Genomic DNA, 72089 nt, shown 5'->3' with positions numbered 1-72089 from the left:
ACTGTGTATGGCTGATGACTGAGTCAGTTCTTAGTAACAGTTTTTAATTCAGAAATATATTATATATTCCATGTAACTTGTACATAACTTACTCTAAAATGTAAGATAATAATAATGCAGAACATAGGATGGAAGGGATCTTGGCTTTGTACGTTTTGCATCCATTTGTGGCTGTTCTTTTTAGACTATCAGCTCTCAAGATGGCAGGACTGCAAGCAAAAAGGAGGGAAGTTGAAAGTATGCTGCTTTCTGCTGTCTGGATTCTTAACAATCCAGTCTTTTTAGTGTGTTTTTATTGCCCTTCGAATTCAGAATATTCTTTAAGTTTTTCGGCATAGCTGGAGAAAGAATTAAAATGATGATGAAAAGATGGCACCAACTGAACAAACTAAATCTATGTATCCTCTCCTGCTTGGGTATGCACCAGAATCCCATCCAGGATGGAAAATGCAAATATACACCAAAGGAGGAATTAAGAGAACTTGCAACTTAGGGGTGTGCAGGAGAAGAGCTCAACTGGAAGATGGAAACCTGAAGGTATGTCTGACATGCCCTGAAACATGGTGTGCCATCAACAGGGCAGCTGAGAGAGCAAAGCCTGAAGTGAAAGGGGCAGAAGGAGCCAAACACAATTGTCTTCTTTGTTGTATGGCTCAGGTGGGACCCTGAAGCGGATCAATCAGAATGGCCTGGTTGGACAGGACTTGTTAACAAAGCAAAAACTTAGGAAAAAGCTCTGAGTCCCTTCACAAAAGTATTGCTTCACAAAAGCACTCCTTCACAGCTGCTCCATCTTGCACAGCTACACCACGTGGGCAGCTAAGGAGCTGGGAGTAAATTGTAGGGTTAGGTTGCATGCCAATTTACATGCTAGGTGCATCCAATTAGACTTAGCTTTGGCTCTACAGCCTAACAAACAATTTCCTGCAGTGCACAACAGCCCTGATTCCACAACAGATGGGTAATTCTGGTGTCATGAAATCTGCACAAAACTCTGAAATAAAACCGGGTATAAAGCTGAAATGGCCACTAAGGATTAAAATTGCAGCCTGTGAAGGGTCTCATCATGTAACAGCGAAGTGCCAATAATAATTTCTTCCTCTGAAGCCCTGCTATGACCTCACCTACAACAGCTGAGTGCAGTTCAAAGCATCCCAAAACAGAAAGACACGGTCAGGCGTGTAGAAGAGAGCAACAGAAAGTGTTATGAAGATAGACAGATGGATTTAAAAAAGGTGATGTGGGAAGAAAGAAATGATAAGATGATGCCTGTGTGAAAATGAGGTTAAAAGAGGGAAAAGACAGATCACCCCTAAAAGTGGAATGTTATATTGCTTTTAGATTGGGAATTTCATGCTGAATGTCAAGAAAAAAATCCTTGGCATTATTTCTCAGGAAGCCCTACAGCAGCATTTCCACTCAGTTCCAGACCATCCTAAAAATTGCACTAACAAATATTGCAGTGTTTTGCATTTGTATCATAGTAAGGACCAAAAAAATGTTTCCCCAACAGAAGACATATTGCTCTGGGCCTTTTCCTACCCTAATTTCCATATAGAAAATAAAAAAGATAAATACTGACACTACATCCTCTCTGGACACAGCCAAATTTTGGTCTCAGAAATACTAGGTCAGTGAAGTCCATGAATGCAGCCAAAAGCTGATTTGACCCATAGTGTGATATACAAGTAAAGCAATAGTAGTTGGACATTTATGCCCTTTAATGAGGTCGTATTTAATATTCCATGAGCATTTCTGGGCACCTCAGTGCAGCGGGGTCATTGTAGAGAGGAAGTGCAGCAGGGGGGGCAATCAGTATTGCATAATGAAGAGACTTCAGAGTTTAATTTTTTTTCTGAACATTTGCAAATGTAGGGCTGTGCTAAAAGGAACAAAGAGAATTGGAGGGGCACTGAGGTATGCAAAGACTGCCACCTGTTTAAATTCTAGTCAGAGATAAAAGCACAGGTTTGCCACTAACAGAAGGTGAATAAAAGTTTAAAACAATTAATTCACTATGATTTTTAAAGTGTGCTTATTAAATATGGCTGCAGTGAGCTTGAATTAGGTTACTGATGATTGGAAATGGGATATTAAAAGCTACTCACATCAGTGCTTTCCAAACAATTTTGTTCCACGCATAGTGCAATGGCATTTTGTTATGGGCTCTATGTGCCTCTTTCAATTCAAATTTAAGGAATTCTGAGGACTACAAGGGCTGAAATCCAGTTTAAATTGCTGTCCTTTGGAACACACTCTTAATTCTCAGGAAAAAAATGAAACGTTTTTGGTTTTGTTGCAGCTGCCTCCCACTCTCGCCCGCCCCCTTGGGCTCTGAAATCCATAAACACAGTAGGTTTATCACAGGCACATTCTCATGTTCTCTTCCTTTGGCTGAGGACAGAAAAAATAGGCTGAATCAGCATCCTGAAATCTGTAGCCTGTCTGCAGTTGTACTAAATCCTAGAGCAGATTTTAAACTTCTTGCTAATTACAGGCCAGTTATGTAGAAAGAGCTAAATTATTTATCATTTTACAATATAAAGAGATTAGGTTTTAATATTAAATCACTCTTTCCATTTCCTTTCAATGGTTTACTTTACTGAGGACCACTTTGTTCTCCCTATAGATTGTTTTCTTTTGTTCCAGCAGATATTCTGATTCTTTTCAAGATGGTATTGATTTTAGTGCAGAAGTTTCACTTCCATTCCTTTAAATGCATTGTGTTCTTTAAAAGCTCAGTATCAAGAGCTGCTGGATATTTGCAGGCCGGTGTCTGCAGAGGATGGAAAACTTCTTGCTACCCTTTAGAGAGACAGTCTCACACCAGCATTTGTGCCCTTGCAAATCAGATGCTCAAATATCAGAGATTTTAGAGTGTTATTAGGAAAATCAAGGGCAAGTATTTTTAGCCTTTAGTTTACCATGTCAGTAATATGATGTGTGCTATAGTAGCTAGCTATTCATACATTATCTGTAAGTACAAATAACCCAAGCCTTTTGCTTCAAAGGGATCAAAGTGATCACACTAACCACACTTTATAACAGAACAGTGATAGAAGTAAAAGTAGCAGAAAGCAGATAAACACTTATAAAACCCTACTGTCAGTCATTCAAGGCAAACTATTCACTTAGAAACTGAAAAGGGATAAAATATTTATCATTTCAGGAAAGGAAAAAAAGAGAGGTGACAGAGAGAGAAACATGAAGATCAGCACTATTTTTCACATGATCATGCCTTCTGATACTGAGGCCACAAGCTCAGATGAGATTCAGAACAGTTCATTGAAAATTGGATTATTTGGAGATTCAACCATTGAGGTGATTTGTTTTGTTTAAGCTGAATATTTAGCCCAATTAAAAAAATAATCTAAAATCTCTTATTCACACTCCAAGCCGAAAATTATGTTAGAGCTCTGGCAAACTTTAACTTTTTTCCCATTTTTATCTCTTTATCTAGATCTCCAGGATTTTAAAAAATAAAAAATGAAGTGTCAATTTTGTGTTAAACACTGTGACTAAAAAAAATTATGTTCCATGAGAGGAAACATTTTTAGGAAATATGCTTTATAATGACTATAAGATTATGCATATATTTCACAAGATGGTAGCCCTATCACTATCCTATGGCTAATATTATTTAAACTAATGAAAATTTATTTCTTATGGTAAGACATGCAATAGATATATTTTTTTAAAATCACTTGTTGTTTTAATTGCTATGTTTACTCATTTGAATGCAATAATACATAAAATTCCTTTACAAATATATATATATATTCCTCACTTAGATTAATGAGAAATAATGTTTTTCATAAACATGGGGGGGTTTGTCAGTATCTTCTCTTATAGGTACCTTGCATGACATTGTATATTTTATATATTGCATCAGTTAGGTAGTTTCCAGGAAAAAAAAAGTACAGATAAAAAGGCCATACATATAGCTAATTGCTCTTCTGAGGCAAATTAAATACATAAAAATAGGGCTGCATGGGCTGAGACCAGGCAGCTGTCCCTAGTGAGCTGCGTTAAATTTTGATGGATTGCAATGAAAAAAGAAAAATGTCAAGGGAAAAAAGGATATAAATAAAAATTTTCATCTTCCATCAGAGAAAATAATGAAACAGTTATGCAGTTTTCAGTTATGCAAATTCCTGTCTAGCAGTTGCTTTAATGCTCTGATTTTTGTGTTAATAAACATGAGCTTTTTTTCATATAAAATAGATCTTCTCATTTGAAGAAGGTACTTGGATTAAATAGTTGAAAGCAGGGAAGATAGTGGAGAATATTCAATCATCCTTTGATTCATAGAGCAGTTATTCTTATTAGTCTGGAAAGGCTTCATATTATTAATTCTATTTTGTTGTGCTATATAAAATCTACATTTGATTGCTAATACTTGATGAGTGTTTTATGTAATTAAAAATCCTGGTTGTTGAACTGAACAATGAAATACGCATAATTTCCCTTTGTTTTTTTTTTCCTAACTCAAAGCCGGTCATACTTCACAATTTCGGAGAGGTAAAATGGTCTATTTAAATGCCAATGTCAAAAAACCACTGAACTTCTAGTCTTATATCCCATTTGAACCCATAAGCCAAGTTTCAGCAGGTACAACTGTCCTCCTGATGTAGCTCGATTCAGTGCTGAAGCACATTGACAGCTTGAATCAGCTTGAATCCGCTAATTCCACAACTGTAAAAACTGATACTTTTGTCTTCTTCTTCAATAAGGTACTTAATCTGGAGAGTGAAGTCCAGGTTGGCCTTCCCCCCAGAGAGGTTCTGCTATCTGTCTCTGCCATCATGACACTGTGTTTGTACCTTCGTGGTCCCCCGCGCTAAATTCATCCGTAGCAGACCCTCAAAAGCTGGTGGCCAGGGATACCTTGGCATACTGATAAACACTGGGTTTGGCAGTAAGGTACCCTGTCAGCTCTTGTGACAGCCCTGCAGCAGAAGACCTGAGGGTTTGTCCCTTCCTGCCCTGCCACACAGCAGCTTCCCCAGTGTGGTGACATCCAGAGGAAGGATGGAGGTGAGGCAGGCTGTGACTGATGCTACAGGAGCCTCCCAGCTTAGATTCTCTTCCCCAAAACCCACCTCATTTAGAAGTCTCCTGCAAAGAATACTGGATGTGGTGAGAATGATTTCTTTGACCCCAATCCCTACACAGCTTCCTAGAAACCATCTTTGTTTGGGGCTCTGGATTGAAGTTATTATTTTTGATGCTGTTGTCTTCATACTGGGTCCATATATGAGGCACTCCTGGTATTCATCTTTAGTTGAAAGTGTTCAAAACAAGTGAGAATGTTTTAGATTTGCAATAAAGATCCTGAAACATGCAATTGCTGTTCTTGGGAACAAAAGTATTTCTGTTCATTATTAGTATTATTAGTAATCACAATCTTGATGGAAAACAAGCAAAATATATTAGAGACAAAAAGTGGACAGAACAGATAAGATCTAAATTGTATGTGTCCAGTATCAAATCTCCAACAGTGACCTGAGAACAATGTGAACACTTCAAGCTCCACATCCCAAGTGTTTTCTAGCAGCAGTGGTGAATGCCAACTTGACAGTAATTTAGGCTAATTTTCACAGTGTGAAAATCAAAATGTGTGTGACATGATGAGAAAGTATGGTGCAAAAGCATGGGAGATTGACTAAGGCTTAAATGCTTGATGAGGGGTGCTGGAGATCTAACTAGAACAGCAGAAGAAAAATTAAAGTTTTCACTAGATATTCACTAGAATCAATATTGCCTTTTGGGAAGGGTCCCATAATCCTTTTAATCAGGCCATTTTACTTATGGAAACAATTCCACAGGTCATGGCAGTGAAGATCCTGTGAACTAATGAGTATTAGCAATACACCAGACTAGGACCTGGGAATGGACTGCAGAGCTAATGGCAGCTCCCAGACAAAAACTAGGACTAGTCAAGAGTCAGCTTAGTACTTCTCATCAGTGTGAAGTAAACTCAGTTTTCCCTCTCTAGCAACCAGGGCAGCTTTTACTATTTGGGTGTGGTTTTTTCCCCCAGCTATAGAAATCTGAAAGATGGCTATCTATAGGGAGTAGTTTCCTCTTCATTGCCTGTGAGGAGAAGCAAGCACTTTGGGAGTGAGTAACTTTCTTTAAATGAGGGAGACAGACCAGCCTGTTGAAAGCAGGGATTGCATTGGCTGGACCCAGCAATCCCACCTTGGCATTCATGGGAGGAGCTCCAGGCGGGGCAGACTGGAATGCTGCATCAGGTTTTATTAACTGTATTTTTCAACTAACTAAAAAAGCATGTGTTTTCAGGAGGTACAGTATGGGACTACTTTAACTGGCATAAAGTTGTCTCTCATGGAATAGAAATTGTTTAGAAAGGAACAGAGAAACAAAGTTTAAAAGTATCATCTTTTTCATTTAGAAAAGCATCACAATTGCAGACATACAGAATGCAATAATATATTTTATGTTTGGTACTCACTGTCACAAAGCAGTTTAAACAGCCAAAGGAAATGAGAGAACCAGAAAGATTTACAGTATATGTTGATATTCTTGCTGCAGGCAAAGATACATAGCAAATTGGGTTTAGACAGTTCTGAAGGGAATTCTTTTGTAGAAGTCTAGGCACACCATATTTTATTTTATTTTACAGAACTGTGCATGCAGCATGCAAAAGAAAAAAAAACCAAAAGGCAAGATTTCAAGCATAATTGCATATAATTTTAATTAAAAATGATTAAGATATTTCCTTTCAATAATTTTATTTTCACAAAGGTTTTTGGTATAGAAAAGAACTGGTAAATGAGTGTTACTGTTAAGATGCACCATAAATGAGATTATGTCTTATTTTGGAATGGGTTTAGAGACATCATCTGAGCTCCCATTTTAAAATCTACATTGGAGGAAACTACTGTTCCCTTACTGCTGTCATTCCACACTCCCGTGGGGTACTCCACTTTCGATATAGGAATATCAACAGGCAGCCCCAAGCCTCCTAACCCAAGGGAAGATAAAGTAAATGTTTGTATTGATCAAATATTAATACTGGAACAAAATAAAAGTCGAACCAATTTCTCATGCATAAATATTCCACAAATGCCAGTATAAATATTGCTATTATGATCTTATAAGGTTGAGATTATTTGAAAATTTTCAAGGGTCTAGCATTCTTAAATATTCCTGTAGATCAAGTTGGTAAAAAACTGAAATGGCACATAAAAAAAAAAACCAACACAAGTTACAAAAAGCCCTGTGACAAAACAAACTTTGCATTGGAATTATCCCAAACCCCATATATTTTGTTTCTGAGAATCTTTTTTTTCTTTTTTTCTTTTATTTTGTTTCTGAGATCTTTTTTTTCTTCCTTACTATTTTAAGACTCTTGCAAACTATCAAATAGGAAAGATTGATATGGATGTATATAACATTTAAGTTAACCACACACACTTCAAACATCTTCTTGGACAAAGAGCCAGGGTTCCTTTGATCCCCTAGAGGCAGCTGGATAATTCCTCCTTGTAGGCAGAGGTCTGCCTTGGGGCAGAGGCGTGCTCTCAACCTGAATAGCACATTTCCCTGTGTCTGGATCTGAGTGTGTTCAGAGCCCTTCACGGCTACAGAAGGGCTACAGACTGCCCACCTTTGTCTGGTCTCTTTTCCCACAGACTTTCCTTGGGTTTTTTTAGTATTTCATTTGATCACCACATTAGCAAGAATTCCCTTTGACTTCTCTTCCACCAAAGCACTCGGATGAGTTTGCCAACATGACTGTAGGAAGAGGAATGGAGAGGCCCAAGGAATCCTGCAGAATGTCTCCCCTAAAAAAATCCCACAAGCACTTGCATGTTCAGGAGACAGTCATGCATTTATGAGCATGACCATTTTCACCATCTTGCAGCGCAAAGTCAGCTACAATTATCGTAACAATCAATAACTTATCACAACAAAGATGCTTCCGTTCAAGCTCATCATGTTTCTAGAGAAAGTGATCATGAGCAATAATGCCAGCATCCTGCTTTCTCAATGTGTTTGAGAGGACTGAAGTCCTTCTTGTGTTTTCTTCTTGTGCTTAGGTAAGCACCTATCCTGCATCTCTGCTTCCTCTCACATCCACTTCATGATTTATTCTTCAGACAGTTCTTTGTCTAGCACCACTTTTGCAGCTTCGTGGAGCCACAATCTTCTGAAACATATCCATGGATCAATGTCTCCAGCTTGCTTATTTGGTGCTCTCTCAGAAATATTTCCTGTGGAGATAAAAAGAGGAGAAAGGATAGACTTCTTCTAAATTTGACTCAGGTCTAACTTAGAGAAGTTTAAAATTATCATTTAGAAACAAAATTGTCTGCAAACCCAAGTAAATATTTTTCAAAAACTAAGTCATTGAAAACGCATTCTCCTTCAAAAATGTTGCAATAACACCAAGGTCTCAGTTGGATCACTAAAGCATGAAAATGAGGTAAGTACAGCACTGTGCTTCCTCCTGTTTGCCAACATTTCCTCTGGGCACTTGAACTATATGGGTGCCACCTCAGCTAAAGGCTCCTCAAGTTGCCTTAGTTTCTAGCTCTGCTAATGATGGATTTCACAGCTGGACAGTTTCTTAGTGGATTGCTGGTATTTCAATTAGCAAATTCTAACTGTGAATAACAACATCTACCCACGGGATTTAAGCTTCTTATACCAAGTGTTTGTCTTTTCTACAGCTTCCTGCATTTTACAGCTTCCGAGTCTCTGGACCATCACTTCATCCTGCTTTGTACACACATGTCAAAGTTAGTTTTAGCTGAATCAGAAAAAAGAGCTGTGAAAAGGAAGAGGGTGTATTATCATCTCAGCTGGATCAATTTTACAGTCCCCTAAGCACTGTCACTTCCAACAGTGCAGGTTCAGTACTGATGAACCCAGTGTGAGGTAAAGCTAGACCTTTTAATTGGCAGGGGAGTTCAATCCAGTGCTGCTGTAATACTGGAAGCTGTTTGATGAATAGCAATAGGTTTGTCGCTTAAAATGAAACAACACCTTTCAATGCCACTCTTTTTGTTGAGTTAGGCCCTCATTATATTTTAAATACTACTCTCCTCCAAAGCATGAGAGAAGGTGAGGTGTTGAAAACTGACAGTGTTTTTACTGACACCAGCAACCATCTAAAGACATGCTGCAGCTGCTGACATGGCAGTAACAGGTTGAAAGCATATCCTTTCATCACAGGAGGATCTTCAAGCTGAGCATTCAGCTCTTCTTTTGACACTAGGAACTTTTTCACAGAGACACCTGCTTTGTCTTCAATCAGCCTTCCACAGTAGACTGAAAAGTGTTTTTAGGTTAGAAATATACAGCGCAGTAGATCCTCACAAATGGCAAAGCCGCTGATGAGCTAGTAGTGATGGTCATGAAATATGCATGTGGACAATGAGTTCTGAGTGGGAATGTGAGCTATTAAGGCCCATATTTCATTTATGCTATTGTGAATCCATAATGGTTTCTTCAGAATTATCTGGATTTGTGATACGGGGTGGCAGAATAAAGCATCCTTAATTCCTGCGAATGCAAATGACATCAGAGTGGAGTCTATAATTTCAGCATTAATATTGACGCCTTTGATTTTTTACCCTCATGACTAAGCTTTGCTGCTACCTAAATAGAAAAGCTAAAAAGAAATTAAGTATTTTTCTTACCGTACATAAAATACATTTTATTTCAGTCTTGATACACTTACATTCTCACAGCACAATGAAAGGAAAAAAACTTTAAAAATCAAAGACATGGTCAGGATAGACTCTGAGGAGATGAATTAAAATTTAAACAATACCAGGAAGCACAGTAGTGCTCAGAACAGCAGGTTGATTGTGGAGCCCAAAAGTCTTGAAATAGTTCTGACACTGATTTCACAAGTATTTTATGTGTGGTATTGAATCAGATCTAGACTAATATTTTGGATGTGCTGCGCTGTGTCCTTCAGTGGGCTCCTTCTGCGTCCCTCACTTGCATGACACCACTGCTGAAAAGAATTTTCCTCCCTACAAAACACCTCAGTCCATTGTAAGAGTTCTGGAACTGATTGAAGAAAAACACTTTCTTTAAATGGATCTGCCCTTTCCTTTCTGGCTCATGGGAACAGCGAACCCAGAGAATGATTAGCATTAGGAGGAAAATTATAATAACGATTCAGATCTCCTCACATCGATCTATCAGCAGCAATATCTAAATAATTCACAGGTTTGTATTGCCACATATTTTCTTTCAGCTTGTTTCTAATGTAGTTAACATTAATTTTGATGCTTTGTTACACTACAGTGACAATTAACTGAGCTTTTTTGAGTTTAGGAAATCAGGAGTAATTTAGTGTGCTGTTGAAGATCCCATCAATTTACATGCACCTCCATACAGCCTGACCTCACTTGTCCGTTTTTAGAATAAGGTTACCTTCTAGGTCTTTTGATGTAACACCCAATTGGGTAACAGGAAATTATTCAAAGTGAGAAAACAGTAATTATTGTGTTAGTTCTTCACTGTCATTGTTTGTGGTCTATCACCAAATGATACCTGTGTGACCTTTTCACTGTGAGTAAATTACTATCTCCTCAGCCTAGAAAGAGCTGGCTGTAGGAAGGAGCTAATTCACCACCACTGGAACATCACTGTTGTGTACAGCTTTCAAAATTATTCTATTGCCTCCATAAGGCAGTAGTAGCAGTTTTGGTTCCAATTATGAAATCTTTGTCTGCAAAGTAATTTAGGTTTTTTTTTTAAGATGACATTTTCTTTATTAGCATATTTTAGTTTAATTAATATTTATAAAAATTTGCCCATTTTTTCTCCCTGCATTCATTTTAATTCCAGTTGTTCTAACTCCGACGTCATTCTTTCCTTGAGTGACACACTGCTCAATGTTTGTTGTCTCAAGTAAATGCTTTGGTTGTGTTTGGTAGTACCTTAGCAAAATAAGCACTTTATATTCATTACCTAAATCAGTGACTGGAACATTTTGGTGTTTATCTCTTCTTTGGTTATAGGTGCAGTCTTACAGATAAATGTATCTGGTGGACTGAACAGAAGTCAATATTTAATAAATGACTGCCTTATAGGAACTTCAGCTAAACTGTGAAATTAATAATAAATGTTTTCAAATAAATGATTTCCACCATAAGGCCTTTTGAATAATTTATAATTTGGGTCCCCTCAGTAAGTCTTTTCATATTTAATGCATTAAGTTGGAGTATTTATTGCATTTCTGAAAAGAACAAAGAATGACGTTCAAGAGGAAAATCACCGAGGGTTTGGATGAAAGGAAAAGCACATAATTAAAGTCATATACAACTAAAGAGAGGTAGACTGTGCACTTAGGTAGAACCTTAAATAAAATCCTGTGCATCCTATCCTCAACTAAAAGCTTAAGTTTTGCATTCATATCTGATATATCACTTCTCCAGCAGAGCAAACATTTGAAGAAGTTCTGAAAAAGCTTGTGGTGGGCTCTTTTCCACAGCACAGACAGCAAACAGCTAACCCTTCCCACCTGCTGCCCATCTCCTCCCCTCCATCACTTATCACTCATGTGGTGGTCCATTGAGGAGACTGTTGAATTTTAGAATAACAGGATCACAGAATGATTTGGATTGGAAGGCACCTCAAAGGTGATCTTGTTCCAACCCCCTGCCATGGGCAGGGACACCTTCCACTAGGCTGAGTTGCTCAGAGCCCCATTCAACCTGGTCTTGAATAATTCCAGAGATGGAGCATCCACACCTTCTCTGGGCAGCCTCTTCCAGTGACTCACCACCCTCACATAAATAATTATTTTTTCATGTCTAATATAAATCTACTCTCTTTCAGTTTGAGTACATCTCTTATAAAAAGTCTCCCTCCATCTTTCTTGTAGGCTCCCTTCAGGAACTGAAAGGCAGCAAGTAGGTCACCTAAGCCTTCCCTTTTCCAGGCTGAACAATGCAATTCTTTCAGCCTGTCCTGGCAGGAGAGGTGCTCCACCCCTCTAATCACCTTGGTGGCCTCCTGTGGACTTGCTCCAACAGGTCCATGTCCTTACTGTGCATCTTGAACTAGGTTTTATTACACTTCATGAGATTCCCATGAACCCATGTCTTGAGCTTGTCCAGGCCCCTGTGAAGGTCCCCCTTTCCCCCCTTCCCTGTCTGTCTGTGCCTCTCCCTGCTCCTGCAGGACAGTAGGAAAATGTGCAGCACAGATGGGTCCCTCAGTGCCTGACTGGAGACAAGCTTGAGCGCCCATGTGGCTGAAGCTGAATTGCAAGGGGTTATTCCAGTATGAGGTGCTTGTAAAAATCAGTGTTCAGATTTGCAAACACTTCATGGGGAGAGAGTGGCCATGAGAAGAGATGGAGGCTTGCTCCCTGTAACATTCTTGTAGTATATTTTACTAAAAATTATTAACTATTTCATTTTCAAAACTAGAAAATGTAAAAGAATGCACTTAAACAAGATAAAGACACCATAAAATTTTTTCTTCACTTATGTGAAAATTATAAATCACTTTTTTTGTTTTTTACTGCAAATACATGTTCTAAAAAGGTTTGTAATGCAGGTCTTCTGAATGAGTTTGCAGTATTAAATTTACAATTTTTATTGTAAAGGTAAATGTTGCTTATGTTTGCAAGATGTTTTGCATCTGTAACACACAGACTAACAGTTGCTACTAGCAGCACCCTGCCTATTTACTTTGCTGCGATAGCCATTTGTTTGAAATAAATGTTTATGCTGTGGTTACCATTAACAAGATTAGGATCTGTTCAAATGACCTCATTTAGCCTGCACAAGGCAAATGAATAGCATGAGGTGTATCCAGTCTGATATCCTGCAGATTTGGTAGGTCCCACTGTGATACCAGGCCCTGATATAATTTTGTCTTACATTAATACAAAGCAGCAGGATGTAGCCGTGGATGAACAAGCTCCCTGCTTCCCCGCCAATGAATCATGCAGAAACTGTGAAAAGCAGTGGTTCAGTTCTCCACTCTCAGTCCTTAACTTGAAATATTTCTTTAGCACCGTACAGAAGAGCCCAGGACCATAAGAATTACCTTTGTAAAGCAGAGGAGAGCCTTCCCAGCAGGACAGAAAAGGGTGGGAGGATGCTGGTGGTGATGGAGATTTTAGACATGCTCAGTATTTGATATCAGCCTTACAAAGCTCTCTAGTCACTCTAGCTCTCTAGTGTCATTGTCACTCGCACAGAACACATGTGCTGATTTAGACATTGCATATTCTGCCAAGCACTGAGACAGCTGGAAGCTGAGTGTCCTGAAGTGCAGCACCCTGGGGTTTTCTGGGCTAAGTCAGCCCTTTCTGGTATCTGCTTATGTACACACGAGGTATCAAATCTTCACTAGGCACTGTAGCTGAAATTTTTAAGAGGCTTAAAATGAATAAACTTTTTTTCTCAGCAGCCTGACTAAAACACAGTGATACTTCTATAAAGGTCTTAAGGTATAGAATTCCTTACATTGATTTGATAATTTCATTATGATTGGTTAATAAATCACTGTATCCAAGTGCGTTATTAGTTTGCAATAGATGCTTTTCATTGGTCATATGACTCTTGCAACAGTGTTTTAATTAAAAACACTGGATGTATCTATAAAAACAGATTGCAGACACTGCTCGAATTCACAGATTCATTTAAACTTTTGCTTTTAATTTTAATAAAGTTTCCAAACTCTTAAGACCTTCTGACCAGCTGCAGTAATGATACTGTAGGTTTATCTGCCATTGTTTAGCTAAGCAATTATGCAGAACACATTTCTTTGAGGACAATCTATTTTTGGATTTTTAACTGGCATACATTCATAGACAGGAGAATGAATATTCTCTGTTTTAATTTCTACTTTAAATAAAATAAATTATTTAAACTGAGATTTTGAGGAGAAAATAAATATAAGATCCCATGTTTTATTTTCTGTAACAGTATCTGATGTAAAGTTTATGTCTCCTCAAAAACTCTTTTCAAGAGGAGGAATATTTACAGGAAAAAAGGGTATTTGTCTCCCAGAATTATCCCAGAACCCCTTAACTTTAAAATTCTCTCAAACAAGTTAAAATGCAAAAACTAATGTTCCCTTCCTAGTGTCTTCAGACATTAGACCCCATGAAATGCTGTTGGTTCAGGTTTTCTTCTTGTTAAGGAGCAGCAATAACGGAATATTGGAAACAATTTTTAGTCCTATTGCTGGCCCAGAGTCTGTCTAAATTAGTGCAAATGTCTCTGCAGTTTACCATCAGTGTTCTGATGCAAAGAGTTGGTTAGGTAACTTCCTAATTACTCTATTTATCTTGCAAGGTGGCACCTGCTTTCTGGAGGCTGTGTTAAATCAAGGTCCAAAGTTTTCACAGTTTTAGAGGAAGTAGCCTCCCCCCAACCTTTGTTCCTCCACACCCCCAATATATAAGCTCTCAAGCTGTAAACAGACACACGCAAACATATTTTTTTCCTGACAGAAAATGGCACTATTCTTCTCCTGTTTCAGATTTTGGAGACTGGAGAGGCAAGACTCAGACAGTTATTTTCTTTAAGGAGCACCATGTAGATTTAAACACTATTATTTGTGAACATGGACAAATTTCAGAATCCCTGTGTTCTCCCACGGGCTCTGCTGAGAATATACTCTAACAGCTGGAGATAACATTGGTAAAGAGCAGCGAAGCCTATTACATGGAAAGTGAGAAGTCAATACCATCTTTGTAGTCATATTCTGATACGAAGGAAAGAAAATATATTGTGTGAAAACTTCTATTTGATTTTGCCCAGGGCTATGAGAAATGAACAATCAAGGATTTAGCCATGCTGGATTAAGATTTTATTGCTCCTAAGCGCCAGCCCAACCTGACTGGCTGTCTGCCAGGGAACTCAGTTCCTTGGGAAAGAAGGAAATTGCAGTTTTCTAGGAGGGAAAAACAGTTTGTATCTCAGGTGCAGTCTGATAACCTGGTTGAAATCCACCCCATCAGCAGCTTGAGCATCATGGGGCTGTACAAAAGAAGTACTCTGGTGTTTCTCCAAGAACAGTAATAATTCCCAGGCATAAGCAAGGCTTCCCACATGCCACCTCTTCTCTTTCGGAGTGGAGAGGAAAAGGAAAAATATTTCCAGCAGATTTTCTACGTCACCATCACCACAGGTGTGAGTGACTTTGCAGGTTTACTCTGGGTTAATAGTGCAAACTATATTTAGATGAGGGTTGGCATTTTGACCATCAGATCTTGCTTAACACCAGTCTGATGGTGGTTTTTTTTTCCTGCTCAGTGTAGCAGAGCTTGGCGGCAACTTGATCACAAAAGAACATTTTTCCTTGTGCTGCCATCAAGCAGCAACATTACACAGTACAGAAAGTCTCCCATGAGAATCTGTAGGGCCTTAGAGAATTTGCTTAAAGATGAAAATTATGAAGGCAGTGGTTGGGAAAGAAAAATTTAAAAGAAAAATAATATTTTCTTCTAAGAGCTTGAAAGAAGGGAAGGGGAAGAATATAAAGTCAGGAATTAGGATAAAATTTGATGTTGTCTACTAATAAAGTACAAAAAATTTTCAGAAAAGCTGAGGAGGAATTATTTTAAAAAAACCCAGTCAGTAAGGAATTTACACTGAAGCAAACAAACAAAAAGTAACTAGAGAAAGCTGGCAAGGCAAGTTGAATTGTCATCCTGGGAGATACCATTCTCTGTGAGATGGCTAAGAATAACTTACTCAATCCAGGCAGATACAAAGGGATGGAAATGACAGCAAGTCCCTGCCAATTCAGCCTGGAACGTCACTCTCACACATTCTGTCATTTTGGTTTTGTGTAGTGCAAGTCACATTTTGTCTCCTTGATGACAATCCGATCATTTCCTATCACAAAGACAATCCTATTTGATTCATACAAACAACACCTATCTTAGCTGTCATGTAGGATTATTTTTTTACAAGAAACTGTATTTTGGCTGCTCACAGTTTGCTGGTAAATCTCCCTCAGTCCTAGGTTTGATCATGGTACTGAGATCTGCAGCACACAAGTTGGTACATCTGAAAATTTTGTCAATGCCTGCTTGACACGAAATGCTGATCTCACCCTCAGTACTCCATTTGGAGTTCAGAGTCCAGCTCCAGGCTCCCCGGCATAGGGCAGACAGGAAACCAAAGAAATGCATCAGGCAAAGGGCCAAAAAAATGATTAAAGGACAGAAGCATCCCTCATACATAGGGGCTGAGGGAATTGGAACTCCTCAGCCTGGAAGGTGAGGAGAAGGATCAGTCACGGGATCTTATCCATGTGTAGCAATATCTGTTCCAAAGAACAGAGGAGATGAAGCCAGGTTCTTCTCAGGGGTGTTTAGTGTCAGAACAAGAGACAATGAGCATGAACTGAAATACATGAAATTCCATGTAAATATAGCTTATGATTTTTTCTAGTATTATTATTTTTAATTTTTATTTTATTGTGAGGATTTCCCAGAAAGTCTATGGAGTGCCCAGCCTTGGAGCTATCCAAAATTCAGTTGTATATGATCCTGAGCCATCTGCTCTCACTGATCATTCTCTGAGAGGGGCAGTAGCATTAGATCATAACCAGAGGTGACTTTCAAACTCAGCTATCCTGTGATTGGTATAATCTGTAAATGGAAGAAAACAACTTCTTGTCCTAAAATGTTGACAAATAATTAAAATGGTATATCATGTCACTATGCACAGCTCCAGGATATGATGTGCACTGGGACATTTTATCATAACACTGTCAGAACCCTGGCTTGTTCCAGGTTATAGGGTATTGTACTAATAACCTACATCATAGAAATCTGTGGATTCTTCTGTTTTATAACTTCCTAATGTACAACAAATGTTATGGAAAGCCAGGAAAACCAATAATCGTTGCTGACTTTCCCAGCACTGATGACATTTCAAAATATATATAAGCTTCAAAGCATAGCCACATTCAGGTTTTTTGACATGACAAATAGTAACTGAAGACTGGGTAAAAAAAGGTCTATTGGTCCCTAAACCTGAGAAGTACAGAGCTTTCCTCTCTTCACTTGAGGGTAAAATCCTGCCTGGGATGAATGGATATTTTGCCATTCTATTCAGTAGGGTCAGATCCTGGCCAGTACTCAGCTCTGAAATATATTTTTAAAATAATGGGCAAATGCTCCATGAAAGTCAATACAAAATACTGCTGGATGCTTTCATGGATTTCCCCAGCTGACAGAAAGCTAAGAATAATTAAACCTAATTTAGTTAAAACTTGCACTGTTAAACCCCTAAAAGTGCTCTTAGGATTACCTATAATTCAGATTGAAGCACAGCCTCGACCAAAAGTGTATGCAATAGGCATGGGGATTCTAACCATCCCTTCCTTCTGCTCTCAGTTAGTACCAACTGATGACACTAATTACTCATGAAATTTCTGATACTGGCACAAGCTGAATCCACATCTCCCAGCACCTCTTGGTGTTTCCTCGTGGTTGATCTGTTGCAAGAAAAGCACAGGAGCACTCAGGTTGGGAACTGCAGCTCAGGAAGCCCTTCAATAGCCTGCTAGCCCTTCAGGATGTTCTGCTGCCTTGTGGGCATCACCTGAAATCAGTTGTTTAGCACAGGGTGTGACAGCTTCCACTCAGCTGAGCCCTGCTGGTTTTTAAAGGGTCTGGGTGACTTGTAAGAACATTGCAGGCAGGCATCTGGCAGCTCAGGGCAGGCTTGAAGAGATGCAGGGCAAAAACTTCATGGCAAGGTGGACAAGATGAAGGATAAAGCAAATGAGATTAAAACCCTTTTAAAATTTGGATTACTGGAATGTCTGATTTATACTCATACAGTTTGGATTAAAATAAGTCTATTTTCAGGTCACCTTCTGCAGCTTTATTTGAGATCCCTTATCTGAAGCAAAGCAGAGGACAAAGTAATGTTTACACAACTGGAGGCATAAGCGAATGCAATGACATTCTTTGGCATGTGAAGAGTGACACTTTAAACCCAGCTTCTTACAAGATGTACTCTTTGATTGCATTCACTCTGTCACAGGCTTCCAAAATATGTAGGCTTTCTGGGAACACACTGTAATATAAAGACTTTATACATATATATATATATATATGTAATATCGCTGTGTATGTGTATATATATATGTGTGTGTGTATATTTATAGATGTATATATTTCAAAAATTTCAAAATATTTGCATCACGGATGACAGAAATTTTAATCCTGTTAAAAGTATTACAAAATCAGTGAATCGTACCTTCCTTTGATGTAGCTAATGACTGTTCATTAAAATGAAAACCCAAAAAGTTTCTGATATCATCTTATGATATTCTTTTATTCCAGCAGTAGATATTTTCCAGTTGTTTTACGTGGGAGAAATCCATGTAGAAATCTAGAGTAGTGATGATCTCTGTCACAGGGGATAGAATAAATGTGAGGTAAAAAAATCAGCTGTCCTAAGTTTAGCATCACACACCATTAATCAAATGAAACAGGAGAAAAAAAAGCCCAGCTGATTTGAAAAGGTCACAAACCAAGGAAAGACTATAAGAAATTGAAAGAAAAATCCTACCAGAGCACAATCTTATTCAGCACCATTTTAACTGACTGGCACTGCTACAGGTATCTCTGCTAAAAAACTCTGCAGAGCTACAGAGTAGGGAATTTCCCAAAAGTTAGAAAGCCTGAATTACTGAGACCATCTGAATAATGGGAACACCCTGCAGTTGCTTATATGCAGGGAAAACCCCAAACAACAAAAGCCAGAGATCATATTCATTGGCACACAAGTCTTCTGTGAAGAGATACCCTTACAGTACAGGATAAGCAGTAATGGGGAGAAACTGCAGAAAAATAGATTCAGGTTAGATAACAGGAAAAAGATTTAGAGTATTTTGCATCTCTGTTTCCAGGGCTATAGAGATTTAAAGGGTTTTCATAATCTGGCTTTTGCATTTACAATGAAATTCTGAATTTTGTCAAGTCATTAGTATTTACAGCTCCCAAGACCCGAAGAAGCCTAAGACATGTCATATTTATAGGAACAGCAGATACCATAATCAGGGTAATAGAGGAGATCTTACCATCACCTGGTGAGAATAAAAAATAAGTTAACCAACACACACTTGCCCAAACTATTGTACATCTGAACTACATGTGTTTTGGTATGGAGATATGATATCCAGATATTATACCTAGAGATATAGGGTAGTAATGCTTTACATTAATGGCAATTACTAATTTATATACAAATGCATGTGTGTGCACATCTGCAGAGGTGAAGGTGGAAATGAGCAACAGATATTTAAATATATTTAAAGGCAAATTTGTACTGGCTGGTTTTAAACATAACTCAATGTTGCTGAGTTTCAATTAGAGTTCCAATACAAAGTACATTCATACCAACAGTTTTTTTATGTAGAAATCTCTTCAGAAGTTGGAATTAATTTTTTTTTGTTAATTTGTTTGAAGGAGGGATGAAAATTTTCAGATCCAATTATTTCATTGCAGACTTGCATTTACCCTATTAAAAACAGCACATAATCAAGACAGCAGAATATTGGTAAACAATGACTTGGTTCCAATTGTAAAAAAAGGAAGCTATTTTTAGTAAAACTTCTTAGTTGCTTCCAATGTTTTTATCGAATTTGTGCAGTTTAAAGACCAATTTAAAAAACTTTAAAATGCTTTTATAAGTTAAGTTAATAAACATAAACAATATTCCAGGATTAGCCACCTGCCAGACCTATGCAGTGGGATTGCTGATATAAATTCCTTTAGAATTTGGAAATAGTAGGGTAGTGAGTCCAAAATATGAAGACAAATTTCCTGCAAAGCAACCCAGATAATGGACTCTAGAGGAAAACAGTTGCGATCGATCCGAAAATCTCTGGAGGAGGTCAAAAACTTCCCAGCAAAATGAATAGATTTTGGCTACAGTCCTCAGCTGCCATTAGTGAGAGGGAAGAGGAGCTGCTGTCCAAGGGCTGAGGAGAGCTCAGCTCCGGAGGATGCTCTGTGGCACAGCAGAGCAGTGCCAAGAGGCAGCACGCCTGAGGGCATCTCATGCTACCACTCACCGCCAGCTCCCAGTGCATCGGGCAGGCTGGAGCTGCAAGGGGCAAGTGCTGTAACAGCTGCACACAGCTGCAGGCAGTGCAGACAGAGAGTGGAGTTGTGGTCATAGATATGCCCACAAAAATTAGAGTTACAGCCTTTGTGCTGCTTAAGGGGATTGTCATCAGAAGCTTCTCCTTTAGGCACAGGGAATACCTCTCGCTGCTCCTGCAGCTGCGTGGGGAGAAGAGGATCTGTGTGGAGGGGGGAAGGTTTTGTGCTGGCTGCCACAGTGCTCACACTGAACCAAAGGTGGCTGTTACCTAATGCTGCTGGGTAGTGATGCTGGAGAAATGGCTTTTATCCCCCTGTTTCCATGGAGATAGTCAGACCAGACCATTAATAAGATGTCTGATGGAGCAGACAATATAATAGCATATGTGGCAGGCTGAATGTGGGACAATAATCCTGTATCTCAGCCATCTACTTACCAGAACACTTCTAGCTAACTGTGATAAAGGTGGAAAAGGAAAATCTAAGCTGTGGTCCTGTACTTCAAGAATGATCTTTATTCAAAATTGGGTATTTCTCACCCTTTTTGAGCTAATACCTGACACTAATGCCATCTGTAATATTATTATAGCCTCCTATCTACTATTTCAATTTTATATTAGTCTATTAATTATTAAGATCTAGTAAAAATCACTATGATGGGAACATACTGCACTTAGGTCTGAAAAGAAAACATTAAATCTTTCTTACAGTGTAAGTTCTTTTAGCAATCGCATCACTTCAATGCTTTACCTTCTAGCTGGAGCACTTCTAGCTTCCAGCATTTTTAATATGGTTTCCTGGAAAATAAGAGGAGATAAGCACATTTGTCTGCATAATCAAGTCAGCTCATCTGTAGTGGAATAAACAGAGAGAAAGACTTATGTGCTTATTTCATTAGTATATACTATTGCAAATTACGTGGTATAATATGTATGAAAATATTTTGCATATTAGGGGTTTTTTCCTAAGTCCAGATTTACTTTATTCCTTTGAAGCAGAGGAGCATGGAAGAAATCTTCTGCTTTGAGTGTTATAGATAATCTGATATTCAGCAGCCTTCTGAGCCCAAAATCCTGTGTGGGTGGACATAGAGGTATGAAGCTGGGATTTCAGGCAATATAGAGGGGCAGAGGCTTTGAAAGCAGTAGCTAGAGGTGAAGCAGGAGAGGAATTAAAGCAGAAAAAAAACCCTCAGCAATTTTTACTGTGCAGGTGACAGGCACTTCAAGACCTCAGTTTGAGGACTCTCCCTGCTACAAGTAACCTTAAGCACATGATCATACAATCAGATTCACTAACAGACTAAGGAATGCCTTGGCAATAGCAGCCATATTTCTCCAAGCAATTTTACCCAGGCTGCTTATCATTCATATTTTAAATAATTCAACGGAGCATTTTTAATTATTCAGTTTGGGTAATTACTGTGCAAAATGCTAAGGCATACTGCTTTGGTTCGTTATTTACACCAAATGTCATTGGACATACCCTAGGTACTAACTGAACCCAGTTCCTCCAGATACATGAGAAGCATCTGTGAGAACAGTCACTCAAGCAACAATGGCTACTCAAGCCATTGTTCTCTTGGGAAAAAAATAGGACCAGGGCCACATTACTGAAATCCAATCCTGTGGTAATAATAGGCTACCTCAACCACCTGCCTGCTATTAAGTACATATCCTAAACCAATTACACAGCTCATTACACAATCAGTGTTTGGGCCATCTAGCTAAATGCACCCAGATAAACACGTCGATAAAAATGAGTGCATCTAAACTAGAGATGTGCCATGGAATTTAAGAAAAGGCTAATTAAGGAAATAGTCTGTTCACTAATGAGATATAAAACTCTGATTCCCTTTATTTTTCACCCTTCACTTAGAAATAAAATCATCCATAAGTCTTAAAGAAAGGCTATTAAAAAAAGGCACTATGGAAAGCAGTTTCTACAGTGAACATTTTTTAGACTTGTGTTTCTGGAATGCAACGACTAGATCACTGTCTCTGTTGAAGGGATGCACTCCTGAGGAGAGATTCTACATATGTTAAGTGAAGAAAAAAAACTTGGAGAAGTGGTCGTCCCTAGGCCTTTCTTCTTGTCCTGTGAATCTTATTAAAACAGAAAATGTTCAACTACATTGAATTACGTGATTCTGTATGTTTATTTACTGTGGATATTTTTACTAGCTATGAGAATAAGAAAAAACTTGGTTTCATACCAATCTTATTCCCTTGGATTAATTTAAACAGGAATTTGAAATATTGAAGGCAGGCAAATCACAGGTAATTCTCCAAAGAAATACTCCAGAGGTTATAGTTCATTATTATAACTTGCTGTTATGTGCATTATAATATCATCTAGAGGCTTCACTTATGGACCTGGACCTCACTGATATTAACTCTGCACCACAATAGCTGGAGACAGGTAAGAATTTGGAATGTTTGTGTTGATTTCAACAAGTGCTGAGTTCTGCATTCCTGACATCAGTCCTGTAGTTGTTTCAGTTCTGTTTAATAATGTGGCAGTTAAAAATACGTAACAGAAAATGTTAGCTTTTCTCCACTCTTAGTCTGGGGAATTCACACTGGCGCTTGTATGTTATAGAAAATGTGTTTGCAAAGCCAAGAACCACCTTGCTGCATTTCACAGGGAATTTTTGTCAAGTTCTATAAATCAAATAATGCAAGCAACAATTTGGTGCTCTGCATTCAGCAATTGTTTAGGTTATCTGCTATCTTATGTCCGAATTTTTACTTCAGCTTTTTTCTTTACCTCATTTATATTCCAAAATTTACTCCCAATGTTTTCTCCAAAAAGTAATTTGTTACAGGGGCACATCAGAATTGCACAGGGAGAGCTAAAAATTGCTCTGTGCCAGTTTGCAAAAATAGCACTATCTCACTCCTAATACTCTTAGAAGATAGTCCCTTGCCGCTTCATCCAGGAGCTCTATTCAACCCTTCTGGCATATCCTCTATCAATAACTGGGCTGCTTTCTTTCTCCCAGATTCCTGGATAATTTATAAATCATTCCTTAGGAGTGCACCATCCCCCCTTCTACAGGTAGTTACTACTCTTGAAGAGTTGTTAGTGCTTAAAACCTCCTCCCCTCCCACCCCACTATTCTGTTGTATCATGTAATACAGATCCTTCTGTGTGATGGATCTCACACTGGTCTTCCACAAGTCCTTGTGGCATTTACACTCACATTTTGGGCAATATTTACTGTTGACACCTTCACTGATGAAAATGCTCAATGTCAGCCTGGTCTTAATCACCCCAAGACCCCTATTTCAAGGCAAATAGCTCTGAACTGGACTCTTCATTATCCATTTAGCATGAATTTCATTAGTGGTCTAGACTGCTAATGCTCTTATGGTCATACCAAACTTATTAAAGTTTATTATGCTGTTGCTATTGACGATTTTCTAACCTCAAAGAATGGAAATAGGACTTACTCTTAAAAAAATTTGTTGGCGGACTTAAGTCTGCTGCACTCTTATGTTTTGATTTTGTTGGCAGCTACTGCTTCTCCCAAGCTCCAAGCTTCTCTCTTTAATTTCAGTTGAGTCAGCCAACAGTTCCTCAGGCCCTCACTCTTTTCAAATTCAAGGGAATTATTCTCCTTCTGTTTGAATTTCCATGATATATTAAATGAGCAAAGATTATCTCAGTCAGATTGGATTCAATTTATCAAAACCGGCTGTTATTTAAGATATCTATCTCTGGGTGGATATGAATCACATTTCTCTTGGATACTATAAAATTGAAATGTGTCTAGTCTTCCCCTGGAAACAAATCACATGAGACTGTTATTTTTCAAATAAAGAGCAGAAACATTTATTGGACATGTAGGCTTTTTACATTGTTTATGAATAATTTTACCATTCTTCATTCCTAATGAAACTTCCAAAAAATTATCCTTACTTCTGACATGGATTTTTGCCTGTATTTAGCTACACTTTTATCTGTACTGCATTTAATAAATTCCAAGTCATATTAATTCCCCTCTATTTTCACTTTTGAGTTTTAATAAACATTTTATTGGTTTTAATGTTATCACCTGTAAGTGTTATAATTGTAGTATCTCCAAACTTTTCTTCTTTCCTGGGGAAATGATAATTTCTTCCTACCAAATCCTGACCCTCTCTATTTCTGTTTCCATAGTTTGCTTCTATTTAAAACATTGGTGTATAATTTTGCTTACAAGACTTCTCAGTAAAGATAAAATTGATCTGGGGTCAGTTAGCTAATACTTCAATGCACTTTTTAATCTGATTTTCTGATACAATCAATAACTCTCAAAGGAGTAACGTTGGTACAGAATTCCTTTGACCACCACTCTTCTGTTCTGTTCTTCTAATAAAGTAATCAAAAAAATGTTGTTTTGAGAAACTTTACAGGTCTGCATGACTTCAGACTTTGTTTTCTTTTTCTCTGCCTCACATTAGTTTCAAAATAGGAATAAAATAATGATTTGCAAGGAGTGCTTTAGACTTCCTGGAATAGGTACACAGTGCTAACATCTCAGGAGACTCAAAGGACTGCTGAACAGAAATGTCATTTTTAATTTTTGAGGATTATTAGTGGTTGAACATGCATTTTTATTATTCTGGCTTGTGATAAATACTGAAAGAAACATAACAAAAAATATCTGCACCATGAAAATTTATACCAAACTTGACTTACCTGTGTTAGCACCCTTATAACTGTGGAGATTTTTGTGATGAATAACCTGACTCCTGAAAACCATTTTTTTTTCCAGGAAAATTTGTATTTCTTCTAAACAAATCAGTATTTTTTTTTCCAGATGTGTCCCCACAGAAGACACTAGTGCCAAGTTAAGAGCTCTCAGCACGAGTCCAGGAGAGAGATAATCTATCATTTGATAACCACAGATAACCAGTGGTAATCTGGCATCAAGTTATCAAGACTCTGGCATGCCAGGCAAAAACTAAGGAGCACACCTGAGTGCCAAAGATCTCCAAAGATTTTTTACAATATATTCTCATCTAAGAATTTCTACAGGTATCCCTGATGTTCTCTACAGCTTCAAGGAGGGAAAATGTGCGCATGTGTGCTGCTGACTGTGCTGAAAGGCATTCAGAGGAAGAGTATCATTCTGCATAGGACATGTAATTTAACCCATCAGTGAGAAGCCCTCTGGTGACTGGTATGCAGACAATAAACTGAATGAGAAAGCAGCTCCTTCTTAACTGGGACTGAGCTTTGCTCTTTGCACTGTGGCAACTTGTGTGTGTGTGATCATTAATGGAGGGGATGGTGTACATCCCTTGCATATGGAAAACCCAGAAAATGTCTTCAAGGCATTTAAAAAACCCATATTAAATGGGGAACATGTCCCCAGAAAAGTGTTCTTCTAGATCAAAGAGATTATTAACCACATTAATGCAGTTCATTGAAAAAAAAACTAACTGGCTTCTTTGGTAGGATAGTATAATATTTTTACCCCTTGTAATGTAACATGTGTTGTTCTAAAGCAGCTCACATAAAATGTTCTAGTACAGAGCTTTACAGGCAACATGAATGCTGCCTGTCAACAGCAATCCTTTACCTGTCTGTAACTGTAGAGAAAATTGAATCCGACTTTACCCAGACTGTTTTAAAATAATATATTTTCCCTAGTAATTATAACAACATCCAGTTGCCTGCCTGTGTCTCTTCTTCTTCTTTACAAGCTACAACACCCTCTCCCTATTAAAGAGTCAATTTAATGGCCTTCTGGTCCTGATCGTAAAACTCCAATCATCCAGTCATGGAACAAAACAAAACCTGTAATTTAAATGCCTGATCATGAAGTTATAATGCTACAGTCTAACCAACTACCAGTCCTACCAGATAATGTACTTCATGAGTTGTGGACTGAAAAACAATCACCCAAAAGCCCTCCCTAACTATACTGAATAAGCACCTTATTTTTTTTTTTCAGGGAAGGTGAAAAAACTACCCTTACTGAGAGTCTACTCTTCTCAGAGATTTTTCACTGTTTGTGTTGTTTGCTCTGCTTTTCTGACTGTCTCCTCACAGAGACAGGTGATTTTCACACTCAATAAATCCCTATTGTAGTTACCAACAGATAAAAGCCAGAGGGGACCATGTTGACCAAGGTTCTACTTTCTTCATATTCTTTCTACTGGCAGGACAGGAGCATAGGACTATAAAGGATGATTTGTTAGGTTCATAGGAGGAAGAAATCTACCTTCAGAGTCTAGTAAATTTACTTCTTTTCCAGTTATTACTAAAACTGCAATTTTGCTTTAAAATGCAGTTAATATACAAAGAATCAATATTAATACATTTTGGAGTCTTGAAATATTAGAGAGAGATACCATACTGTGGGACCAAAGAAACTCTTATTTTGCAATGGAAGCGATAGAAAGAATGACATTTACGTAAGTACTTATTAGATCTGGCATTAATTATTCCTATAAATAAACTGTGGGATAGAGATTAAAATTTTGGCCTTTAGTCCAAGATGCGCTGTTTGCAATTCATTTTATAAGGACAAATGAACTTTCATTTCTTACACGTAATTTATAATGCATGATATCATTACTATTTTAACTGCTCAAAAGATGCTATTGATTGACAATTTTAATCTTTGAATATTATAAAAAATTAATTTTGACAGTTAAGAATTCTGAGAAGTATAATTCAATCTCGTTTTTTACAACGCTTTTCCCACTTTTAGTGAATAAATAATTGAGCCTTAGATTTAATCTGAACATCACGACAAATCTGGGTTTGCTGTCCATTGCAATATTACCATGTCAGAATTAAAAGGAAGCTGTGCTATATGAAAACTGGTATAAAATATGCTTCAGTTTCTCTGAGCTCATTCATTCCTGAAGCTTGTCATGTGCATTGAGGGTTATATTACAAACACATCTCTATTGGGTAATACTTCATTCCATTTTGCATTCTAATAATCTGTTGGCATAGTAATATGGACGATCAGAATGAAAGATAAAACAAATTTTCAGGAATTTCTTCACCCATGGGCAGTTTCAGTCCTAACATTGCCTTTTCATGCCCTTGTTCATCTTAGCCATTTCCAGAGGTGTGCTCCACAGCCCAATTTTGTTTACCATTCCTATTTAGTTCACAGGGAACAAAGTGCCTGACTCAGCCCTGTGAGCTGCACTGACTTCTGGCACCTAGATGTGCAAAACCAGGGACACACCTCCTTTTGGATAAAGTCCTTAAACTCAGGGGAGGTCTCAGGAAATTCTAAGGTTCAAAGCACTTTTGAACTGATGCACAGTATCTATAGTCCTATTAGAAACTTCTGGTTTTCATATATTTTATAAATCCTATTTGGTACTTCTATGTAAAGATTTCTTTGGGGCTTTTTCACTCCACAAGGTTCCCTAGCCAGGTGTTCAAATTATATATTAATTCCAGAGCAATTAATAAAACTTCTTCTCTTTTTCTTTTGTCTGCCTTCCAGTGCAGGAAAGTCCTAGCAAAATCTTCCTCTGTGTACAAAAGGCCCAGTCTTTGCTCACATTGCAGAAGGCACTGAGAAGTTTTATCTTCAGTTGCACATAAGGCAATGTAATCTCACCATGCTTCTCCCATAAGAGAGAATATTCTGGTCAACAGAAGGTTTTTCAGCAAATACTTCCATTCCCCCTGCTTGGCTGGAGTCTTAAGGACAGGAATAACCAACCCTGTTCAAGTCAAACAAAGTGAGGGGGAGAAAGGGGTGCAGCCTTTGTGCTGCTGCCTGGCACCTTGACGAGTTTACTATTCAATGCTGCTTTCTGTGAACTTGGCAAGAAGCTTCAGTCTCTCTGTGTGCTGCCTTTCTGTCCACTGCCATTAGGAGCCTGTGAAAGAAGGGACTACCTTTCAGTCATTTCCTGGGGGACAATGGGCTGGAGGGCACGGAGAGTGCAGGCTCTGCAGGAACCATCTATCTCCTGTGGAGAGGCAGAGCTTTGCTGCGGGGAAGGGGAAGGTTTTGCTGAGTCAGCACCTTGAGGACCGGCTGAAGTCCCATTTGCTTACATGCTGAAGTGCTCTGATGAATTATAGCCCAGGGCAGCCAGCTGCCAGCCCTTCGCTTCCTGATTAAAAACAAAACAGCATTTCTAGAGGCTGCTCATGTGCTGTGAGCAGAGTCATTCAAGGTCCCCCTATTTTCCTGAGTATTCCTCTATGCCTGCCTAAAATATCGCCATCCACTGCTTTAAGGAGTGCCGTGGTTTGAACAAACTGTATGGAAAGAACTATATTTTCTAATTATGTGCCAATTTCTTTTCTCCTTCTTATCTCATTCCAGAAAACAGTATGGCTCTTAGCAAACATCCCAAGGCAGTACAACTGCCTATTAAATAGGACTCCCTGTTGATTTCAATGTACTTTCAATGTGCTTCAAAAGGTTGATGGCACAACGCAGTCAAAGGTGCTTTTTGCCAGTGCATTTTCTGGTACACAGAGAGATAATAAAGGGAAATCTGAATGCTTCTTGAAATAGCTATCAGCGCTGGCATTGCTAGACAAAATAAAATAACCGTTTCTTAGTATTAAGAAATTAGATTAAAGTTTTTGTCCTGGAAATGCTGTGTGTGACACAGAGTATAATTCCAGCCAAGTCTGAGAAAATGAAGTCTCCTAAGCTTAAATAAATTAGAAAATCAATGCAAAACAGTCCAGGCAGAACGCTTAATATGCTCTCAGAGGCTGTGTGATGTTTTCCGCTGAAATTCCCAAAGCAATCTCTGACATCAGATTAAAATATCTGAATAGTCTCAGGTGCAAACACACGGCAATAGAGCAATAAGAGGAAGAGACGGATGGCACACAGTTTTTGAGGAGGACACACTGCTATCCTCAAGACTGCCTTTTCTCAAGGCAGAAGTGATATTTCAAGAAAGAACCATGGCCATCTTGAGGAGATAAGAGCAAATCTTTTCATACCAATCGCGCTGGCCAAGCATAACATTTGCTATCAGCTCTGGATTCAGGGAAAATTTGTATAAACTGATCACCCATGTCTCAACACCCTGAGAAGGAGCAAAAGGATTTGAAAAATTGATTGGTTTCATCATTCTGACACTTTACTTTTTCCTATATAGGTTTTTAAAATAAGTTAAGCACTGCTATTGAACTTTTCAGACATATGTGAGGTGACCTAAATATGGAACAGAGTCTTACTAACATATCTGAAAAGTTACTATTCAAGTTGCAAAAGTTACTGTTGATTTTATGTGCCCATTATTTGAAGTATCCTATTTCATTTGAAAAGGGATGCTTTTTATCAAAATGTCCCTACTCTTACCCTTTAAAGGTCAAGGACATCCAGTTTGGCAGTTTCATTTATTGGCAAAAGGAATTGTTAATAATAGCTACTGCTGAGAGAAGAAGCATCCTGTCTGGATGAGGATTTGATTATCATTTGGTCATATGGATTTCTTGTATGCACATGGCAACAATGCAATCTGGGATTTAAGAAACTCTGCATACTCTTTAAATTACTAGACTATTATGCTGTGTTAGGTACAATTAAACTCACAAGCTTCTAAGAAAATCTCAACGAAATATCTGTGTGATAGAGGTGTTAGGTAAAAAAAGGGCTTCCTAAAGTCTTCACAATTATCTACTTGTCTGAATACATTGCTAAAGTTCTGGTTTGAATTTTTACCATACCTCAGTAAACTGAGAAACTTGTGCCATTTTTTATAGTTTCATTTATCTTAAAAATATTTGTAGTAACCCCAAAATTCAACAAATTTCTAAGTTTTTGCAACTTTTTATTTAATTTCTTCTGGTTTTGATATCGATGTGTTTTCAAAGATGAGTTTAAACATGTGACATATGTCTTTATTAATAAAGTTTTAATATTTTTATTGGCTTCACACAAAATGGCACTTGTGAAAATGCTCAATAAACATTTTAAGCTAGTATCTGTGGGCTTGAATCAAGTTTCCTTTCCTCAATCATGCAGACATCAGTTAGGAACCGTCAGGGTATTTTATCTCCTATTCAAAATTTCATACTTGTGTTTCATAGGGTACAAAATCTTTGGTTTTAATTCAGTCAAAGTTTAGATGTATGATAATCTTTCATTTAAATGTAGCGTTTCTATCGTAAAAAAAACCTGTTTCTCATTTTTGAAGAGTGCCATGGGAAACCAGCAAAACCTACTGCCTTTCTTTCTCTACACTTACTTGACTTCTTGTTTCTTACAAAAAAAAGTAGTGAAGAGGAATCCTATTCTCTTACTCCTGAAATTAAATCTGATTTGTTGTGGCACATTACTGCACAGCCTGAAACTGAATATGAAAAATCTATTGTACAAGCCTCTCTACCAGTTTATCAAGTCTCTGTGAAAATCAAGCTGTGTAATCAAATTCATCAGAGCAATGGTGTGGGAAATCTGAGCAATTAGAGTGCTACATGAAATATCATAAGTACCTGCTCTTAGTATGTGACCAGACATCCCGCATTATGTGCAACTCTGGGACACAGCTTCTGGCATGAGAAAACTTTGCCTGTAACAAAGGGTTTATTCAGACCTAAGTCTGCTAGATTTCTGCTGTGAAGATGGTAGAACAAGTTTGCCTTACCTGAAGCACAAAAAAATCCAGAACATTTCAAAATGCAGAAAATTTCAATCCAGAAAATTTCAAAGTGCTACAAAAAGGAGCACTTTACTGTTTTTCAACTTAAATTTACACTGAAAAACAATCAGTGTTGTCCTCTGAAACTCTCAAGAGATTGTTCTTTGCTGACTGACCATATTTTCCCAGATTTTCCTAAAAAGAAGGGGATAAAAGTTGACACAAGGGCAAAATAATTACTAATAGACAGAATTTCATATCCTTGCATACATTTTCTGTCAAAGTTCTGTGACTTGAAGTTTCTGTAATCTCTGTAACTTGAATTGATTCTTTGGTCAGAATGACCTTTTCAAAACAGTTTTATGCCTCTTTAAATCTGAAGCTACAGCTTAAGAGGCAGCTGACAATACAGTTTGACCCCTGCCCCTCTGTGCAGAAGATAGTGTGTGAGAAAATCAAACCCATAAATTACACAAAGAAAACGTTCTGCACACCCTATATCAATAATGTTGCTCCAAGCAGACCCAGACTGAGGGCTCCCAATATTTCTACTGCTCAGCAGAAGGTTTCAATATTTAATGTGACAGGCAAAGCAAGAGGAAAGCCTTCTGATGGAAGAAAGCAAATAGATTGGTAAACGCCACAAAGATTGGCTTAAGTGCATATTCCACTCTCCCCCTTACCAAATTTTTCAGGTATTAGTTACCTACCTGCTCTGCCAACAATGATTTTCCCTCTAACAAATACACTTTTCTAGTTACTTTGCAAAAAGATTGATCAGTGTCGTTGTTGTAGTAAGTGATGAACTGCAACCACATTTAGTGCTGCTGTGCTGGTTTATGTGAAAAAAAGATATTTCCAATACCTGAGCAGAGAGTTTGTGTCTCAGAAACAAAGTATTGCAGGTGATAAGGCAAAAACATGTGTTCAACTATGTGCTGTATTTATCTGAAATTATAAAGCCTTCTGCTGATCAGAAATGCTTTTTGCCCACATTTTTCTGAGACAATTAGAGGACTGTGAGACCAGCTTGCCTCTGAGAAGTTTGGGTTGTTTGCCTTGATTAAAAAAGGCATCTGACAAATTCAGCATGTTACATCCCTATTTGATGAGTAACTGTAGAATTCATTCTTTCATTTCTGGATCCTTTGAGGAAACCTCCACTTAAATATTTCCATGCCTCTCTGAGACTCTGTTTCATCTGTAATTGCTTATGGCACCAACTGGTAACTGCTGTCTTAATACAATTTACTCTGGTTACTTCTTTTGCTCTTTTAATTTGCACTTTCTTTTGGAAAAAAAAAAGTGAGCTTATGAACAAAGTTAATATTTAAATAGTGAGTCAATATTCAAGTTATGTTCTGTTGTATAAATGTCCTTGTAATAGCCAGATAATGGTACAAAATGGCTTTTGATGCTTTTCATAGTCAGTGCAGCACTGCTCATTTCAACAAGTTGCTACTTAAGACTGCAGTGCCTCTGGGGAATCCTCCATGACAGACAATGAAAATAATTATTTGATAAGTGTATAATTTTCTCTCAACAAAGATGGAATTTTTAAAAATGCTTTACATTCTCCCAGTTGCCCCAGAGGAAGCCAGCTAAACATTTTCTAGGGTATTTAGTGAAAACAGGCTTGACAACATTATCCCCAAATTTTGTTCACAAGTAAGTTTGCCCTGATGATCAGCCCTTGCCTAAACTATGTCTACTTGTCCTCCTTTGATCCTTTCCTTGATGGGACTGCTGAATCTCCTCTCAGCAACACAATGTGTTCTAGGGTCTGTATAATCTGCCATAACACACTTCTCATGATCAAAAGGGCTCTTGGGTGCCCAGAGATGTATTCCCATGGCCATTCCTGGCAGCTGAAGATGCATATCAAGGATGCCTTTCATTCCCTTGAGGGACTGTGGGTGTCTGGGGAAAATGAGAGCAGCATTTTGGATTGTTTCAGGTCAGCATTACAGGTCCCTGAAGCTATAGGTGATATGGGACTCCACCTTTGAGGTGAAAGAGTCACTCCTCACCCTCTGCTTCAGTTTTGAAAGCAGTCTCAGTGCACTGGAGTAAAAAGGGTTTGGGAAAGATGAAGGTGAATATAAAAATAAAATGGTACATGCAAAAGAGAAAAAGGAGAGGCAGAGAAATTCAAAAGTCTGAGAACAAAGAAAAAAATCCCAAGCATTGTGTAGAATTTAGAAACAGTGCAATGAGAATTGCAAGGAAATTTCTACTAAAAACAATCCTGAGAAGAGGTGGGATTTGGCCTTCAAGACTCCTCTTTCCCCCATGCTAATACAAACAATATTAAGAAAAGAAGCAACTGAAAAAAAATAAAGAATTGCTGCAACTTAAAGAAATAGGACCTGCATAAAATGTAAGAATTGACCTGCAGACCGTCAAATTAATTTAAGGGAAAAAAATAAAGTGAGTCTAGTTTAGATGCTCTACTAGAATTTTCACTTAGCTTGTGAAACAAAGGAGAATGCTGTCTTATTGCAGTCAGACAATAACATGATTATCTGGTAGAGGTTGTAACTATTAAGTATATTGATAGAGGTTTGTTCTCAAGAGAAATAACATTTGTGTCAGGAAGAATGACAATTTAATTTTCTGCACATCAATATTCCTTGCTTGATGTAGTCTCCTTCCCCAGCACAATACATTCTATCAAAATAATTTATGTTTGGTACCCTGTCTATTGAATTAAGAGTATTTTCAGCTGAAGCAAAGCAATTTTAATGAACCCTAGCTTGGCATTCTTGGGAATACTTCACAGTTCAGCACGCTGTCTATGAAATCACCAATACAGAATAATTTTCTTATAAAAATATTAAAGGAAGAGGTCCTGTGTTTAAGTGGCAGTATACTTTTGCTTCTTTCTTTGTCTAAATACTCTTCACTCATACACAGTAGAACATCTTGAAGAGTAGAAGCACTAATGGTAAACAGAACCTTCATCCACATGCCTCAGAGTACTTTTCAGTACAGATTCAGGCATGGAATCTTTCCCCCTTCAGCACCTGGAAAGCAAAGAGCTTGCACAAGGTCTTCTCACAGGTTGTCTATCACCGTGGACAGAGCTGGTAACAAGGGCTAGGGGCTGCTCTCTTTCCATTGTTAGTAAGCTGGAAAGGGGAGGCACAGAAACACGAATTTGTACTTCCTGATGTTTTATTTCTGTGGCCTCTCTGAATGTTAAGAAATGTGTTTCATTTTATGAAGGATAATGCAAAACTTACCCACTCCAAGTAGCTAATTAATATAAACATATTTTAGATGGTCTGATAATGCCAATAAAATCTGAAGACTTTGGCTTACTTTGGCTTACAAAGGCTTACTTTGTTTTGAATCATATAGAGCAAAAGTCAAGTACTCACTTCTAAATTGTCTCTGAAAATATCTTTATCTATTTTGACAAGCCTTTTCTCCAAGCTCAAACGTTTCCATCAGAATTCGCACCCACAGTTGCTTTGGAAAGATAATACAAAGAGAGCATCAGACTGCTTCATGCAAATGGATAAACTTATTATAAAGCAACCATTTAACAGTAAAATCAAAGTAATTTTTCTCAGGTGTTCTGATTTTATGATTTTTTAAACTGCTTGGTTAGATTTCTAAAAGAATCTTGAAAGCATAGAGATGAATTTCCTTGCTTTTATTCTTTATTTTACATGTGGTGTTTTTATATACCAGCATAATCAAATAAAAATTATTTTCAGTTATGTTTCAAATATACAGTCTGATGAATTGAAAACTAGAGGTAGTTCTTGTGTATAAACTCCTTGTCAAAATTTTATGAGTTACTATTTCCATTTTCCTAATATTCATTGTATATTAATAATATATTAATAATATTCATATCTATGTGTATGTTTAGTCATTGTAAGATACTAAAAGTCACATCTTCTGAGAGAAGCAAACTGTTTTCTAAGCTAAAAGAATGGCTAAAAATAACTGGTTGTTACACCTGATCTTTTGCTCAGTAGTTTTCACATGCTCCCTACAGAGAGCAACCAAAATGAGATGGGTGAATGAGGAATGTAAGAGGTCCGGTTTTCCTACTGAGTGAATTATTCCAAAGTCTGTGAGGCAATAGGAAAGCTATTTTTCATCTACAGGAGATGGAAGTACATAAATCATACCTGGAAGATAACAGCACCAAGTGATTTCATGGAGATAAACTATAAATCAGAAGTCCTTCATTCTGATTTCAGTTATCATCAGATGCAGTTGATCTATTGAAAATCAGAAATTCAAAGTACTTAGAAATGTATAAAATGTACCACAAACACTGATGGAGCTTGTAAGATTTTCAGATGTATTTTCAGATAAGTGTCATCAGGACTTCCAAAAGTAATCAGATCACCTTGTAAACCCCCTATCATTCACTTCATTTAGTGTTCCTTTTCTTGTCTCTTAAGGGACAGTTGTACTGGACTATCTGATTTCTGGAAAAGTAGATTCAGATAAGGCACATTTATCAAGACAATGAATTTTTAGAGAGTAAGTTAGACAAGTAGTTCCAGCTCATCTTGAACTGAATATATGTTTCCTGTCATGAAGCAAGCATTTGCTTTGCCTTCAAGAGCAAATTCAGGTTTTGTTAAAATGAAGATCATCTTCCTTGTAACTGGCCTGATTTTTAAGTAATATTAATACCAAAAAATAGTGAAAATAATAATAAAATTCAAAACAGGGAAATAAGAATTTTAACAGGGGCAGATGCTGGATTCTGCACCTGGGATGGAGTAATCCTGTTTATACATATAGGCTGGGGGATGAGAGGCTGAAAAGCAGCTCCAAAGAAAGAGATCTGCCAGTTTAGGTTGATGGCAAGTTGAGCATGAGTCAGCAGTGGTCTGGGTGACAAAGGGGCCAACCATGTCCTGGGGTGTATCAGCACAGAGTTGCCAGCTGGTCCAGGCAGGGGATTGTCCTCTCTGCTCTGCACTGGTGCAGCCTCACCTTGAAAATTGTGTGCAGTTTTGGACACCTCAGTACAAGAAGACATCAAATCCCAGTCTGTCTGCAGAAGGGTGACCAAGACAGTGAAAGGCCCCGAACACAAAATTTGTGAGGAGTGACTGAGGTCCCCTGACTTACTCTCCTTGAGAGGAGAAAGCTTAGGTGTGGCCTTATCACACCTTATCACCTCCTCAAGGAGGGCAGCAGAAGGGTGCTGATCTCTCTCTGGTGACCCACAGTAGGATGAAGCAGGGCTGGGAGGAGTTCAGGCTAGACATTAGGAAAAGGTTCTTGACTGAGATGGTCAGTCAGTAGAACGGGTTCCCAGAGGAGTAACACCAAACCTATTAAAGTTCAAGGGGTATCTGAATGATGGTCTTACCCACCTGGCTTAATTTTTGGTCCTTTGAGGAGCTGGAAGCTGGATTTGATAGTCCTTATGGGGACCTTCTAATTTGAGATAATCTGTGGTTCTATGTGGTTCTGTTATCTAACCAGGGTGTTATTTTCCCCCTAGAACCTGAAGCTTGAATTGCTACTAACCAAAGATTCTTTCTCATATTTTACATGGGCTCTGGTTCAATGACCACCAGCTAGAGAAATGACTTACATGGACACCCAGAGGTCATACTCCAGAGAAATCCATACTCAGGATAAACCCTGAGCAGCAAAAGCATGGTTATTTATGAGTTTTTTATATTTGCTGTAAATAATTTTCTGTGATCTGAAAAGGAGCATTTTTAAGGCTGTCAGTGATAATTCCTTTGAGAAAAGAGAGGACCATGGTAGCAAGGCAGCTGCTCTTTGGGCTGCCTGGCAACACAAACAAAACTTGTAGGCTCTGTGTTTTCCTCACCCAGGCATGAGGAAAGACATAGGGTGTGCTCAGTGTTTTACATCATAGATGGCGAGGACTTTACATGAATTCACATGATGGGTCTTAACATGAGTTCACAGATGGTAGTCTCCCTCCCTCTCTCTGTTTCCATGAGTCTTCTCAGCTGCAGAAGAGGTCTGGAAAATGTGGCAAATGTCCCCTCTTGCTTGCACACCACCTGCTGTAAGATCAGGTACAAATGCTCCTCTTCATGCCTGCTGTGTTTGCTAGTTAAAAATGGAGAGAGCAGCGTGAGAAGAAAGAGAACTTCATCTGCTCTGTACTCTCTCTGTACCAGGACTGGGGCTCCTTGCCCAACCCATTCATGCTAAGCTTAATTCAGTGCTGTTTCTTCATTTGAATTATAGTTCTCCCGAGATGATGGTGGCTTTTGTTCTGATTTTTGATGGAATATGCTGGAAATAAACCCATGAAAGAGATTCTGAATAGGCATAAATCTCAGCCTTATAGACTGGGATGTTGAAACATAAATATCTAGGTCTTTTCATAAAAGTAATTGTCTTCCTCTACAAAGGCCAAAATAAACTTGCAGACTTGCATATAATTGATTTTATTTTTAAATCCTACTGTGTCTTTACAGTGAAACTAAAAAGAGTACTGAAATTATGAAAAGAGGAGCTGTGGATTGTTATCTGTTTTTTCAGCTTTTACTATGACATGATTAACTATGCAATTATTAGAGTCATTAATGAAGTTAGAAGAGATCACTCATAAGTGTTTAAAGTACTCTGAACCATTACTGTAAAATTCTTTGAAGGTTAATGCACTGGACACATTGTAGGGTACAAGGATATTCAATGAGCATCAATTCTCACCCTGACTATCATTTATGTGTTTAAGGTGCAGATTAAGTTGAATTTTCAAATCTTAATTAGCCAAAAGACGTGCCACTGAGGCGTAGCCCTGAGGAGGGCATTGGCATGTAAACAGAGTCATTTGACAGTGAGATGGGAGCAGTAAGACATCCCACTTTTCTACTATGAATACTTTAATAACATTTCAATATGCATGGACAAGGTGCTGGGATCCTTTCAATGCAAAGGTGCAGTTGGGACCAAAGGGCTCTATTCTTCAGGTCCTTCATAAAGAAGAAGACAAGGATCAAACACCTTTCTTTCCCTCTGAAAACTTTGCAATTATATTAAAAATGCAATTTTTGTTGCCAAATTCCAATTACTTGAAAAAATTTGCACTCTTAAGATGTCAGGATTCTTCTCAGCCAGTGGTACTGAATAGTTCAGACACTGAGCTCTAAATTAACTTTAGGTTTTTGACAGTGCTCCCACTTGTGCAGTCGCTCCTTTGCGCACCATTTGAGTTGAAAATGGAAAGGCCACTGCTTGCTCACCGTGGGAGAAAAGCAGTTAAGTGTTTTCTGAGTAAACTATTGACTATCTTTAAATGCTATTCAATAGCTGTAAATTTATACTGCCTTCAGGAGCTGTGACTGAAAATTAGAAATGAATGTGTGGGCTGTGTGCTATAAGAGGGAGGGAAAGGACAGCTGGAAAAGTTCCTCCTTGTTCCTGTTTTGGGGGAGAGTACCACATTCTCCACCACACAATTTGCAGCAGATTTTACACCTTTTGATGATCTGAATTTCTATGGAAAGCAGCACAGTCTGAATGTCTACCATGAGATTCAATCCAGTGATGCCTGTACTGCAGCTAACCTTCCATGGATGCTCAAAGGATTAACTGTGTCCACCTTCATCCTTCCTGCCCTGTGAAACAGTTTTTTTTTTCCGTTTTCACCTTAAAAGTCTAGTTTTTTCTGTTTTCACCTTAAAAGTCTAGTCAATTTTCAGCCTTTTGATTAGTATTCAAAGTATAGTGGAGGAGCCATGATGAGCTACATAATTAAGTGTTGATGTTTGCAGGGAGCTAAACCCAAACTTTTTATGAGTTACTGATAGTCTTTCAGAGCAGCAGCACAGTGGGAGGTTTTATGAACCAAAAAGTGGCCAGGCTTTTCTTTAGCTACAACAGATGATCTCATAAAATGAACTATTTACCCTGAAAAATCTTGCCTCAGCTATGTTCAGAGTTTGAATTTTTCACTGAACTTCTTAAAGATACAAAGAATAGTAAAGATCATGTAAGCTTTTAACAGCCTTTACGAGAAAGAAAAAAGTCTCACAACAAAATTATAGTCTATGAGATGGTCAATATACTTGATGTTCTCATGAACTGCAGAAAATTGAAGGTAAAGCAAATACAGGACAAGGGACTACAGCTAGAAAAACAAACAATTTCAAGGTGAGAGACAGTTCATTCCTGGACTTTGTGTTATCAACCCCACCTCTTGCACCTACACAGCACAAGGGAGGGGGAGTTGCTTATTAAGGAACCATTTTTCCATGTTTTATTGTGAACATCAGCAGTTAGTTTTGTTAACTTTGGGTGAGCCACACACAAACACATTCCAAACCAAATCAAATGGAAGTTATACCTCAATTCAGTGCATACTAGGTCACATTTTATTTCTAGTGGTGTCGCCATTCAATTTGCAGGAATTGCTGAAAAATTCTAGTCATGATTATTTTTCTGGTCTCCTGTTTGAAAATATCTTTTTAGTGAAGGAACATAGACCATTACATGCCATGATGCATTTCCTCATGCAAAACATTTTTCAGCAAAGGTGGTTAAAGAAACAGTATGTGGTGAGCATTTGGATGAATTAATTTCAGAAAATAGTCCTGAGCTGCTTTGCACAAAACATGGTAATGCAGATATTGGGATCCCTCCTTTCTGGAAGCAGACAATCTGTTTCTAAACACCTTAACAGAACAATAAATCAAAATTCACTTTCAGCTCTTGTAGCTAGGCAGAGGTATATCAATCTCCCATAAGCAGAATGTGCATCTGTTTTAATTGGGAATTACATTCCCATGCAGAATATTGCAGAATATAGATGGCAATTTAGAAATTCTATAAGCACTAGCAGGCAGTTTTTGGCCTTCCCTCTATACACATGTTAGATAACATGAACATCGGTAGCTGTAGCAATAGGAAAACTCTGCAGAAGATTTTTCAGTCCAAGGATAAAATAAAAAAATTAAAAGAGCATGGAAGTGTGAAAATGTTCATGTATAAAATAAAAAAAATAGTAAAAGCTTTTATGATTCATTTTCAATAAAGAAAGTATATTGTTTCATGTTTAGCTTCTGGTAATTTTTAAAAATTCCTCCCTTAGTTATAAATAGCACATTGTGGTTTTCCACAAAGAACCTTAGATTGTCCTCTGCTTGAGAAATACCATATAAAGGATTAACATTTTTAATTACACACTGTTGCCATTTTTCTCTTGTAGCCTAGCTTGAATATATTTTATATTTTTACTGCAATTGTCTGCAATATTCAGTGTGTTCTTAGTACTTGGTAGAAAGAAAAGCAAATTTATAGTTCTATTACCAGAAAATGTAAATTTTTCTTGCTTTCTACATATAGCATATGAAGAGAACTGCAAAAAATTCACTGAAAACATAATTTCTGTAAATATTTGGCCAACAGAACCAATGCCACTCTTATCATATTTAAGATGTGTGTCTTTCAAGTTTGGGTTCCTCTATAGCAGGGAAGTATGGCAGCGTATTTCTAACTGAGGGCTGGATTTCAAATTTATAGCAGTTAGAAGGAATTAACTCATTGATTTACTAGCTAACAACTGCTACTGGTAACATTGTGGCTAAATTCTTAGGTAATTTGTAGGAAGCACTTACCTGGTGCAACTAGAACACATTTTAATAAAACACCCTTGGTTATATTTTTCTGGGAGGAACTGGGACAGATGTTCTAACTTTTCTAGCTATCTGCATAGAATCCTATTGAAATTAAAAAAAAAAAACAAAACCAAAAATAAAACGAAATGAAATTTTAAAAAGGAGCAATCCATGCACTAAGATAACTTTCATTTAATATGGAGATTCCAGTTTTGAGACAGATTGTTATTATCTATGAGTTCTGTCCCCTTAGCAATTAATGACAGTGAAAATCTGTTAGACAAAACAAAATAGAAAATGAAGAATTAATCAAGATTATTTCTGCTATTTCTAACTAAACTGATTATATAAAATTTTAGAAACCATAGAAACCAATTTCTTTCAAAAATATTTTTTTTGAACTCTACTTTCCAAATATTTATCTTTTAATAGAAATTCTACATTGTAAAATGTAACGCTATACTACAATTAGCATTTTTGAATTGAACAATTGAGATTTTCCTTTAATTACACCCAAATAAGAGATGTTGTATTCTCAGGATCTCTTTTGCTTTCAGAAAACCTTTAACAAGCTTTTACTTTTAAAAGAAGTATTACAGATAAAGCAATTAATTTTTTGCCTTTTCTAAATATAAAACCCAGTATTTTGACACATCAAAATCTTCACTTTTGAAGATGTTCTACACTTTCATTTTAAGTTTCTTTTTCTATATAATATCTTTGGATATGCAATGGCATAACTTCCATGGTCTCTTCTCAATAATATTTATATGACTCTGTAAAACTTAGTCTCCATTATTTTTATCTCAATTGATCCTTGAAATGAGCACAGGAAAAGTCCAATAATATTGATTAGAATAAGGCTTTTTCTCATCAGTTTGGAGTGAAATCCCCTGTAAAATTCAGGCAAGAGACCTCAAAATATATTTAATGGAAAGAAAGATGGCACATGGAACTACTGGAAGAGAGAAAAAGCATAACTATTATAGTTCCAGGACTAGAGCATGAAGGTCCAAACTGAGAAAAACTAAAATGGAAGATAAGATAACATTCTTGTCTAGGGAAGAATGCAAGGCACATTGCAAAGATAGCCAGCAGGACACGCCAAAACACCCTGGAAAAATGCTATTAATGACTTGAGGTAAGACATCTGAGATAGGGTTACATTGAGAAATCATGCAAGACCTGCCTTTTCTTTTAGCCCTCTCACATGGCTAGAGCAGTGTGAAAATACAATGCAGTTGCATTGCATGTGTGTAGTAATGTTGTCTACTGAGTCAGTCCTAAGTAACACAAGTATGCTCTATTTTAGTGGCTTTGCCAATTTTGGGGGGCTTGGGGTGGATGTGGGGGTGGTGGGAAGTGTTTCTTGGTTTTTACTGCTTTTTTGTTTTGTTCTTTTTGTAAATGCTAAGATTAATCTTTGCATAAATAGAGAATTAACACTGCCTCCACCCGAACATTAAAGGACTTTGAACAGAAAAACTATGCTAAACTCTGAAATAAACAACGTTACCAGCTCAGTGAGGTGTGTCTGTGTCATCTTCTTCCTGCATGAATGGTCTATCACCATTGTTTAGAAGGTGTGTGATTTTGGTGCAGGCTAGGGAAATGATCTCTCTGTTTACAGAAGACACCATCCCACAGTATCTGAGAGATGAGGAACAGCAATTTCCCTGCATGAACCGAGATGAGACAAGGAGAAACACAGAAGAGCTATTAAGAATCTGGCATCTATCCAGGACAGGGATTTAAGCTAGAAACGTAGGCCAACATGTAGCTTGTGTTACAATTCCCTAGCCACATAGTTACTTGATAGAGAATAATTCTTCATCAGGAAAAAATGCCTGGTTAAGAAGCTTTTAACTTTTCCCAGAACCACTGAGTCAGGTAAATATGTAAATATGGGCTGACTAAAATGCAAATGGTTTAATTAATAAACTCTATTTATGCATGGTCTACTAAAAAATTGGTTTTGTTTGCCTTTCTCTTGGTAGAAATGTACGTATTTTCTGATAGATTTTTTAACTTTGTTGACTTTTGCCAAAATCTGACTGTAAAAACTACTGTGAAAACCAATCTATTATAATGAAGTGTGCCTACTAGTTTTAGGTGTGTATTTGTTAAAAATGTTATTTTAATGGAGTAAAAAATGAGCATGTCTTTGGGAAGGTTAGAATTCTATGTTTGAATTTTAACCCTCCTTACTTGGGAAGCTGATATATTTTTTTTCTTATAAGGTATTTCAGAAATGATCCATGCTTTGTACCAGCTCTAGTATTTAAAGACCAGAAGCATTCTGAATTGCCTTCCACCAAGGAAATGTCTGATCCTGTGTAAAATATTGGTGGATTTAATGGAGCCTGAAATATTTTGATTAGCTCAAGCATGTTTGTGTGGGTTAACCACCAAAGCCATTCTGTCACTCCCCTCCTCAGCCAGAGAGGGGAGAGAAAATATATTGAAAAGCACTTGGATTGAGATAAGTGAAGGGAGACATCATCCATCAATTATTGTCACAGGCAAAACAGATTTTGGGAAATTAATTTCATTTATTACCAATCAAACCAGCACTGGATAAAGAGAAATATGAAATCAATCTTAAAACACCTTCCCTGTTCTTTTCCCTGACTCAATTCAACTCCCAGTTTTCTCTTCCTCCGCTCCTGCAGCTTGTGGGGGACAGAGGCTGTGGTCAGGTCATCACACATTGCCTCTGCCACCCCTTCCCCCTCGGGGACAGAGCCCCTCACACGCTTCCCCTGCTCCAGCCTGGGTCCCTCCTACAGGAGACAGCCTTCCGTGAACTTCCCCAGTGCCAGTCCTTCCCAAGGGCTCCAGCTCTTCACAAACTGTTCCAGCATGGGTTCCTTATCAAGGGTTGAAGTCCTTCAAAAGTAAAACTCCTTTTTCCTTCTATTTACTTTTATTAGATTTTAACAGGCATTAAGGGAAAAAAAAAAAAGAATAAAAGGAAACACCAGAAATAACATAAATTGAAAATTTCTTTAAAAAAATGGAAAAAATGAATATTCCACCTTTTCAATAGCCACCTAACTCCCAAATAATAAAATGAAACAAAAGCTTTAAAAGTGTGGACCAGGCTGCTTCTTATATTCTATTAAGCATACCTATGACAAACTAAGTAGAGCACAGTAGCAAACCTTTCTTTCTGGTGTTGTTGACTACTAGATTTTTGCAGTAGGATTTATCCCTTAATACATCATTTTCTCAGCTGATGCTCTGGGTGCCTGTGGTCCATGTAGTTTACCCAAGCAAATAATAATAAAAGTCAATAGCAACTACAGTAAAATCAATCTTCTAATTGCTTATTCCTTTCCTCGAGGATGAAAATATTGCCATGATTTTCAACCATATTGTAGATAATTGTCACATAATGATGCAATAAATTAAACGAAGTGATGTGTTTCCAGTAGATAGATTGCATTTGGTGCCATCAACAATGAGATGTAAAAAGCCTCTTTTTTTTTTCTTTTTTTTAAATTTTCCTGACTGCTGCAAATAAATTACCCACAGTAAATGTGGACGTCAAGGCTGTCTTAGGGTAAAGTGCTGATTTTTTTCTGATTTTGATTCAAATTACATTCAGCAGGAGAAATTTTGAAGTGCCTTCCAAGAAGGGAAAAAGGCATAGAAAAATGTTTTCCTGTTTTTCAATGTTTAACCAAAAAACCCCAACAAAACAAAAGAAAGAAAAACAAACACAAAATCCTGAGGGGAAGGGAAGGGAAGGGAAGGGAAGGGAAGGGAAGGGAAGGGAAGGGAAGGGAAGGGAAGGGAAGGGAAGGGAAGGGAAGGGAAGGGAAGGGAAGGGAAGGGAAGGGAAGGGAAGGGAAGGGAAGGGAAGGGAAGGGAAGGGAAGGGAAGGGAAGGGAAGGGAAGGGAAGGGAAGGGAAGGGAAGGGAAGGGAAGGGAAGGGAAGGGAAGGGAAGGGAAGGGAAGGGAAGGGAAGGGAAGGGAAGGGAAGGGAAGGGAAGGGAAGGGAAGGGAAGGGAAGGGAAGGGAAGGGAAGGGAAGATGCTCAGGACCAAACAGCAATCCCATTTCATGGGGATTCTTCTAAAAAATCCCAGTAAAATAATTTCATGGGATTCTAGTTCAGCAAGTACTGTACAACAAGGAACCCTCCGTAATCAGTGAAGAGAGAAAGCGACATTCCACACAGGAATTCTTTCCATCCTAAAGCTGATGACCAAACCATATCTTATATTATCCCTTGGAGGAGACTCTTTTTCTCAATTGGTAATAAGTAGATCCTTGATAAGGCTTTTAGTCAAGCCAAGTAACTTTTTCATGTGCAAAGTTAGACAAATCCCAACTAAGTCTTCTAATAATATTTTTGGTGTATCAAACTGTCTTTTAGCAATAAATAACTTAATGCTCAGACATCTCAAAAGGAAATTTCCGGAAATTAATTCTACATCTTTATGCATCTTTGGCCCAACCATAAACCAATCTCCAATATTAATCTTGAGGCATTTCATCATTCTCTGTCATAGTATTTACATTGATTTCCTGGTGTGATTAAAAACTACATCTTCTTTTACAAAGTTCTTGGTGTCAATACACTTCTTTTTTCTCTAATTTCATACTGGTATTTTCAACCTTTTATTAAATTTTTTTGTAGTATTACAGAATTTTAAGTCTAGTATAGCTTAAAGCACTAATATATAAGTTGTCACCAATGGTTCATTTTCCCTGAAAAGACAGCTATTTTATATTGCCTGGGTGCATGGCTTGTGGCTCATGAGTTTGTTGAATAGAGATGTTGAAATATGAATTATCTTTTCCTGTTTGAAATTTTTAGACACTAAGATTTTTAAAAACAGTTATAATATTGTTACTGTTTTTACCACTAAATTATTTTTTATTCTAAAACATAAATAACATGGAGCTGATGAAAACTATGAGGATGGAAAGAACTCAAATTACCATCTTATGTTATTTTCCCTCTGTTCATCTTCTTGTTTCTGCAACACTGGGAATAAGACTGCCTTGCCTTTCAAGAGAATTGGGAATAGTGGTTGATATTTTCATTGTGATCAAAATGTAAGAGTGATTGGCCACAAATACACACAAAGCAACTGTGTTTATGTGTGTACAACTACTTACCTTGAGCATCCTGTGATTACACCCACTACAGATTTCTTCCAAATTTTTATCACTTCAATGTTCTGGTGGGTCAGTGAAGGAAATAATTCTGTTGGAAACAGCAACCACTTGCCAAACTGGTAACTCAGCAAATAATGACCAGAAAAATGTCATATCAACTTTAGCCTAATCCTAGAAAAATATGAAGCTAAAAAGTAAACAGGAAACAAAGGAAACTGAAACAAAGTTACTAATAATTAATTTATTGCCTGATGTTTCTTGAAAGCCTTTTGTTTTAGATTTCAATCTGTTTATATGCATAATTATTTATTTGTGGATAAGGCATGACTTTTTTAGGAAATAAATTGATTTTAAATGATATCAAAGGATGTTACACTATGAAAGATGGGACTGAAATCTCCATTATTTTACAATGATGCATGGCAGCCATATTTGAGTTTTCCCTGTGCAATATGATCATGCTTCAAAAATATTTGCTGCACTTTTTATTCTACCTTATTTGATGGAAACACCTATATACATTTTAATAGTGTGACTGCTTTTGCATTTTGTTCTTATTTGAATTCTTCTGCCCAGATAGCTATATTTGCAATAATTTTCAGAATGAGTCTGATTTCAAAAAGAAATTAAATGCAAGGTTACTTGCACTCACTAAGAAGTAAAAGTATAAATTTTAAAAGCTAAAAGTGACCATATGGATTATCCATCAAAGACCAGATCTTGTTTACTCAGTAAACAATACATAAGGAATCAGAACAAACATCTCTTTGAAGATTTCATTAATATAACTAGTGATAAGCCAATCTATTTACTTTAAAAGTGAAATTTTAAGAATCAATGCATCTTCCAATTTATTCTGTGCTTTCAGTAAGTCTTTATATAGTTGGGTTTGATCAGGCTTGAAATTAGGAAGAGGCAACCAGAAAGAAAAAAGCTGTCATTTTTATTATCCTGTTTTTATGGTTTCTCCTCATGAGATGACAGGGAGAAGTTAACAAAATTTATATTTAACCTGTAATTATTGGCTAAGTCAGAGACTTAATGACTCTAGGGAGACTCTCCAAGTGACTGTAATACTATACTGAAATCCCATATGTATTTCCAGTGAACTTGAAGAATGAGCCAGCTGAACTTACCATTAAATATAGTGTTATGTAAGAAGTTGTGAATTATACTTAATTTTAAACAAGATATTTCTCATACTCAAATATAAATAAAATATAAAATAGTCTTCTCAAGATGGATCCTTATTGCATGATGCTCTAAGAGTTAATAAAAAAATACAATTATATATGTCAAGGCTGCCATCTGTACTATAACCCAGATTTGGTTTCAAATTTGTGAAAGTGAAGTCAAGATTGACTTGGGATCAGACTGTGAATCCCTCCTAATCACTTCCACAAAAAAGTCAAGTTTTTTTTTTAATACAGCCTTGCATAATAATGCCTGTAAAGGTAGGAACATAGGATATTCTTGTAAGTGAGAAGCATGAACTGTAAAAGAGTCAGAGATAAATGCTTCTGTGAATGAGAGACAGGGGCACACATCAGAGGTTTTGGTGTCCTACAAATGTCAAATTTGATCTAGATTTTTTTTTAAGAAAGAATCTTGCATTTTTTCTTATCCAAAGGGATCCTCAACAGGACTCAGACAAGAGGGGGAAAAGTTCTGCATCATGGCAAGGGTTCAGCTACTGATTTGAATATAGGGAGCTTTACTTTCTTATATAACCTTAGCACAGAAAACAACATGCATTATCAGGAATGCAGGCAATGGTATAGATATAAAATTTGTGCCAGATGCAAAGCATAATCTCAATTTTTAAAATCTTGTTAAGAAAAGAAACAAGAAAGAAAATGCCAAGAGAGAAAGAGAGAAATGCAAGTCAAAGACAGCTGGCCAGGCAGAATATTTTTTCAGCCCCTGTTATTTACAGCAGTCTTAAGAGGACATAGTTTCTCTAAAGACTGTTTTTCAGAGGCCTTTGTTTGCCTACTGAGATCCACTAGCTATACCTTATTTTTACATTACTTTATATAAACAGAGTTTAGCTTGAATATTACAATGCCTGTGAGAACCAGTTTTTCCTCAGCCAATTAGGAAGAGAAATGGCTGGGAAAGATTCAAGTCTTTTATCTCAGTAACAGGACATAAACAGCTGGTAAAATTATCATGGTTCACAGCTCTTGTTGCTGACGCCAAAGCAGAAAGGTACATCCCAGCAGGAGAGCAGTGGACAAGCCTCTGAGGAAAAATACAGCTGTGGAATTTTTCCCCAGGATCTAGAAAGAAAGCAAAATTACTTGTCTGGGTCAAATGGAAGATATGGGGGCTATTCCTGACAGAGAGCTTCCCTTTTAGAACCTCCTTTTGTAACAGCATTACTTGCCTATAATTGCTGCTGCTGCTGACATGGATACAGAAGGGGGGAAGGCTGCCTGATGGGGGCTGTTGGGTAATACTGACATCCATCCAGTGCAATGCTATCCAGACTTTTTGTTGGATTTAAACTTTTTCATTTCTATGAAAAATAGAAAAATAGATGCATTTTTTTCATTAATGAAAAACAGTCCTTTTATAACTTAATATTATTTTCCAGAACTCATATACTGTTTTAAAACTGTGAATATATCTCCTTTAAAATATCTACCTTCTCTCTTCTTCTGCACCTGACAAATTTCCAATTCTCTTAAGTGAAGATGCAATGACCTTGCCATTTATCTAGTGGAAATACCTCAGCATGTAAAAGATCACTCTTTTTGAGACAGTAGGAAATGTTTCAGCCTATCATTAGATGCTGCTAATTAAACAGCTTCTCACAGCTTTTGGTCTCTTCCATGCCATTCTCATTGCATAGTCACAGCTGTGCTCCTCTCAGTTAAATGCACTACTCAGCTTCACAGAATCACAGAATCACTGAGTTGGAAAGGACTCGTGGGGATCATCGAGTCCAACTCCTGGCCCTGCACACAGCACCCCAAGAGTCACACCTTGTGCCTGAGAGCATTGTCTAAGTGCTTCTTGAACTCTCTTGGGCTGGTGCTGTGACCCCTTCCCTGGGGAGTCTGTTCCAGTGCCCAACCAGCCCCTTGGTGAGGTATATTTTTCTAATATCCAACCTAAACCTCCAACAAACAGGTTTATTTTTGAAATTTCTAGAAGAAAGCAATGTCTTGTGGCTGGAGCTCGTGGACACTATAGGTTCATTCCTTGAACAAATAAACTCAGGGCTGTTTCCATCGTCCCGCTCAGAGTATTTAATCTAGGCAAGTTCTGCCAGCCCCAGAGGCTCTGACTCTGTCCTAGAACAGATGGCAAGCATCACCCTTGCTAAGGAATACACGAAACCTTGACTGTACAAAAATCAATCTAATTTCATTTTCATAAAGCATGAAAGGTAGATTGCCTCTGAGAGTAGGGATTTGTATTCCTGGGCATTCGAATCAAGAGGTGAAGAACGCTCTCGTCTGACACTTTACCAGCAAACACAGTATCATGTGCTTTTAGGATATTATAATGGGGCTGTTTTTCATTAATGACAAATGTTCATCTATTTTTCTTGTCAGGATTTCATACATCAATGGAAACAAGAATATAAAGATGACATCCTGAACCTACTGAAAAAAATGAAAACTTTCATCACAGGTAGCCCAGAGTTTTGCCAGCAAATATAGGAGTGATCACAATAAAAGAAATGAAAAGCCTCCTTATTACTGTAAGTGCTGAGCTTAACAGCTTTTCACTTGTTCTTTGATATTTTTTTTTGAGTCAGCCATCCTTTGCTATAAAACTTCCCAGCTAGAGCCTCCTCACATCTCTCTGATCAAATCTGGCCAGCTGAGAGGTGCTGGATGCCGTCCCCTCAGATCTCATCAGTGTCATTTATTGAATGGATGCATCATTTTCAGTACACCACAAAACTGTGTCCTCTGTAGAGGAGCTGAGCTCGCTGCCCTGAGCACATCCCTAGACCCTACAAATTGGCAGTGAGTTTTCCCTTGCAAACTGAGGTAGTCTCAGCCTCTGCAATGCTGCTAATGCAAATTTCCTGCTAATGCAAATTTTCTGCTCTGCCCACATTGTACCTCTTCTCCTCACCTTTGTGCAAGAGATCTAACAGGGCACTACTACCCTCAGCATGGCCAAGTACCCACAGTTGCCCTTGGACATGTCCCCCTCCTGTCACTAAGATTTTGAGGCTGCTCTGCTGAACAGAAACACAAAGGGATGTTTATTTCCTCCCAGACCTGTTTTACAGTTTCTCCTTGATGAGCTGCCCACAAACCAAAGTACATGATTAAAGCCTATCATTGAGCAGCATTGTCTTGATGTCCTTCTGTGTAAGCTTTTCCTCTGCTTCTTTGCTTCTTTTTTTTTTTTTTTAGTAAAGGATGGGAAAGAGTATTTATAAACTTTGTTAATTGTAATCTTGTTTTTTCAGACTTACTACTCGGGAAATCTTCCACTTTGCTCTGCAATCCAACCACACTCTCAGCTTTTACTGACTCATGTCCCTTACACGCTTTCACTCACTCTCCTCCTCTGTCTTACAGGGTTTTGCATACATAGTTATAAGCTTAAAAAAAAAAAAAAAAAAAAAAAGAAAAAGAAAAGGAAGGAAAAAAATAACAGAAATAATTAAAAGTAGGGATATTAACATATGAATTTCAACAAAAAGCAGAATTAAATATTTGTAATATTCCAAAGTAGCTCCACCACACCAGTGTAAGAACCATTGAACATAAAATGAAATCTGTACAGAACACATATTCTCCATGGCAGACATAACCCTACTGGCAGTTAACCTTAGATATGAGTGCACCATCCCATACTATCACAGAGGTTCACCAAGTGCTTCTCAGCTTTGCTGATTAACTTTGATCATTTTCAGAGCTTGGCAGTCACATCTAAGCTCTTCTTATTTATAAGATCTTAAAAGAAGCCATGTAGGATGTAGGCTCTTCTTATTTCCTAAGTATATTTTCCCCAGATTTATATACTTCCTATATTTTCTAGTTTCTATATATGATGATATAGATAACTATAATTTCTATACTTTCTGGTTTAAATATAAAAATGTAAGATTTATCTTCCAGGCTGAAAGGAAGTATAAATAAAATAAACCTAGTGTTCCTTGGGGCAAATCACTTGAAACGATCTCTAAAAAAAATTACACCTCACACTCAGCATTTGGTCTTCCTCAGAGCCGTTGTCACACCTCCTGCCTTCACTGCCAGACAGACAGCCTGATAGCATTGTCAGCACTGCAGAATCACCAAAGCTATGGAGGCAAGAATTCTACTCTTTGTGCACTGGCAACAAAAGCAACAGCTATAAATCAGGAATCAAATTTTTTTAAAGTATAACTAAATCAAAGAAAAATGCTGCACGTTCCAGAAGCTGGAGAGATATTCTAGCATGGGCTCAGAGAAACATAAAGAAAACCTGCACTGAAATTTATAATCTAGGTATGCTTCTTTCCAACTTTTATTCTTGAAAACCCCATATAATTCAGAACCTTTCATTGGAAAAGTTGGCTCAATAATCTTTTTACATAAACTGAATTTATTATTTAATAACTAATATACTATGGTTATTTGTATTTATTTTTTTGGTTTTTTTTTCCTTGAAAGAGGTGCCATTGTAGGTAGAAATTTCACAAAACTGAGACAATAAAATAAAAAGAGGTTATAAAATCCCCATCCCCAGAAACTTTCCAGGTCAGTTTAGATGAGATTCCGGGCAACCTAGACGAAAATATCCCTGCTCATTGCAACAGGATTTGAATAGATGACCTTTAAATGTCCCTTCCAACACAAATTATTCTGCAATTTTGTGATTCTATGATTCTAAGAGCTTCTACAAAACCCAGCTGAAGAGTTAAAACTGCCTCTTGTTCTGTAACAACGCTCAAATTGTCCGTGTAATATTTTGCGTCACCCTGTCCTGCCACCATGGAATGATCAGCTGGCTTTGGCCCTGCGTGGAGCTGTGGAGCTGGGTCAGTCTCTTCCAGCAAGGTAAGCTTAAAGTACATGGGAGATACAAATCAGTCCCAAACTTCCAGACTTTCTATTCACTGCCAAAGTGAATGGTGACACCGTGCCAGACACCTTTGTCCTAGCTTTGCTTGCTGGGGACGCACTAAAGCCTCACTGTGGAAACTGAAGTTCTCTAAACCTCCTTGCACAGGTGCCTTACCTTGCTCCCTTCTGGAGTGTGCTGCTTCCACTGTCCCTGCAGCCTGCCAGGGAGGCAAATCAGCTGTGAACTGTTTTTTCTCTACAGGAAAAAACAAGCAATCACTTTTTTATGGTCTCATTTTCAGAGTACTGTAGAACTATATTTTATATGAGCATGTCATTTGTTTTAAAACCAACACATCACCCTTTATTCCAAGATGTCTAAGGTCTAGCAAAAGAGAAAAAAATCTGGGGTTTTTTTTCATAAATTTAACTGCATGGTCTCAGAGCTATCTGTCCCAAAAACAGCCCTTCAGCAAAAAACCAAAGAAGTCCTGTGCTCATTGCACTACAGTTAATTCTTTAAGAATTCTAAAAACAGTCTCCCTTCTTTCCAGTCTAAGTAGTTCGCCATCTGCTTGCAAATCGAAAGGAAAAATGGCAATTTTATGGTGTCTCTTCTGACATTCAGTCACAGGTTACTTCTCATTGATATGCCTCATTTTGGGTCAAGACACATTTTGCTTTCTGCTAGCCATTTCCAACTGTGAAACATATGGCTGAATTTCCACAACTGTTCCACATCACAATTTGGTAACCCTAAGAATTAATATTAAATCTTCACAGTTAATATTAAATCTTCACAATTAACTGTGAAGAATTTTTACGCTTGCTATTCCCATACCACTTTGTCATTAATAACAATATTCCACAACAAATGAATGTAAAAGCTTGAAATATTCAGCCATCTGACCAGCTGACTCACCTTCATGACTTTTTATTTCAGAAGTCCTTTTTGGGATTCTTATGTCGTCATGGAGAGGTGACATACTTTGATTTCAATCCTGGAAGAAAGATTGCTCTTTTAGTGGTTCTGTACTACAAGATTTCTTTCACAGTGGATAAATAGGAAGCTGTCACCTGCTTTTCCCCCACATTCCAGTGACACTAATCAACAAGAAGATCTTCCCTATTCTACTGAGATAGGGTTTAGTACTGTATTATATATGAACAAAAAAAGTCATTTTATAGAGGCACACATCATTTCCATCTCCATTTCCATTTCCATTTCCATTTCCATTTCCACTCTCACTTTTTTCTCCATTTCCATTTCCTTTTCCTTTTCCTTTTCCTTTTCCATCTTTTCCATGTCTTGCAATGAAATGTATTTTTCAGAAGTTAAAAGGGTTGTTTGCATCAAAAATGGGAAGAAAAGCAGCAAAATCATGACAATTACATTTCTAGACTAAATCATCAATACCTAATTAGAAACAAAGTCCAACTGTAGCAGAATGTATCTTATTTTGTAATAAACAATATAAGCCAAATATTAAAAAATCTGTGAAATAGCATATGAATGGAGGGAAAAACGAATTCAATTTTAAGACAGAAAGGGCAGTTTTATTAAAGTAATTTCCTGAGTCTGAGTCATCTGAACCAGTTATGTCCAAAGTGTTAATTAAATAACTTAAAGTTATTTTCTTGCTTTGTTCTGATAATATCAAATATGTTTACTTTTACATGAATTTTTAAATGTTTCAAATTAGATTTTTCTACAATAATATCTAATGTAAACATTTCTGTTGAGATATCAGGGGAGCAGAAAGAATTGAAATGATAATTTTGATGGTTCTCAATCAAAAATCTTTAAAGTTTTGCTTGTTTTGGAAATAGCAAATTCAATGATGAAAAACATTTCCAGGTACCTACTCTCACAAAGAATCATAGAATCATAGTTGGAAGGGACCCAGGATCCCTCAGGATCATTTTGTCCAACTCCTGGCCCTGCCTGGGACACTCCAAGAGTCACGCCATGAACCTCAGAGTGTTTAAATGCTTCTTGAGCTCTGTCAGGCTTGGTGCTTTGACCACTTTTCTTGGGAGCCTGTTACAGTGCTCAGCCCCCCTCTGGGTGAAAAAATTCTTCCTGATAAGTATTGTGCTCTCAATTTCCACCAAGATTTCCTTTGGTGCCTAAACTAAACTCAAACTTTGCCCTGGAAATATAAATATACTTATTGCAAGGTTTAGCAAGTCAAAAGCATAATAAAAAGGCTTCCTTCCTGCCTCCATAAATAAACTCACCCCACAACAGCAAGTTTTATTTATGAATGAAGTCACAATGCAACCTGATGTATTTGGGGATCCAATAAATGCTTGTATTGCAGAGGAAGACGTTGCTGACAAGTATGTGACCCATATCAGGAAGCAATGGCAAGGTAAATGGACTCCTTTGTGGTTGCTTACTAAGTCATTAACACATGTTTATTGTAGAAAAACTGTTAGGAAACATAAATCAGTATATGCAAGTGAGGTAAAAATATCACCAACTGCAACAGCTTCATTTACACCCCCACTCATCTGCAGGCAGATTCAATTTTCAACAATATTAGTCAGGAGCAATTCCTGAGGAATTAGTGGCAACATGCGGCATGGGGAATTATGAAGTTACTTTTAGGGATTGTATGTGATTTGGTATATCCATTGACTTTTGTGTCGTGATTTATTAGGACTGAAGGGGCAGGAGAATAAAGCACAAATCCAGTCTACACCATGTAGACCAGTGCATAGAGCTCAGAGAGACTGGCAGTAGAATCTGCTTCAGAATTGGGAGCGATATATCCTTGATACCAGCCTGAAGCAGGACACAGCTTAATCCCTGCCTGCATGGATGCAACACTGTGCTCAGGTAACAGCACTGCTTCTGTCACCTCAGATGTCACTACACAGAGCACCATGAAGCCCTAGGGTGATGCAGACTCTGAGTGCTCTCTGGAGTGCTTCATCAAAAAGATGTTTCTGGGCTCCTCAGGTTGGTGCAGCTACGATCAAGAGCCAGAAGATTACAAATGGTGCAGTGAACTCAGCTGCTCAGTGACCTAAAACAAGCAGCTGCTCAGAAATGGAGTGTGTGAAAGTAGAGGTTGGGATTCATCTCCATTTAGTGGCAAGTAAGGAATCAAAGGTTACACATTGCAACTAATTATCTTTAGTCTTGTAACAGGGAATGGAAAGAAATGTGTGCTTTCAGTACTACTTAGCTCAGACAAATATTTAGAATGGATGGAAATTGTTGTGGTTTAATCCCAGCTGGCAACTAAGCAACATACAGCCACTCAATCATTTTTCCCTGGGAAACAAGGGATAGAATTGGGAGAATAAAAGTAGGAAAACTAGTAGGTTGAGATAAAGACGGTTTAATAATGGAAGAATAACAACAACAACACTAATAATGAAAATAACAAAAAGAGAAATAACCCCCAAGAAAAACAAGTGATACAAATGAAGAACAGTTGCCCACTACTTGCCTACCAGTAGCAGTCAGATCCACAGCAGTGGCCTCCTGCTTTCCCTCCAGCAGCTTTCCCTCCAGTTTATATCTTGGCTAGGATGCCATATGGTATGGAATGTCCCTTTGGCCTGAGGGGTCAAGGCTATGTCCCCTCCCAGCTACTTGTTCCTCTCCAGCCTTCCTGCTGGCTGGGATCAAGGAACTGCAAAGTGTGTGAAGCACTGCCCAGCAGCAACTAGAACATCCATGTGTTATCAACCTTATTCTCATCCTAAATCATAAACACAGCACTGGACCAGCTACTAAGAAGAAAATGAACACTAAGCCATCTGAAATCAGGATATAAATGCATAGATTTTAAGATATTAGAGTTAGATTAAATGAATCTCACCAAGTATGTCTAAAGCAGCAGCAGTGGGGTCTTGACATAAGAACTTTGACAACTGCAGTGTTGGAAGAGAGACAAACACTGATGTTAAAGAAGAATGTTTCCCCTAAAGATGCCAATACATGTTTTCTTGCATACTATATACTGCTTGCCTATCAAATACTCATGCTTTGAAACATGGACACATGTCACTCAAAGCTCATATCTGCAAAAGAAATGAAGTTTTTACTAGGTTTCAGGTTCTCTTGAACGCGCTGAAAGCTCCAGCGTGTGTGTGTGTCCAGGATAGGATGCAGTGCTGAGGTCAAGACAGGGGAAGCTGTTGACAAGGTCATATTGAACACAAATATCCAAGTAAACAAGGTTAGAGATATATATCCACTAATATAAAGACCCAATAAGGTTATGGAGATGTATATTAGATCCTTGTAAAAAAAACCCAAACAAACAATTGTTTCCTAAACAATGAAAATAATCAATGTCTTTCTAAATAGTCATTAGACATGATAATTTGCTTTAACTGCATCACATGAAGTGATATGTGTATGGAGCAGTCCTACTACATATTCTGCAGTCTAGAGATTATATGACAAGATTTACTTCACTAAACAAACAAATACATGTCAGAGTCAAATCCATGCTTTAAACTGTATGATTTCAAGTCTTAAAAGACATAAAATCCAAATATTGGGTCTCTGCACACCAGGAGAGCCAAACTTCTGTCACCAGAAGCAAAGCATCAGCAGAATTGCTTTATTTCTCTATGTTTACCTGTCCTTGAAATGACTATTTCTCAGCACACTGCAGTGTGCAAAGAAAACCCAAGCAGCCTTCCTCTTTGCTTTTATTGTTATACACAGTTTGAAGTGTCTGAATGGAAAAAAAAGACCACTTGTTCAAAGTACCTCTACACTACCACATCCATAGAAGTGAAAAAGAGGGAGAGAAATCTCTAGAAATGTGATTCATCATCATTACATGACCAGTACAAAGAACAGTTTGTGAAGGTTTTATACAGCATCCAAATGCATCTTTCAGGATAATCAGTCCATGTATATTCAGATAAAACAGTTGGATGCCAAAAGCGCTGTAAACCTCTAGCTTACTAAAATATCTCTCTATTAAATATGTTACCAGAAAGCCCCCCCCAGTTTATGGCACAAACTGAACGTCTCCTGTTGGGATTCCCCCTGTTTTGGGTACCCACAAAGCGTTCACAGGGTACAACACAGCGTGTTGTGCATGAGCAGTAAGAGCTGGGGGCTTGTTTGTGAATGGATCATCTGGGTGACACCTCAGGTTCTAGCTTTTATGTTTTTCAGATTCTGTACTGCTTTAGTGCGTAGTTCTGAGCTTCTTATTAGGGGTAGTAACCTCTCTTCACAGAGTAGGTAGACAAAACAATTCCTTCTCTAGCTGGGAAACAAGGACAAATTATCCAAATTTCAGCTCCAAGAGCTTAAACAACATGGACCGAAGAGAGAAAAATAAGAAGGATGGGACCTCATAAGCTAAAGCTATAATTGGACAATTAACTCCAATGTGCTAATGGACCAAAACTTAGAGACTTTGTGACTAGTCATCCATTTTGTGACCATTTGTGGTTCATCTTGGGTGTAGCCCTGGCTGGGCTCTTGTACTGCCCAAGGTGTATCCATTGAAGCCTTTAATAAATACCTACTTTATTCTTTAACTCAGGCTAACCTCTGTACCAGGTCAGCCTTCAGAAGGCATCATGGGTGCTCTGGGTCTGCCTGAAATTCCATCATGATCAGAAGTCCACAAGAACACATTTCAAGTGTTACGTGTGGATGTTCAACCAGTTTGTGCTGTTGTAATCTGCCTTGAGATAGGGTAATCTCTAACAGATGCCCATAGTTCTTTTAGTCTTTAATTTTCACTAATTGGCGGTGTAGTGCACAAGAATCTGGGCCACATAATTCTGAATTTCCCATCAGTTTAAATCAATAACTGCTTTTCCTGCATTCATATTCTTATAGAATAAACTACAATCACTATCCATAAACCCAGAAAAAAATGTATCACTGAAATTGTATTCACAAACACTGATCCCACGATATATCATCAGTTCAAAGAAGTCTCTAAAACACCTTGATTAATATCTATGTCATTGGCATCAAAATGCTACAAGTACAGCTGTACTTTCTGTGGCCCTCAGTGCTTGCATCTATGAGAAATAAGATGCTGTGGTGGGATGGTTGCTCTGTTGAGTCCTCTTTACTAGATACTTTAATGTTTTTCTGACTCTCTCAATTAATTTGCCACCCACCCAATCTGTCATAAAAAGTCTGAACTAGTGTTCCTGCAACAAGAACCTTTTATTTGTCAAAGACTCTCCTTTATTTTTTCAAAACCAGAAATAATCCCTCCCAAATACCAATGAACCAATTAATCCAACTGTACATGCCCTGTGTCTTTGCCTTCTGCCTTCATTTCCTGCAGGGACTGATGTTTCCATGGATATTTATCCCCTCTGAATATTTCCTTGCTTTGCTTCCAACAGAAGCTTTATCCCCTCTGACAACTGTAAAAAAAAAATATATAAATCTCATGCAGCTTTTGATGATTATTTCTTTGTCATTTTGGTGCCACTGCTGTTTCCTTTTGTGTGGGAAAAAGGACGACCCACCAGCCTTATTTTGCTTACAAGAAGTTACTTCAAACAACAATACACTCAAAACACTGTGAAAGTTACAAGACACACTGAAGGAGATGGCTTTTTTATCCTTATAGGAGTAAAAAAAAAAAAAAAAAAAAGAAGAAGCTATAAATTAGTTTAAAAACAACATCTAAGCCTTTTAAATAGCTTGGTTTTTAAACTTGTATTTTTTTCTTAAACAGGATTTGGAAGTGTCTCTTAAAATACCCCATAGTTACACCATTCTACTGTTACTGTTCTTCAAGGCTCATGAGTGGATTTCACATGGATCTTAACCCCAAGGCAAAACAGAAGACATCTTTAAAAATCTGATTAGACACCCATACCATTGAATACATGCATTTGCAATTATTTTAATCAGTCCTTCAAATAAAGGTTAATGCAGTGCTTGTTAATGTTATTACAATATTATATATTCAGGTAAATGTATGTTCACTTATTTCAATCTGCAATCAGCTGTACTTCTGCCTTTCCCTTTCTCTTTTGGCTCTAAGAGGGGATATTAAAGCCCAGAACATTATTAGTGTAATGTTATGATTGAGAAATTACATTTACAGGAGTAAAGATACTCAAAGGACGGTTTCCGGAGCAACCGCAATTCAGCCAGCTTGCAATTTATGCATTGCAATTTATGCATTTCCTGAAGAGAAATTCTGCCTCCTGCTCACAGCTGGGCTACATCCTTATGGTTACCCTTGGCTGTAGTGACTCTGCAGATGTTTTGTCCTTTTGCAAGCTGCTGCAGTCATATGGGATCCATGCTGCCTGGATACCCCACTGAGGATCCAGTCACCAGCTGCAAGTTAGGAAGACCCCAGCTCAGGCTCCTCTAAAAACCCTCCTCTCACACTAGGACATGTCTCAGGAGTTCTCAACAGCACAGTCTTTCCTGTGTTCTACTCCATGTATCCAATTGTACTAAGCCTCTTCTGTGACTCCAATAGCAAAACTTGTTCCCATTTGCCTTAAATTAGCATCCTTGTTCATCAGGATCCAAACCGGCCCCAGTGTCCTCTGAGAGAGCACCCAGGAGCTGGATCTGAGCAGCAGCAGGACCAGGGCCTCCACACTGCTCCAGAGGTCATAAAGACAGAGCCCTGGACTTGCACACATCACAAATGTGTACAAAACCCTCATGCTGATACAGAAGTAATGTGAATTCCCCGGTTTAACATCCGTAGAAGTAATAATGCCTTGTATTATCACAGATTTTACTGAGGTAGAAGGTTGGAATCCTGGATGCTGAGAATTTTAAACTTTCTGTGCTTAAAGGCACAGACCCACAAGAGAACTCTGCATTTGACCTGAGGCTGTGAAGAAAGCTTCCAAAATTGATTGATAGTGCTGGAATTACGGGTGTGGAGTTGGTTAGAAGTGTGTAACATCACAGGGTAGAAAACTTAGAGTTTGGAATTTTGGGATATAGAAATAAATATGAAGCAAGATGGAGATTTTAGGGTGGAGGCAGGTTGTTCTTCTTTACCTTCTTCTTCCTTCTTCTTGGGTTTGAGTGATGGTCTGTACTTGGGCAGGAAAGTCCATATTGTGGGCTTCCAGGGATTGGTCATTGGGTTAAAGGGGAAAATAATCTAGGTGTCCTTTCTTAATTAGATAATTTAGTCTTAAAAGACTTGTAACAAGAGATAGTTCGCCCTTTTTTGCCTTGCTAACGAAAAGCTGCCAAACTCATGGTTGTGACACTGTTTTACTGATAAGAAATAATAAACACCTGAGTCCTAACACAAACTACCATCTCAAGTGCCTTCAATCTAGACCTAGACAAACCGATAGTAGAAGACATACATCCACAAGGATTGTGGAAGTCCAACTCCTAAAACCAGCCCTTGTCAAACATATCCCACCTGCAGACTCATGTATGCAGCTCTTACTGAAATAAAGAGTAAGTTTGGACATCTGTAGGCTGAGTTTTGTCATGTTTATAGAAGCACCGACTGATGTGATTTGGTCTTGGTGCTGAGTTTGAAAGCAGTTAGACAATGTTCTTTTTGACTGAAAACATTCTGTACCACTGAAATTGTATATGGCAGTTTGAAACTGGCTATAACACTGCCAAGTATAAACACAATTAAATTTCAACATATTAGTATGGGTACAGGAATATTCCCCAGCTGGGGTTGCCACCATCACAAAATAATCCTAAAAACAAGTTATAATGGTGGAAATCACATCATCCTTGCCAAAACTACTGATGCAGGAAGCCCAGCTCTCCAAGGGCTGTGGCCAGAGTGCTGTCATCTCGTGTTTCTCTAATACTCTCAAAGCCTGTTTTGTAGTGTCAGATTTTGATCTGACTTTGGAATGGCTCAAGACTGTTGGTGGAAACAGTGGGACCGAGTGGCAATCCTCTTGATGTGGGTATTTGGGAAAGTCATCTGACATTTTCCACAAACCAGTGCAATGGGCTTAAACAAGCAATTAAAAACCTAATCCAAAACAATTAGAATTTCTTCCTAAGAATGTCACTACAGTGTTACAGGTGAAGCAATAGACAGAGGCGGTATTAAAAAAAAATTAGAGGGGGAAACTATTTCACATTTTAATAAGACAAGAAAAATCTGTTGATAATAACAACTTTCTAAAGATAACCTCTAGGTTCCAGAGTAACAAAAACCAGTTCTACAATTCTCATACAATCTCTGTTAAAATAATCAGATTTCATGAGTTTGACAGTGTTAATACTTCTCTCATAGATCAGTAAATATTTTGGATGTTGCTTCTTGAATCCCATAAAATTAAAAACGGTGATGAAAAATCAACCTAAAGTAGCCAATGCAGCACCATCTCTAACCTGTGTTCAAGAGGCATCCAACCTCCCTTCCCTGTTTATAGGACTGAAAAAAGAGACCTTGTTATAGCATGAAAGAACTGATCTGATTCAATGCCTTCTTCCTCATTACTCCCAACTTTTGCTGAAATTTGTTTTCATCATCATTTGTTTTCATTTCATCAATAAGACTTCAGGTTCCTGAAGTCAAAAAATGAACTCTTGGTTCTCTGTGTAAACCTCCTTGCTCATTATTGCATTGCAACTCTAAATAATCCTCAGAGTAGACAAAAAACACTGAAGGTCATGACAAATATTTTGGTCTTGTCTCTGGGATCAAAATTTGCTTCAGAACTTGGAAGTCTTGGAAGCAGCTGAGCCTCGTAATTATTCAGAGAATTCAAGGAAGTGTCCTCAGTCAGGGTAGCCTACATCTATTTAATTAAATCCCTCCACAGTTAATGTTGCAGGGTTGAAATTTATCACCATTTTCTTCAAAGAGCAGTCCCATAGACTTGCTGTAGGTTTATATTGAGTCTAAGGACAATGTTCTCCCTTTTGAGCATAGGGCCCCAACATCCCAGTCCTTTTGTGCCTAGAAATGGAAGGATGAAAAATTTGCATAAATGTGTGGATATAAAGAAAGTATATTTCATTTGTGCGGTATTGCCAGCATTATTATTCCTAATACTGATAAATTAATTCCATGTGCCATATGACAGAACTTCTCTAAATATTTGCAGGTTTAAACCATTTTATTCTTTCAGCTATTGAACAAGCTTCTTAAAAGTTATTCACCAATAGACCTTTGCAGTTTCAATGGGAATAGGTTAATTTAAGTTTTTTATACGTGTAATGGATAAAAAGCCCAGAATCTCATATTTTCTCTGCAGCGGCCAGGAGTATAGCCCTGGAAGACTGTATTTTGCACCTTGATGTCATGACAAAAATACATCACATGTCTAGAAAGAAAGTCTATTTCTACTTTTCCTAGTGTTCTAGGAAATCTGGATTTTTTTTTCTGTGTGCCATCAATGTCAGTTAAATTATTCAAGCAATTTAGATCCAATGTAGAGGGCAACAATAAGACTTTAATTCAAGAAACTAGCTTTTTGCTTACATGCCACTGTCCTGCAGCTTCTAAATGTGAAAACATTTGGGAAAGCTTTGTGGATACATGGTATCTGTTTTAAGTTTCCTAATGTGAATTTGAGAATCTATGTGCCTTGCAGTGTGCTGTCTGAACAAATTTTTACACTTTCATCCTGAAAACAGTATTATGCTTGCAAATAAAAATCTGCTGCAGTGAAAGGTCTGCTGACTCACTGCTGTTTGCCCCATGGTGTTCATTTAGATTAGTGCTGCTACAGTGGTTTAGTTCCACCTCAGAAGATAATGAGTCTAAATTTTATTTCTGTTAGTTGTGCAGGCATGTACTGCAGGATAAATATCTGCAAAGCAAAGGTGAGGAGACAGAAGAAACTGTCCATTCTGTAAAAAATAATTTTAAGGTAATGATGATTCTTTTTCTTGTCTTTTTCACACACACACACACTAAGTCTTCTGTCAAGAAACATCAAATAATGAATTTGGGCTAAGTTTTCCACTCCCCCTAAATGGGAAGTAGCTGAGATTTGTTGTTATTTTTTTACAGCTGAGTGATCTGGACAACAGTCTGCAAGCTGGTTGCAGGTGCAGATCTGCTAAAAACTTTTCCTGCAGTGATAAAAAAGACACAGGTAAATATAACAGGACTGGTGCACTTGCGTGTTTTTCCTGATCAGAGTTTTGACTAACCTGTACATTCAGGTTTGACTTTCAAAGTAACCTGAAAAGAGAGGTGTCGGTGAATACAAAACCAGTTGTAAGAGGAGAATAAAAGGGCTCTGGAGTTTCTGGGATCTGCCCTTCCACCAGGCCAGTGCAGGTACAGGGTCCACAGACAGAGTCCCCATCCATGACTGGTTTGCCTCAGTGCTCCTCTCAGTAGAGCACACAAGAAATGAGAGGCTGTTCATGCCATCAGTGCAACAACAGGGCATGGTCAAAACCTTGATCCAGGCAGTAACTTTGCTTTGCCAGCCAAATGAAACAGATAAAATGGCAGCAAATATGGCTTTTCCTTCTTTTCCCTCTGGGCATATATTTTCGTTCTTAATTTTGACACTCTGCTATTTTTTCATGATTCAAAATATGTAGAAGTGGCACACAGTGTCCTTATTCAGGTACTGTTCACAACAGGAATTTCTTGTTCTTGTAACACAACCAAGTGGAGTGAGTAAACTCTTCTTCAACTTGTACTCTGGATAAGTGCAGGAGTGGTATTGATTGGCCAGTGGGCATTAAATTGATTATATAAGAGGTTTAAATCATTTTACCTAGAGATATTTAAAGAAACTTCTTTCATATCCACCAAATACCTCATTAACTCAAGAGATTTTAATCCCATGGTGTGTGTAAAACCTCATTGTGCCATAAAAATTTACTGTTGACTTAGCTGGTTTAAGATAAAGCCCTGAAAATTAACTGACCTCAGAAGTGTGATTTTGCTTTCAAACTTCCAACCAAATCTGGAGTTTTAATGCTACATGAGATATGCAGTATGATTTTTTTTTTTTTGTTTATTTGTTTTGGTTTGGGGTTTGTGGTTGTTGCTGTTGTTGTTGTTGTTTTTGTTATTCTGACCAAAGCACTCAAACATGAAATATTTCTAAACAAATATGTTTATCTATATTGCAGACATCTGTGTATGAACTATAGCTCATTATAGTCATATGGCTTGACCCGGGTCATGGTTTGACCCGGAAGAGAGTTTTTTTTTGGAAAGTTATGGTCAAACCAATCAGTGGCCAGATGTGAAATTGGCATTTGGTGTGGCCACTGAGGATTTGGGTACGCCTCCGAGAACACACTCAGTGGGTTAAAAAGCAGAGGATTTAGAGAAGACCTTCCTCTTTGGAGTCCGGCCGGTGAGTTGCTCTGACCTCTCCCCTGCCCAGCGGCGTCTGGGCGGGGGAGGGGAGGCCATGCGGCCTGGGAAGGAAGGCCGGAGCCCCGGCAAGGTGCAGGGGTGGAGGAGTCCTGGGATGGTTTGGGCAGCCCCCCTGGGAGAGAGAATGATAGAGACTGTGCAGGCTGAAAATTTGTTATCTTGTGCTGGGAGCACAGCCAGGAGGAGAAAGTGGGGGGGGGCGGCAGGTGCCCAGCTGCCAGCAGACCGGGCCGAGCTTTTAACCTTTTTTTTTGTGAATTTTTGGAAGCTGTAAAAACACTGATCCTCCCCAGCTGAGGAGTGAGAGGGGAAAGAGGATGGGAAAGAAGAAGTTTGATTGGGTGAAGGAATGCTTGCAGATGAGAGTGCCCTAGGTGGAGGAGATGAGTGGAGTGGCTTTGGCTGGACTTTTCTCTTACACAGCCACGGGCGAAACCAAGTTCTTCTGATAATACAGAGACTGCTCCTTGGGGGAGGCGTTGGCTAGGAGCCAGGAGTGACAAGGCCGCGAGGAGAAGCGGAGAGAACAGAGACTGAGGGGGAGGGTGTGGTGGAGCCCTCTGCCTCCAGGGAAGGATCTCTGTTCCTGAGAACCCCAGGCCCCAGGGGAAATAATATGGGGGGGACAGGTGTCCCAAATGGTGAGAGGCGGCCACTTCTTGGAACTGGGCAAAGCATTCTTAAAAGGACCTAAGGAGCAGTTTGGATCCATGGACAGTGGTGAGAGCGCTGGACATGGAAGGAAGATGGTCACCACGGCAGATTTTCTTCGGGCGGCTGCAGTGTGTGACATGGAAGCACTGGGGACTTTGCAGTGTTTTCCTGGGGAGGCCCATGGTGTGAGAGGAAGACTCCTCTCTCCTGATGAACTGGGGAGAGTGTGTGTGAAGGAGGGTATTGGACTGAGAATTGATGTGTTAGAGGGGATTTGTTTGTTGGAGAGGTGGGGGGAGGAGAAGTGTTTTTGAAGATGTTTCCATTGTGGATTGTTGTGTGTAGTTTTTCCCTTTTTCCCCTTTTGTGTCTATGTAGATTAATAAAATGTTGGTTTTTTTTCCCTCCATTCCCAAGTTGGAGCCTGTTTTGTTCTGTTCCTGGGTCACATCTCACGGTAACCATTTTAGAGATCCACCTTTCATGGGGGGCGCTGGCACTGTGCCAGGGTCAACCCATGACAGGCTTTCCCCTGGATTCAAAGGAAATAAATACTTCTGAGATACGATGCACCCCATCCTAATGCAGAGATCAGAGCCAGGCCAGGCAGACATACTCAAACACTAAACTGTCCTGTTCTTTGCCATTGACTCAGAAAGCAGTACTGGGAACCAGCTCACCCATAGCTTTCTTTCCTGTCTATACAAACACACAGTTAGTTGAGATTAATCTGATGAAAAGCAGTGAAATTGGTCTGAGGCAGAAAAACCCAAAACAAGATCACTAAGCACTAGGGCAGAGGGGACATTGAATTAGTATGGTGTCAGCTTGTGCCACAGACAGAGGATGTCTGGGGAGGCCTGCCAGTGAAAGCAATCTGGTTGCCTTCAGATTTAAGCACATGATGAGGCAATCTCCTTTTAATATGCCAGAAATTGTGATCTAAAATAATTGTTGTAGGTATTCATACTATGCTCTTGGCATTGTCCTAAATCTGTTCTCTAAAACCACTCTCCTGCAGGAGACTTCTCCCTCTGCAATTCTGCCTTACAGGTAGTGGCATTTGAAATACAGTTCAGATTAACATTAGTCCTTCTGCATAAATGTTTCACTTCAAATATAAATATTTCACTGCAACACTGATTGATGCAGATGCATTAAAAATGATCAGGGGTGTTCAGGTGTTATTTAAAGTTGAGTACTCCAAGGTAAGAAAACTAATTTCTCAGTTCATTAGGCACTCCAAGGAGCTACTCCTCTAAGGCTGTAGCTGTCTCTGACCTGTGTTCATAAAGCAGACAAGCTGAGAGTGCCCCTTTTCTCTTTTCTTTCTCAACAGTGTGCATTTGGCAGCTGTTAGGTCTAACTGTTAAAATGGAATGATTATTCTATTTCATATTTCTCATTTTCATCGAAAAGGATTAGTTCATAATCCTTACTACCATTTCATTGAGCTAACAAAGCTGTTTTTCAACTGCAACAAAAATCTGAAAAATTATTACTCGTTACAACTAGAAGACAGATTGATTTACCCTTCCCATTTTGTTTAAAACAAAAATGATTCTAGGCTTAGCAATAAAACTTGCATGGCAGATTTGCCACTTCAGGATACCTTTACCATCCTGTTATTCCCCTGAAGTATAATCTTGGGAAACTTAAAAGAGAGTGAGCAGAATGGCAACATGTCATTATAATGTATGAAAACTGTATATCCATAATAATTTTACCAGCAACCATAAACATAATATGAATATATTTGTACTTGGAAATGTTTTCCCTATGTCATTTAAAGACTGAAAGGTTTAAGACGTGCATAAAACTACCTTCTTGAGAATTTAGTCATCTATAAACCCATCAAAGCAAGATAATATCTGTATCTATATTGTATGTTATCCAAACTAGTTACACATAGTGCTTTCAGTGAATACAATCAGCAGTATTAAATATACTGACAAGGTCTCTTTTCTTATGATTTAATCAAGAATTGATATTAAGGAAGACATTCTGTATTTGTCATTTGGTTTAGTGTATATTAGGTTTTCACTGAGATGGTTGGAGCAGAAATGAAGCTCTGTCATATCAACTTCCATCCATCCATCGTCCTATCTCTAAAGTGGTTTTCCAAGCAGAACATTATACTGCTGCTTTCATGAGCATCCATAATTGTCCACTGATAGAAACACACAGAAATTCGGTTTGCCTCCACGTAACATGTCTCCCTACACAGGATGTTTTTTCCTTCTCATGGAAATAGATGGAATAATGAGTATGGGGCTGAAATAGTGAGACAAAACCCAGCATTGGACATTTGCTCTGAATACCAATTTTCCTGTTCAAACAATTTTTCTATAAATGTTTGTGGTACCTTTAATTTTCTTTCCTGTCCTACTCTGTGTTTTGTATCGAAAGGATCATATTATCTTATACAATGTATAAAATGTCACTCACCAAAAAGGAGTAAATAGTCTTACAATAACATATTTCAGTGCAATTTACGCAATGAATAACTGAGAAATGTGAGACAGCTGCTTAAAAATAATTGATATTTGTAGCAGTAGCCATTGCAACAAGTACATTGTTTACTATGTTTTTAGTTTATTTTTGCTGATGACACTCTCTGTTAAATGCTTGTATAATAATAAATAATGTGTTGATTTTGTTGATCAATTTAAACTTACCAAAACAGTTGAGAGGGATGCTTATCTCATGCAGTATGTAGCAGACCAAGGAACAAATACCCAGCCAGGTATTTAGTGAAAACAGAGAGCAGGATGTACAAATGAGAGCTGTGTGTCATCAAGTGTTTCCTTTGAAATGCCTGTTACTCAGGTAAAGCTTATAAGGTGACACTGTACTCATTAAAGACACCCAGAGAAAAGATGTTCTAATTATGTGGAGTGTAGAAGAGCAACTCGATGCACTGCCAGTCCAGAGTGAGGCACTGGAAAATGTGAGTAGTTGCTAGGATGCTGCTGCCTTGTGACACTCAGGCACTTCTGAGGCACAGGAAATTGTGCTGATCAATCGCATGAGAAAACTTCTTATCTCAAACCTCTCCCACACATTTCAGTACCTAGGACTTTGAAAAAAGGAGGAAAAAAAAAAGAAGTGCCTTACAGCAAATGTTAGAGGAAAAATAGCCAATTAAATGCTAATATTCTGTTCTGGGTCATTGACTTGGTTTATGCAGCGCAGCAAGAAATGGTTTGTAAAATTTCAAGTGCTGAAAACATACTTACATTTTCTTTTAGACAAAGCCAGGCTTATTAAATTAAATTTGCATTTTTGGGAAGATGAGGCTTGAGGTTTGCTCGGTCTTGGGATGGATTTTACTGCACATGAAAAAGCCTGCAGTTGACTTTATGTAGGTACAGTGTGAAACATGCCAAATTCAGCTGAATTATTTATGTGAGCGTTTTATGACTAAATACTGTCTCCCACTTGGGATGTCAGGAATCATGAACATAAAACAGCCAACTGGAGATTCAACTGGTCTAGTGGTTGTAATAGTGCCAAAACCTGTCATTCCATCTGTTGGACTCAGCAGTACCTGTGGATCTCTTCACCTGCTATGTAAAGGCACTTTACCACTGAGTAATGGCAGAGGGCAGACCCAGAGGATCACCTACTGCTAAGAAACCCTCTCACAAGGGTACAGTCTCCCAAACCAGAAAATACAGCAGCAGCAGTTCAGAGGACAATAGTGATCAATATATCCTTCCAAGGCAGCAGATTCTTATCTAGGACTTTACTAGGGAAGGACATTTATGGAGTTTATCACAAAGCAACTTTTAATTTTTTTCCAATTTTTCCAGACTTACAGGGACCAGGTGGCCCTAAAAAATTCTAGATGACTATAGGTTTAGGTAATACAGATATTCTCAAAAACAAACACCACAAATCTATGCCACATTTGTGTAATTTTTTTTCTTTATTTGCCTTTCTTCAGACAGATATGTTTCTGTTTTAAACCATGTTTTCAGACTGTGATAGTACTGTAAATAGCAATACAAGCTTTCAAAAGAATGAAAATTTCTCTGATTTTTACAGTTCAGGAGACAGACTGAATATATGTATATAGAGACTTTTCAGATATTCTGTGAACTACAAAAGGAACTTCTCATAAAGGTAGACCAAAAAGGGAGAAGAAATCATTGCCTGCAATGTAAATGATGTAGTGTAACACACTGTGTTACAGGGTGATGAACAATGCCCTTTCAAAATTCATTCCTGTAATTAAGTTAAGCAATTCTGAATATGAATTGACCTTTAAGGATTGCTAGCTATTTATCCATATTCAAGGAAGAGTGAAAATACTGGCATTTGGGAAGTGGACATAATTTATGTTCTGGCAGCAGTAGCAGTATCAGCAGGATGGGAACATAACTGCACTGTTAAATAGCTAAAACAAGCAGCATTCTTGTAAACCAAGGAGAAGCAATAGATACAGAAAAGAAGTTTTGATTATGGGCTGTAGAGAATTAACACATGGTATGAATTCTTCTGAGCCTCATGCCTCTGTGGTTCCTGGCATGCACACTGGAGGTTTAAAGAGGTTTATCTATCTGCAGTATAAACAGGTCAGTCTGTTCTGAGGCAACTGAAAACTACATGTCCTGAAAATTTTCATAAAATCACCCTAATTGTAGCCAAAGCTAGTACCAGGCAGTTAGAAAATATACAGAATAATCCTCCCTCTCTAGGTTGTAGTCTAAGTAATGTGAAATACATACATCAAACTGGAATATTGCCTTCAGCAGCTCTCTCCAAAAGAGGTGAGTCTCATCAACCTGAGCCTTGAAAGCAGGGAGGTTGAAAAGTGCCAGAGCTGGTGTCCACACCCAGTTCCCAAGCACACACACCAACACACACACCCTTATTCTCCCTCTCCCATGAAAAATGGACTTGACTTATTAAGTGAGGTGGAACTTTTCCTTGGAGGTGTTGTAAGCATTCTAAAAATGTAAAGCCAAGACATGAAGACTGCTCAACAATAAAGAGACAACTAGAGAGTGACTGCAGTGCAAGTACAGACCGTGCATGATCCATCTCTCAGATATTTATATGGCTGATCTGCCATGAAGACAGTGCATGCATCGTCGTTGCCATAGTTACAGTGGCCTTGAGGGGTACCTACTGTATCACTCTTCTCTTGCACTTAAAGCAATTCCATCTATTATTTATGTGATTACTGCTTCTTTCACCACTTCACTGCTATGCTGCACTACCATCCAGTTGTTTCACTTTCCTGCAGTTCATTGAACATGACTTGTATGATTTCAGATTAGACAACCATGGAAATGGCAAGAGATAATTTTCTATTGAAAAATATAAAGCTTTCCATGATCTTTTGTGAATATGAATTCCAGATTGTGAGCTTTTTTGGGGTAAGCATTAAATACAGTATTCTCAACATGATTATCAATTCTTTTCCAGGAATGAGAGGAAATACAAATGAACACCTGATCACATGTTAAAAAAGAAAAAAAAGTAATTGTTTTATGTATTTTTTTAGCCTTCGGTAATTCAGCCTTCTCTTGATGCAGAGTTTACTACAGTCCTCAGGAATTATATTGATTTAATGCTAGTTTACTGACAATAGCAAAGATGTACTCATCCTGTAGTTGATGTCTTGGGAAGATAAAGCAGAGAAAATAAGAAAATGCTTCTTTTAGCTAGTTTTGGTTTTATGGTCTTAAAATATTTGTTAAATGCATTGCAAAATTAACTAAATTATTTGCCTAAAAAAATAAAAGGAAAGATAATGCTTGAGTAATACCCCACATATCTCAACACCGCAGTGCAAGCTGCCTGGCTTCTACAGTGTGAGCAAAGGAAAAGAAAAGTAACCTGTACCTTTTGGACTGTGCTGTGCTGTTGGAGAGAGAGGGAGCTTTGGGAAAGCACTGTGTGCAGGCTCTGGGGTACAGATTTGGCCAGTTTCCAGAAGCTGGAAACTTAAAAAGTGCATGCCATTTAATTAAAATTCCTCCCTTTTGGTTATAATGGCAGTAATATACAGTCAAGAATTATTTCTGTGCTTGGAATGGTATTTCTTACAGAGACAAGTGTCAGTCTCCATGATTTCACTGTGGCCTCTGTGTGGGCAGTTTTTTGATACTGTTACCCCTTACAACATTAAACTGCTTATACTGTAGATAAAAATACTTAGCCTTAATTCTGGCATGAAGCAGTACTAAGAGTAGGGCCGGTATGGCAGCACAAGCTTTGGAATAGCACAGCACAAGCACCCTTGGCTTGCTATGTCCAAATACCCTTTTGAAAGTCACTCCCCTAAATTATTAGTTTCTCTCATCTTTCTTTAGTATCCCAAGAGCCTCAGCTTCATCAGAGGCGTTTTATTACTGTCAGATGACAGACTAACACAGTTGGGTTTTCATCTTTCTCTAAATATGGGACTTATTTCCTATCAAAAATGTGTTCCAGAGTCCCCACCAATCTAAACCCACAACCCCATGGTGACCTTGAAACGTTGAACATTGACTCTGAGCAAGACTGTTTGAATTTGGCAGCCACCATTTCAAACCCAATGTCACAACCCCGATCCAGGCTGAACAAGGAGTTAGTCGCCTTTCACAAGAGTTTCTGTGACTGCCTTTGCACCCTCCCATCCTGTCTTGTCAGTAGGAGTAGGAGCATAGTACAGGAGAGGAGCATTTGCAGAAGGCTTCCATCCAGGACAGTTGTCACCTTGCCTTGCACAGCCCCCTTCAAGCACTTTTTAAATCTAGTTTGAAAACACATATTGGTGTCACTTGCTCATTTTGACACTAAGCTGGAAAGAGCTATGAGGGCTGCTAACCTCAGCACTGTCTCATTTCATGTATGAGTAATAATTCCATATTCCCCAGAGGGAGATGAATGCTAATGGCTTGAAACTGAGAGTGCTGAGCATTTAAAGCCTCTGCTGAAGTCATCTTCTAGCACAGAAGGCACTCTAACAATTACAGATGCTCCTGCTCCTCCTGGGATCAGGACGTAAAAAAAGGGTCTATATTTTGCTGTAGTTACTAAAGAGTTCCCATGTCTTCTACATAAAGGAAATGTAATAATATGGTTCATTTAGATCACTGATTTGTACTGTTCAGATGTGCCTAGCTGTTCTCTGTCACTGTTTTCAGTGAAGCAATATCAAAGGGTTAAAAACAGTCCACCTAATACTGTGAACCCACTGTGAATTTCCACATATTTGTCAAGTCATATCAAAGTTCAACTAAATGTAATCCCACATCTCCTGCTGGTTCATGGCAGTCCTTGGCTGTGCTGTTTAAGAATTAAATGTGTTCCTCTGAGACAATAATGACTGATTCCTGAGTTCCAAGGATAGCAGGTAAAAGGAGTTTTCTCCACATTTTTTCTCCCTTCAGTTAGAAAAACTAAATTCTTCTCCAATTAATTTCCCATTCAAAACAACATTATTTTGAAAAGTATTCAACTGCTCCTGTGAGATATGTCACTTTTTAGTCCACAGCAATCCAGCACTTGGCATTTTGTATAACTCATGCACAAAAGACTTTTTAAAAAAATTAATGTATGACATGGCCTCATCAACATTGCTAATCCTATTTTATTTTTTGCAGTGGGAAGTGTGAGAATAGAAAAACAGATGCTTTTCTCATGGTTGTTTAGGTGGAAAAATTTAAAAAAAAGCACCCAAGAAAATAATTAGAACCAGGCTGAATCATTTTCAGAGT

Source organism: Fringilla coelebs (assembly GCF_963513975.1).
Source record: "Fringilla coelebs genome assembly, chromosome: 1".
NCBI classification, from domain to species: Eukaryota; Metazoa; Chordata; class Aves; order Passeriformes; family Fringillidae; genus Fringilla; species Fringilla coelebs.
The sequence above is the reverse complement of the archived record's forward strand: the minus strand, read 5'-3'. Positions refer to the sequence as shown.